The sequence below is a fragment of the Haliotis rufescens genome, unplaced genomic scaffold, assembly GCF_023055435.1.
Source record: "Haliotis rufescens isolate VD_foot unplaced genomic scaffold, xgHalRufe1.0.p SCAF_14, whole genome shotgun sequence".
NCBI lineage: Eukaryota > Metazoa > Mollusca > Gastropoda > Lepetellida > Haliotidae > Haliotis > Haliotis rufescens.
Genome location: NW_025963824.1, coordinates 7,029,757 through 7,101,845, shown reverse-complemented (window position 1 = coordinate 7,101,845; position 72,089 = coordinate 7,029,757). Strand labels below are relative to the sequence as shown.

Here is a 72,089-nt window from a genome sequence, read left to right as displayed (position 1 = left end):
TACAAAGGTGAAAATGACATGTGTGTAAGCTTTGAATTTAGAAAATATTCCTAACTGAGTGGTCAATTTGAGGTTTCAAATCACAATGACAACCTCTGATTGAAACCACGGATGCGGTGAAATAAGTATCACAAATGTGTTTGTAAGGCCCTACTCTGAATGTCACAAAGTTAAAATAAAACAGAAGCAGACCTCATAAATTTTGTATAACGGTAATGTACTGACGACAAATGGTGGCTGTCAATGTTACATCTCATAAGGACACAATCGTACATCCCTGTTTCAATCATAATAATAATAATGATAATAATAATAACAATAATAATAATAATCGTTCTTTTCTAATGTCTTTTTGGCAACATTCTTCATCAGAGATGAAGCAAGGGAAAAGACGGAGGGTCAGTCATTCCACAAATACTTATGCTGTACCCGTCCTTACATATTCTTTTGGTGTTGTTGATTGGACGAAACAAGAAATGCAGGGTATTGACACCCTCACACGAAAAGTCATGTCAGACAATAGATCCCATGTCAAAACTCGTGATGAAAACAAGGCATTCCACAGTTTCTTCAAACGAGGCAAGGATGTGGGACATTATCTCAATTTCGGTGTTGATTTTGTTGATGGTTCTGTACTGCTGGACGGTATCGGGTTTATGTGTAGTGAGTTTAGAGGATCAGTAACCTTGCAGAGTCCTTTGTTTGGGTGAGGTGAGCTGGCCTGAAAAGTGAAACGGAAGACTTTCTATTTGCTGCTCAGGAGCAGTCACTTCCTACTCGATACCGTCAATGATTGTGTAGCTCGATCCTCTTATTACCGTCTTCGCCATGCTTGTAGTTTGACACGACCCAGGATATGTAGAGAGTGTCGTGGAAAATGATGAATTTCAAAAGTCTTTGGAATAGGCACCCTTTCCATGTGCAATAAAAATCTGTATTGTACGATTCCGACTATATCTTTTATGATACCAGGTGTACACGAAAAGTTGAGCACATTGTTTCACAAATGAAGGTTTTGGTACATTAGAGAAAGATGTTGAATAAATGCTGCAGTAACATCTCTCTTCAGTAGTGTCAGACCAGTTAAAAGACTAAATGGTCGACAAAGTCATCCTGATTTATTTTATACAGGTAGTGAAAATGATACATACACATAAAAATAGTGTCTTTTGAAAGTCTGTAAAATAAATCATCAAAATAGAAATTAACAGACAGGTTATTTCTCTTCTTTTCGTAAAATATATGAGTGAGTGAGTGAGTGAGTGAGTATGGTTTTACGCCGCTTTAGCAATATTCCAGCAATATCACGGCGGGGGACACCAGAAATGGGCTTCACACATTGTACCCATGTCGGGAATCGAAGCCGGGTCTTCTGCGTGACGAGCGAACGCTTTAACCACTAGGCTACCCGACCGCCCCATAAAATATATGAAAAACTTTCACGTTTCAATACATAACAATAAATACTTCATGGCTGACATTAACGTTTGATCAAACAAAAATAAATATTCACATTCGAGTAAACTGGAAACGGAAAAAAATGAAATACACAAACACATTAATAAGTATTTTCTCAGCTGATATAGTATTTTCACGTTGCATTAAGCGAATGTGGTATGCCTCATATAACATTCACGTTTATGTTGTGTTTTTTTTATTTTGATTAATAGCTCGATAATCAAGATCTATATTGTGATAAAACGGGTTTTACCTGGCGAAGTGCGCCAAATCACATGAGCGTTGTCCTTTTGGCATACATTCTTTTTTCTTTGTTTGTTTGGTTGGTTGTTTTGTTGTTTAATGCCGCACTCAGCAATATTCCAGCTATTTGACGGCGGTATGTAAATAATCGAGTCTGGACCAGACAATCCAATTATTGACATTATGAACATCGATCCACACAATTGGGATATGATGGCATGCATCAACCAAGTCAGCGAGCCTGACCACCAGATCCTGGTAGTCGCCTTTTACGACAAGCATAGTCACCTTCAACGGCCAGCATAGGTTGCTTAAGAGCACTTCTACCCCGGCTCTTTACGGGTCGGATCAGGTATAAACGTTGGTTGTAATCATATGGTGGAAAAATCCAATTTCTTTGGTGGTGGTATAGTGTAGTAATCAGACATATCACAGTTCTATTATACATTGCAACTCTATTTTGACAAGGAATTTGGTCCAACAGGAGGCTTCATTTTCAGTGGTTCATTCATATGGTTTTCACATCCATTTTGCCCTTCACTCCAAATGGTAATCTGTTTCTGAAGGACCGCCTCCTTAGTCAAGGGGTAGTGCGTCCACCCAGAGAGCGGAAGGTTCGGGGTTCGATCCCCGGCCGCGTCATACCAAAACACTTTAAAAGATGGTACTTGTTGTTACCCTGTCTGGCGCTCGTCATTAAGGGGCGAAAACAAGGACTGGTCAGCTCGGAGTCAGTATACTGTGTCTGAGTGGGGTATTCACGTTAAACTGCGGCATGGTATCTCAGTGAGCTAGCACTATAAATCGACATCAGTCAGGACAAGTACTTGTGACCAGCCACACAAACACACACACACGACATGCACGTCGCTATATCAGTGCCATAATCTTGACGCGACGCGATGTTAAACCCCATTTCACCTCACATCACCTGTTTCTGCCGATAATCAAGACTAGTTATTTATTCACTTGCATTGACTATTGTTATCTTAGTAAGCTTCATGAGGTGCCACAGACCATAAGAGCCGAACATTTGTATATTATCCTTTCTTTCTCTTTCTCTTTCAAACCAAACGGAAACTGTTTACTGGATGTCATCATAAGAATTGTCTTGGTCGGCTCATCATCAGTGAGTGAGTGAGTATGGTTTTACGCCACTTTTAGCAATATTCCAGCAATATCACGGCGAGGGACACCAAAAATGGGTATCACACATTGTACCCATGTCGGGAATCGAACCCAGGTCTTCGGCGTGACGAGCGAACGCTTTAACCACTAGGCTCCTCGACCTCCCTGGCTCATCCTCAGAGATACGAAGAAACACTATCTCTGTCATTTACTTTTTCATTCAGATAAATGATCTCGTTCAGATTAATAAATATTGAATGCAAAGTAACAAAGAACAAACAAATATTGTTTAATAGCTTCATGTCTTATGTTCGATCAATATCCACATGATCAGATGTATACCTTATTTGGACTATACTGTCAAGCCAGCATCCGTCATTGCATCTGTGAGAGATGTTGCTGCTGCAGTTGTTCAACATTGTTCTCTTGCCGTGGCCTTCATTTGGCGCCCTCTGCATTGATGGGAACTGTGAGGAGTTCATGCAGTGTGAAGGACAGTCGGGTCCACTGGAAGCGGGGGGCTACACCTGTGTCCTAACAAGGGGTAACCTTGATTGGCAGTTTAAATACTCTGATACTAACTATTTCCTTTGTGCTTATACCACAATCAGCACCAGTTAATCTATGTAAGGTCATCGAGTCTATGCCATGTCAATATAATGGTTAGTAATGTACCATGTCATCTGAGTACGGTGATACACGATCAGCCAAGCCTGACACCTGACACCAGAACGTCGCCACGACCATTTGGTCATATATACCATTTAGTCATATATCACTGTGATATTTCAATTCTGTAACTTTACAGAGGTGTACGACTATAAGGGTATAACATAGCCGATCGAAAATAGTGATAATAAAACATTTGCTAGGCTTTCCCACCGCCCCAAACTATGCAGTATTCAGGTTTTTAATAAGGTCGAAAACACAGACTGGTAATGTACAAATAATGTCAGGATTTATTTTTGAAGTTGTAAATTAATCACGGAGTTGAACATTTTGAGATAACTGTAGCTATATTATTAAGAGAAATTTTGACATGTGATTCTGCTTTTCAGTCGTATATCAGCACAGGCTGTAAATAATATAAAATATATTGGTAAATGTGTAAGCAAATTCGATAAGCATTAAGTGTGTTAATCACGTCTCACTTTCACAAATAAATATATAATATTACTTCGTATCCCACCATGTTATATTTTCTACCTAAGCTTGTATATTATTTCCATATAAAGGACTTACCGAGGAGTTGGAGTGTCCCAACCACTTCTTTCTCCTTGCTGTATATTCACAAGTTACTGGTGCCTGGACAAGATCATGTCATACTGACAACAAGGACAATCAGATCAATACAGTAAGTATAGCAACATGTTGGTTGGTTGTTGGCTGGTTTGTTGTTTTACGCCACGCTCAGCAATATTCCAGCTATATGACGGCGATCTGTAAATAATCGAGTCTGGAGCAGACAATCCAGTGATTGATATCACAGGCATCGATCCCATGCTTCAATCAAGTCGGTGAACCTGACCAACCGATACCGTTTGTCGTCTCTTAGAACAATCATAGTCGCCTTTTACGGCATGCAAGACCTATTCTACCCCGGTCTTCACGGATCTATAACAACATGTTAATGTTATGGTGTGATGTTAAACAATTTATTACATCGGTGGATATGTGTACGTTTTAGTAATATAGCTAATGATGAGGTCATATAGGATTTGAACATCGACATCTAACTGTCATCGGGGTGTGAAACATGCATGTTAACGTTCAGCCCAAATAGTTGAGCATTTTTATGTTACGGTTAAGAGCAGTTAGAGGTTAAAGTATTGTCGTGGCGTATGTAGAATATATGTTGGAACCAACTCTATATGCTACATTCACTACAGCCATTTAGCATTTCAGTTATTTGACGGAAATGGGGAAAATAAATCATACGAATCCAGTACAGATCATCATCACTTTAACCGTTTGTTTATCATCGCAATTACCGGAGCTACCTGTAACTCCGCACCAATTTCCCCAGTCATCTGTTGATTTGAACCAAAGTTAGTGTGTACATTTTATGATTTTGGAAAGCATTTTCACTTTCATTTGAGAATTGTTTTAATTGTTTATAATGACATTGCAATAGTGCTATACTGTTGCAACTACTATGGCAATTACGTTAGTTAAGTGTCCAATATAGACACATGAAAAAATACTGTAATAGTGGCGTTAATCCCAACAACACTCGCCCACTCACTGGGTTCATTTATCACAATAGAAGTAGACATACATGCATTTTGTCCACAACCAAGAAACTGCTTCCAGGATCTAGTGGATGGAGATCTCTGCCTGGAGAGCGGAACGTCTGTGGTTCGGTCCTCTGGCCGATGATAAAAGTTTGTACTTGCCATGACCCTGACTGGCGTTCAACATTAAGGGACAAAACCAAGGAATGGCCACCTCAGAGTACAATGGGGCTGTGCAGGGTATCCATGTCAAACTGTGGCAAGGCAGTTCAGTGCGCTAGCAATATAAAACTGATGCCTCAGTTTTGGAAATGTATAAAATATTTTGAAAGCTTTACTGATGCCTTGAATGTTGTAACTTTGATCAAACCACTTCTGAGCAAGAGTCGTATGACGCTCTAAACATTCAAACCATGTTTAAGTTAGCTTTAAACTGAAGAAGTGGAAACTTGATACTCCAAGACAGTGAAAAAACCGATAGGTATCTAAATTAGTCAGTATTTATGTCACCAGATGCCACGATCATAGTCACCATTGGAACAAATCCTGAGTGAGCGAGTTTCATGGTGCTTTGAATAAATAATACTTCATGTTAATAATGCTGTGCTATCTGAATGAAGCAATTCGTAGACCTTTATACATCTTTGGATGGTCCAACGGATATGAACCTTGAAGACTTCATGTTAATAATGCTGTGTTATCTAATAGCACGTGGAACAATCTGAAAGAAGCAACACTTGGACCTTTATTCGATGGTCCCAAGCAATAACCATAATTAGGGCAAATCAAACACAGGATCGGCGGGTCCTGGTATGGTTTAGGGTCGAAACTCACACATCGAACTGTTGTAGGTTAAACGACTGCATATTTTCTGAAATATCTGAGTTGTTTCTTCAGAGGACCATATTTCTGAATGAGAGCCTAACGACTGGGGCCAATGTAACCTTCCACTGTGTTCCAAACATAAATGCACTTGAGTAAGTATATCTTATTTTTCAACAACTTCAGATTCGTTGTCTCATGGCGGCACATATGTTGATAGATACATAAGTTCTCCAAGGCCTAAGGCATCACAGACACATCCTCGTACACACACGATTCCAGAACATAAACGATAGCAGCCAGGGTGATTACATTCTTATGTCAGTGTACAACGAGAATCATATTTGGTGTTATGCTCGTTTTCTGTTAGAACTTAAAAACTTGAAATTCCTATTTTGTCTTTAAAACAGATTGTTTATGTGGTGATTGACTTCTCAGGTGAATTCCATGTACAGCAAATTTATATCTGTTAGATGTTTGTTGAGTACATTATCTTGTGAATTATTTGAACAGTTCACGTCAATGGCGTCCACACAAACAGGGAAAACCAACCATTGAATTGTGATACAAACACAATTCTTTTCCACCATGCTTGTAAGGAAATGTCGAATTTGGATGTGTCGAATTCACGGTTATCTTGAACTCATTTGGGAGTCCCAAGTTTCTAAATTAAGCATACAATTCCCCTGACGTATCGAACCCGGATATCTCGAACATTGTTCTCAGGTCTCCACCAGTTCGACACAACAAGATTCGACTGTATATTTTGTGAAGTGTATGTGCTTGTATTTTGAAGGTGTGAATTCTTCCTTGGTAACAGCGACGTTGCATCGATAGAGATTACTGTTAATCTGGAAGAAGTTCCTTCATACATAACGTATGGAAGCGACGAAAAAGGTGGCGCGTTTATCATACATGAGGCGGAAGCAGGCCCAAATCTTGCCAACAGAGAATTCAAGCTAGATGTTCTGTTTGGCGAGGGTGCCTTTAAGGTAATCATCAAAACTTCTTCCTAGAAATGAAGATGACATAAAAACTATATTGCACAGGATGCGTTATACATAAACTTTCACGTAATATTTTGTGGAGGCAGTTAATGGGTAATGAGCATACTGTATTTTCAAAATGGATATGGAATTTGGAAATTTCGTCCCAAAATCATTTCAGGGACCAGCCTGCATTTCGTCATCTACCTTCCCACGTCAGCATTTGAAGGATAAGAATTTCCTCATAAATATTCTCCGCTTTAATGATGCAGTTACTTGAAACAGTGGGATGCTGATGCTTTTTGAAACTCTGATTGATCATTGGGTTCGATAAATCTCTAAAAGTAAACAGAGAAATACTCTATAACTCACGGTGCAGTGAAAAACATATGGAATTCAAATATGTCATGAATACATTGTTTCTTTGCAAAAAGATCAGCAGCAAATTTTAAACTAGGTATCACCTTCCATGCCCTTCCTTGGTTGGTCTGCTCTGAAGCCACACACCCAGGACAGGTCAGGGCCGTCATTTTCATGTTTTATTAGCTTCGCCATCATTTTGTTATATATGTAATTAATCTCATTGGTTTTGTAATTACGTTGTTATCTTTGTACATTTATCCCACCCTGTGTTCTGTAAACATATCATCAGGTATATATACATATTAACTCTATGCACTTACTCAGTATTCAACTGATGAAGGTGCAAGAAGTAGCTCTGAAACGTCGTCGCAAATAATAAAATAACTGTCATGTGTGCATGATTATTGATAGTTGAAAGTGAATTGGACTTCCGTTGAAAAGCTGTTTATAGTGTGATGACAGCCGAATCACAGGATTTCTGGCTTTTTAATGTAACAGTGTCAGTATTCTTTGAATTATTAACAATGCTAACTACTGTTTGACGTTTCAGGTTTTTGTAGATGGCATCAAGCTGTTTACTTTGAATTATTAACAGTGCTAACTACTGTTTGACGTTTCAGGTTTTTGTAGATGGCATCAAGCTGTTTACTTTGAACTATTAACAATGCTAACTACTGTTTGACGTTTCAGGTGTTTGTAGATGGTATCAAGCTGTTTACTTGAATTATTAACAGTGCTAACTACTGTTTGACTTTTCAGGTGTTTGTAGATGGCATCAAGCTGTTTACTTTGAATTAATAATAATGCTAACTACTGCTTGACGTATCAGGTGTTTGTAGATGGCATCAAGCTGTTTACTTTGAATTATTAACAATGCTAACTACTGTTTGACGTTTCAGGTGTTTGTAGATGGCATCAAGCTGTTTACTTTGAATTATTAACAATGCTAACTACTGTTTGACGTTTCAGGTGTTTGTAGATGGCATCAAGCTGTTTACTTTGAATTATTAACAATGCTAACTTCTGTTTGACGTTTCATGTGTTTGTAGATGGCATCAAGCTGTTTACTTTGAATTATTAACAATGCTAACTTCTGTTTGACGTTTCATGTGTTTGTAGATGGCATCAAGCTGTTTACTTTGAATTATTAACAATGCTAACTACTGTTTGACGTTTCAGGTGTTTGTAGATGGTATCAAGCTGTTTACTTGAATTATTAACAGTGCTAACTACTGTTTGACTTTTCAGGTGTTTGTAGATGGCATCAAGCTGTTTACTTTGAATTAATAATAATGCTAACTACTGCTTGACGTATCAGGTGTTTGTAGATGGCATCAAGCTGTTTACTTTGAATTATTAACAATGCTAACTACTGTTTGACGTTTCAGGTGTTTGTAGATGGCATCAAGCTGTTTACTTTGAATTATTAACAATGCTAACTACTGTTTGACGTTTCAGGTGTTTGTAGATGGCATCAAGCTGTTTACTTTGAATTATTAACAATGCTAACTTCTGTTTGACGTTTCATGTGTTTGTAGATGGCATCAAGCTGTTTACTTTGAATTATTAACAATGCTAACTTCTGTTTGACGTTTCATGTGTTTGTAGATGGCATCAAGCTGTTTACTTTGAATTATTAACAATGCTAACTACTGTTTGACGTTTCAGGTATTTGTAGATGGCATCAAGCTGTTTACTTTGAATTATTAACAGTGCTAACTGCTGTTTGACGTTTCAGGTGTTTGTAGATGGCATCAAGCTGTTTACTTTGAATTATTAACAATGCTAACTACTGTTTGACGTTTCAGGTGTTTGTAGATGGCATCAAGCTGTTTACTTTGAATTATTAACAATGCTAACTACTGTTTGACGTTTCAGGTGTTTGTAGATGGCATCAAGCTGTTTATTTTGAATTATTAACAATGCTAACTATTGTTTGACGTTTCAGGTGTTTGTAGATGGCATCAAGCTGTTTACTTTGAATTATTAACAATGCTAACTACTGTTTGACGTTTCAGGTGTTTGTAGATGGCATCAAGCTGTTTACTTTGAATTATTAACAATGCTAACTTCTGTTTGACGTTTCATGTGTTTGTAGATGGCATCAAGCTGTTTACTTTGAATTATTAACAATGCTAACTTCTGTTTGACGTTTCATGTGTTTGTAGATGGCATCAAGCTGTTTACTTTGAATTATTAACAATGCTAACTACTGTTTGACGTTTCAGGTGTTTGTAGATGGTATCAAGCTGTTTACTTGAATTATTAACAATGCTAACTTCTGTTTGACGTTTCAGGTGTTTGTAGATGGCATCAAGCTGTTTACTTTGAATTATTAACAATGCTAACTACTGTTTGACGTTTCAGGTGTTTGTAGATGGCACCAAGCAGTTAACTTTGAATTATTAACAATGCTAACTACTGTTTGACGTTTCAGGTGTTTGTAGATGGCATCAAGCTGTTTACTTTGAATTATTAACAATGCTAACTACTGTTTGACGTTTCAGGTGTTTGTAGATGGCATCAAGCTGTTTACTTTGAATTATTAACAATGCTAACTACTGTTTGACGTTTCAGGTGTTTGTAGATGGCATCAAGCTGTTTACTTTGAATTATTAACAATGCTAACTTCTGTTTGACGTTTCATGTGTTTGTAGATGGCATCAAGCTGTTTACTTTGAATTATTAACAATGCTAACTTCTGTTTGACGTTTCAGGTATTTGTAGATGGTATCAAGCTGTTTACTTGAATTATTAACAGTGCTAACTACTGTTTGACGTTTCAGGTGTTTGTAGATGGCATCAAGCTGTTTACTTTGAATTATTAACAATGTTAACTGATGTTTGACGTTTCAGGTGTTTGTAGATGGCATCAAGCTGTTTACTTTGAATTATTAACAAAGCTAACAACCGTTTGACGTTTCAGGTGTTTGTAGATGGCATCAAGCTGTTTACTTTGAATTATTAACAATGCTAACTACTGTTTGACGTTTCAGGTGTTTGTAGATGGCATCAAGCTGTTTACTTTGAATTATTAACAATGCTAACTTCTGTTTGACTTTTCATGTGTTTGTAGATGGCATCAAGCTGTTTACTTTGAATTATTAACAATGCTAACTTCTGTTTGACGTTTCAGGTGTTTGTAGATGGCATCAAGCTGTTTACTTTGAATTATTAACAATGCTAACTTCTGTTTGACGTTTCAGGTGTTTGTAGATGGCATCAAGCTGTTAACTTTGAATTATTAACAATGCTAACTACTGTTTGACGTTTCAGGTGTTTGTAGATGGTATCAAGCTGTTTACTTTGAATTATTAACAATGCTAACTTCTGTTTGACGTTTCATGTGTTTGTAGATGGCATCAAGCTGTTTACTTTAAATTATTAACAATGCTAACTACTGTTTGACGTTTCAGGTGTTTGTAGATGGCATCAAGCTGTTTACTTTGAATTATTAACAATGCTAACTACTGTTTGACGTTTCAGGTGTTTGTAGATGGCATCAAGCTGTTTACTTTGAATTATTAACAATGCTAACTACTGTTTGACGTTTCAGGTGTTTGTAGATGGCATCAAGCTGTTTACTTTGAATTATTAACAATGCTAACTACTGTTTGACGTTTCAGGTGTTTGTAGATGGCATCAAGCTGTTTACTTTGAATTATTAACAATGCTAACTTCTGTTTGACGTTTCATGTGTTTGTAGATGGCATCAAGCTGTTTACTTTGAATTATTAACAATGCTAACTTCTGTTTGACGTTTCAGGTATTTGTAGATGGTATCAAGCTGTTTACTTGAATTATTAACAGTGCTAACTACTGTTTGACGTTATAGGTGTTTGTAGATGGCATCAAGCTGTTTACTTTGAATTATTAACAATGTTAACTGCTGTTTGACGTTTCAGGTGTTTGTAGATGGCATCAAGCTGTTTACTCACAAGGTCCCTTCACACTTCTTGCCTCTTGCAGTCACGGAACTCACAGTTGAGGGAGGCGTTCAACTGAAGACTATCCACATTCAGTAAAAGGCAAGGTACGAAGACATCATGCATCAACATCTAAACAAACATTAATTATTATTCCTTCCTTATTACACTACACTGAACTGCATAACACAGCACAACACAACACAACACAACACAACACAACATGGCACGGCACGGCACGGCACGGCACGGCACGGCACAACACAACACCGCACAATAAAACACAACACAACACAACACAACGCCACACAACACAACACAACACAACACAACGCCACACAACACCACACAACACAACACAACACAACACAACACAACACAACGCCACACAACACAACACAACACAACACAACACAACACAACACTACATTACATGCGCTTAGACCATGCTAGATCTTATTATCTTAATCACTGTGCACTCAATTTCCATCCTCAGCTCCCTGGGGAATATACAACCCAAGCATCCTATGCGGCACTAGAAGACTAACAGCGATCTCCATTTCCTCCTACTGGGTACCCATTCCCTACTGGGTGAACAGAGGCATATTTCGAACAAAGCTACTTGCCTACGTCGATATACGATATATCTATCCATCTGTCACATTGCTCATGGACCATTCAATATTTCTTCGTGACACTTTGTATATGTTAAAGGGAATATGTATAATCAGGGAACATGAATAATCACCCACATTTCCAGGGGCCTGAGGTTAGCAGCGGTTCGTTATTCATTTTTCGAATATCGAAAAACAAGCCCGCACCGGGTTCGTTTTTCAAAGGCTGTACATTAAACTACAGTTATGAACCGGGTGCTGGTTTGTTTTTCGTTATTCAAAAGTACTGAATAACTAAACAGCTTTTGGACGATGATGTAAGACGAACTTGCTGTCATATATTAAATGGGTTTCAGTGTTTTTGGCCACATTACTGTAGTTGTTGGGACAGAGGCAAGGCAATAAAGTTTCATAACTTTGAAATGTTTGATTGCAGAACATTGAACTTTGACTGTTATATATTATGTAATAATTTGCTCGTAGAAATTTGGAACGCAAATCCGTATTGAAAACCTGAGGGATAGTCAGGTCCTTAACATTCAATAGTCCTCAGGACCATTGGAATGTATTTTGAGATGTACGTAGTTCGATATAAGACAGGGCAGATATAATAGATGTGCTTTGGACATCACAAAGTCAGTTCTTCAAACAGGAAACTGAGTCTTTGCATGTGGCAGTTACGTCAAGCATAACAGTCGTAAAACCTTGTAGAAGTTGGTTGGTTTATTGTTTAACGCCGCACTCAGCAATATTCCAGCTATATGATAGCGGCCTGTAAATAATGGAGTCTGGACCAGACAATCCAGTGATTAATATCATGCGCATCGATCCAAGTCAGCGATCCCGTTAGTCACCTTTTACGACAAGCATAGTCACCTTTTACGGCAAGCATGGGTTGCTGAAGACCTATTCTACCCCGGAATCTTCACTGGTCAGCCTTGTACTAAGTGTGTCCACGACTGACCAGAATGACCACAAGTACATTTCCCCCGATGAGTGAGTGAGTATGGTTTTACGCCGCTTTTAGCAATATTCCAGCAATACCACGGCGGAGGACACCAGAATTGGGCTGCACACATTGTACCCATGTCGGGAATCGAACCCGGGTCTTCAACGTGACGAGCGAACGCTTTAACCACCAGGCTACCCGACCACCCCTTCCCCCGATTAACTTGACGTAATTGCTGCAGATTGTGTCGCCCTGGCTTACGTTGACGTGTACGTTAATTAAGCTCACCTCACAGAAGCTCAATTGGTTTGAACTTTGGTGACATTGACGGGCAGGCGTTACGTTTATGTTCCGAGCTCTCGGGAAATCAGCAGAGACTCGTGCTGTCTTGGAACGAGCTTTGTCATTCTACAAAATGGCGCTTCGTGCTTTAACAAGATATACTCACCGCTAAAAGAAACGCGAACTATAGAAATAGATAGAGAAGTGTGTACTTTAGGAAGAGATATTTCCAATGTGTACCACTAAATGGCAAAACTAACAGTCAGGCAGGTGTTGCCACGGAGTGCCTTCATGCTTATCACGATAATCACGTGATTTCCGAACTTTACACGCTGATCCTGCACAAACCATCTCGAGCCATGGATCTGTGACGTCATATGTGATGCGTTCATGATTGTCTGTTCACACAACATAACTGTATGTTCGTTTGAGCATCGACCCAATATAATAACTAATATGAGTATATTTTTCATATATTAACCAACATGTATGTAATTCGCGTTTCTTTTGTCGGAGAGTAAATGACGGTTCCACACATCAAGACGCTTTCTCCACCAATTCTGTCGACATTTTGATACGCATGGATCCGCTAATGTCTCCTTTAAAGACTTGTGATACAGGATTCGTTACTTAACAAATGTTGGGGAAGCCACTGATGAATAATGCAGTTAGTAAACACTTACGAGCTTTGGACAGTGCAGGGAGTGTCCAAGTTTGAGGTTTTGGATGTTGTGATATTTGGATGTGGTGGTGGTGCGAGGTTTTCCTCATCTTGCACAATATTTAGTTGTGCCATGCTGTTGATATGCCATCGTGCCCAAAGCCGGGAAATTGTGCTCGGGGAAACATGGAAATGCCTTGTCACTGAGGGGTGTGATTCATCATCTACCAATATCTCATGCTATTGTCTTGGCCTGACGATTTTCCAAATTGACTTAAACTGAAAGATTTGCGAATGATTGGTTTCTGAAAACGATAAGGGTAAAACATTTGACCAAGAAACCTGTGACAAATTTAATTGATTTCACTTTCCAAAATAAAATTTACATACTTCAAAGGTAATCGATAGTTCCCCTTATTAAAGACAATAAAATCCGTTTTGTGACACTTTATCAGTAAGAGAAGAACATGTAGACTTTCTTTATATATAACAGTGCAACATGGCATACTTCCCATGACCAAAATTCACTTCTGAATACCACCAATATGTGTTTTGTGAGTACGACCTAATTATGTTTCTGGGTTCGCCAGCACCATACCCTTGCTGGTAAACGTCTGAGACATGCATCCCGCCAGGCTTTCCTCCCACATAAACCTGACACGCCGTGATATAATTGGAATACTTAAGTGCAAATAAAGGGAGAAAATTCATCGAGACTCTCATATACACAGAATAATAATTGTTGGTAATAACAATAAACGTGGAAAACCTGTGTCAGGATGGACATTCGTCCCACCTCAAAGTGACCCTACATGATCTACAAGTACAAGTCATAAATAAAATGGGGCGGTCGGGTAGCCTAGTGGTTAAAGCGTTAGCTCGTCACGCCGAAGACCCGGGTTCGATTCCCGACGTGGGTACAATGTGTGAAGCCCATTTCTGGTGTCCCCCGCCGTGATATTGCTGGAATATTGCTAAAAGCGGCGTAAAACCATACTCACTCACTCACTCATAAATAAAATTGCATCGGACATCATTTCGGATACTGATGCTCAGAAATGTCCTCCACTTTTTTTATGCTTTACTGAGGCCTTGGATGTTGTAACATTGCCCAAACAACAGTTGAGCAAGAGTCGTGTGACGCTCTTTGAACTGGCTGAAGAAAGAGCATGCTCGATTGTATCTCAGAAGTTGTGAAATGTAGACAGCAAACGCTTGGGCTGCTTAAATATTGCTCGCATAAAGGGAAGGTTGCCTATTTGAAGGTGAAGTTATCCCTCGTGTCTTGTAAAGAGTGTTTTGTCACTCTGAATCTTTATGCATAGATCTAAATATGAAACAGGAGGCGCCTTCACAGGTCTCCTTCTTTCTTGTTGAGGTGGGTAAATCGGGTAAAGGGAACTTGCTATTTGACCGTTACTTTACGATATCAGACGATCCATATACCTGAAGCTTCAGTTAAACTCCTTGGCCAATTGCCTTGTTTTGACCTTGCCAATCCGAGAATAAATTCCAATTCATATTCATAGAGCATCAGATTGACAAGAAGAGGAGCTTCCTTGGTGACCAGTCGGAGGCCTTCGTTGTGCCTAAATCTCCCAATTTAACAAAGATGTTTTTTGTGAAGAAGTCCAGTTTGTCATGTATTGTTTTCTTGTAAACATCACATAACATTTGCTGTATATTTTTACAAATTAGGCGGCGTCAACCCCTACCGACTCACTTGCTCCCTTTAAAAACATTTGAACAGGTTTCAGTCGAAGTTTTTTTTACCACTGACTTCAATAGATGTTACTGACTGACATCAGACTTCCTTTTCGCAAATGAAGTGCGACTAACCATTGAAAGCATAACATGGAACATCATTCCATAAATAATTACTATAGGACCGTCTCATTTCCAGACAATGTTCTCTCCCCTTGTAATTATCAGGCTGATGTGGAGACCAGTTGCTGTAGACCATAGGACGCCGTCCCTCCCACAGCCATCTCCCCTCCAGGTTCAGATCTGTCGCACCAAGCCAGTAACTGTCAGCTGTGAATACCAAAATCTTACTGATGTGAAGTTATACCATTGTTCGACCATATGGGGGTTTGAAAATGGTACCACGTCATTGTAGTAGTAGGTACGCATGTATGTCAGAATGTGTTGCAATACACGATACAAAATATTTAAAATGATACAAAATTTCAAATCATAGCTTTACATGACTTCTCGTAATAATTTGACTTTACAAAAGCACCTTTCAATTTTGAAGCTTTTCGTACAATTTGTGACAAACATCCACATAAGATTTCAGCCACTTTAATGCACTTTGTTATAACTTTTGAGTGTAGCCCGAGTTAAAAAGTCAAATTCATATGAACATTTATTATATGGGAAAAACACGTGTGTTTAACCCACCCCGAACCCCCTACTGAATTCACCAGTACCAAATTTTATTTCGACATATGGACATTAATTCTCTTGATGTTTCAATATGGTTGTTGAATTCTAGATGTTTAAAAAAGATAACCTTTTCCCCTTCTGATAGCGCGGGCTCTTAGAAAGTCGTCCTCATCTTTGTTCGCGATGGTTGCCAGGTGGCTCTCCATGTAGCGACAGTAAGCCTGAAATATTATATAAATACACTGACGCTTCGAATGTATTTAATCCACTTGATGTGACTATATTCCAGGCAATTATTGCTAGTATATTACACAGATTAAGACAAGTAGGGCATTGTTTATCCTCAGTGGCTACGAATGACTTGATGATGAATTCCCACAGGCGTGATTGGTCGCATGTATTTGATACTTAACTGTCATACTTGCCACACACTGGGTAGAAACGCCATGTTCCGTGTGTATTACCTTGGCATGAAGTGCCTAGAGCATAGTTGTTGTTTTAAGTATTTACATATAATCTTTTACAAGCACTCTTATATTTACACTTTCTCAAACAGGATTTGTGTTTTTGTCCTTAAGTTTGCCTTTACCCTCTTTAGGCCCTGCTTTGGAAGTATTTCCAGCTCAATAATTTCATTCTTAAAACATTGCTTTATCATTTAAGATTTTAGACAGGTTATCTCTACAGCATGGAACTTGTATTAGGTAAGGGTGAATGAGTGAGTGGTTTTGTGGTTTTACGCCGCTTTTAGCAATATTCTAGCAATATCACGGCGGGGAACACCAGAAATGGGCTTCACACATTGTGCCCATGTAGGGAATCGAACCCGGGTCTTTGGCGTGACGAGTGAACACTTTAACCACATGACTACTCCACCGCCCCGTTTCAGGTAAGAACTACTATCGCTCGCTTCAGCAAATGATCCGTTTATGTTGGAGAACCAATATCCAAGGCACCGCTGTACCACGATTATTGTTCCGGTGGATTAGTGACACACCAGAGTAAACGAACATTCTCTGGTGTGACACAAAGTCAGACACATGAACGAATCAATGGCCATACGAAAGGAGATGGGGGTGCAGTTGGATTGACTGAAACAGCCGGACCCGTGAAGATCCGGAGTAGAATAGAGCTTCAGCAACCAATGCTTGCCGTAAAAGGCGACTATGCTTGTCCTAAGGGGCGACTAACGGGATCGGGTGGTCAGGCTCGCTGACTTGGTTGATGCATGTCATCTTATCCCAATTGCGTGGATCGATGCGCATGACGTCAATCACTGGCTTGTCTGGTCCAGACTCGATTATTTACAGACCGCCGTCATATAGCTGGAATATTGCTGAGTGCGGCGTAAAACATCAATTCAACCAAACCAAACATGCGTTACCATGTATTTGCTAAGAACCATACCCGTGAAGATCCGGGGTAGAATAGGTCTTAAAAACCAATGCTTGCCGTAAAAGGCAACTAAAGGTCAACTTTGCTTGTCGTAAAAGGCGACTAACGGGATCGGGTGGTCAGGCTCGCTGACTTGGTTGATGCATGCCATCATATCTCAATTATGTAGATCGATGCTCATGATGCCAATCACTGGATTGTCTGGTCCAGACTTGATTATTTACATAACGCCATCATATAGGTGGAATATTGGTGAGTGCGGCGTTAAACAAACAAACATACACATACACACACACACACACACACACACACACACACACACACACACACACACACACACACACACACACACACACACACACAATATCAAACTGCCTCATGCCACATACCACCCTCACGTGTAAACGTCAATGTATAAATGTAAGTAGCTACCTGGAGTAGCTGATGCCAGTGAGCCGCATCGTTCTGGGTGTCAGCCGTGTACAGCTGCAATCTGACAGGGACACGCTTTTAAATATTACAACAAAGATCCGGGAAAAGAGAGAACGTGTTCAATATTCACAGGTATATGATCGAGGACCTAACACATACAGGTATTGCATATCAACACCAGCTAATGTACATTCGTGAACAAACATCTGCTGACAATAGGATATGAGGGTTTCACACCTCCCTGGTTATTGTAACTGCAGCACTTGCCTTATCTCAGTCACGGGTATCAGGCGTTATACCATAATCAAGTGATGGCTTAGATGGTTTATAATATAGAACCATAGAAACATACAGAGACGGTATATGAGTTAAGAGGAGATGTTTTCAATGTGTACCACATAAGGACAACACTAACAACCAGAGAATCTAAAGACAGCGTGTATTTATTCTTATCACGATATGCTGCATGTGATTTCCAAACTTTACACGATAATCCTGCACGAGACGAATGGTGCATTTATTTATGGCGCAAATTGTCTGGTTGATTTAATTCGATATATGTCTGGTTGATTTAATTCGATATATGTCTGCTTGATTTTATTTGACATATGTTTGCTTGATTTTAATTTGATATATGTCCGGTTCGTTTAATTTGATATATGTCTGCTTGATTTAATGTGGCATATGTCTGCTTGGTTTTAATTTGACATCAACTTGACATATATGCAATTAAAAAAAACCTACACAATCATTATGGTCGTACAACTAATCAATACGTCCGGTTTAATTTGAACATGTGTGCTGCATATGTACATGTACAGATACATTTGTAGTTATCAAGTATGATATATGTCCATTAACAAAGGGATATTTACAGTAAATGAGCACATCCGCTTGATAATGTGACCCGTGGAGATTCCGGGGTAGAATAGATCTTCAGCAACCCATGCTTGCCGTAAAAGGTGACTATGCTTGTCGTAAAAGGCGACTAACGGGATCGGGTGGTCAGGCTCGCTGACTTTGTTGATGCATGTCATCGATCCCAATTGCGTGGATCGATGCTCATGATGTCAATCACTGGATTGTCAGGTCTAGACTCGATTGTTTACAGCCCGCCGTCATATAGCTGGAATATTTCTGAGTGCGGCGTTAAACAACAAACCAACCAACCAACCAACTTGATAATGTCAGAAATTAGGGGACAGGTGTTTGCAAGTTGAATGAGGTGTTGCAATTCACTGTGTAGAGTTGCGTCCGTTATTCATGACAGGATCCGCTCCCAAGATCTTAGGTTCTAGTCAGTAAGCACAAGGTGATAAATCTTCGTCAAGTTGGAATTTCTCCTCCTTCAAGGTCACATAACATTCTGTAAGTGAACTAATTTTCAAAACGGCGTTTAGCAAAACTCACTCAGTCCTCACATTGGAACACGCTTCAGTCAATTTCAGTACTCCAATGACTTCGTGTATATCCGACATTCGATTTCCGCATATCCGATCATCATTCCGACAGTCGTAAACATTTACATTTAAGTCAGTGAATGACTGAGTGGGCGAGCATGGTTTTACGCCGCTTTTGGCAACATTCCAGAAATATCACGGCGTGGAACACCAGAAATGGGCTTCACACATCGTACCCATGTCGGGAATCGAACCCGGGTCTTTGGCGTGACAAGCGAACGTTTTAACCACTAGCCTACCCGACCGACCCTAATGACTGAGTGGGTGAGTGTGGTTTTACGTCGCTTTTAGCAACATTCCAGCAATACCACGGTGTGGAACACCAAAAATGGGCTTCACACATCGTACCAAAGTCGGGAATCGAACCCGGGTCTTTGGCGTGACAAGCGAACGTTTTAACCACTAGCCTCCCCGACCGACCCTAATGACTGAGTGAGTGGCATGAATGGGTATGTCAGATGCAACATACTATACAATGTCAACGCCAGAGAATAACCACTCTTGCTTATACGAAGACACAGATTCCATTTGGCGTAAAAGGCAAAATAGCAGTGAAACGTATGTGAAAGGCTCACTGACAATCATTAAAACAGACTTTATGGTAAAAATTAAAACGCATCTAGACAACCACATTAAGTAAAACACAAGCATGATATTTCAACACATATCAACAATACAGAGTGAGTGAGTTGGGTTGAACGCCGCTTTTAACAGTATTCCAGTTACATCACTGCGTGTCAGCTTAATGTGGGAGGAAAGCCCGAAGTGATGCAGGTCTCAGACGTTTACCACTTCGGTGAAACCCACGAGCACGGGTATGGTGCTGACAAACCTAGAAACATAATCGGGGCGAAACGGGATTCGAACCCCCAAACCATAGTTTCTGGCGTAGCCAAGGGACGCAACTCTGCGCCCTACACGTCTCGGCCACCCGTGCCCCATCAACAATAGAGAAAAATTTCTTTTAAGTATTTAAAAATCAAATGCCCGAGAACATGGTAAACATATCTTTCCGCACACAAGACGCACGCCACATGGTTCATCCCATCAATGGCATCCCTGTTGAAAGCAAGAGTATACTATTAACACATGTCATGAGGCATGCTCATTCAATCAACAAACACAGATCCTGTTAGAATTCGTCGACTGACAGGAATGGGTAGCCAGGCTCGCTGACTTGGTTGATGCATGTAGTCGTATCGCAACTGCATAGATCGATGCTAATGATGCGGTCGGGTAGCCTAATGGTTAAAGCGTTCGCTCGTCACGCCGAAGACCCGGGTTCGATTCCCGACATGGGCACAATGTGAGAAGCCCATTTCTGGTGTCCAAACAGCATCATATAGCTGGAATACGTACTGCTTCATTCGCCCTGACCAGCCACCTTCCATCAATTCAAATTGCCTTAATATGATAATCAAGAAAATGTGCGTGTGATCGTGTTTCTAACCATGAGCCATTGGTAAATGTGTCTTGCAAAGTTTGAGTATGTTATTGTAAGCTTGAAATGTGTTGCGACGTTTGAGTTTGTTATTGTAAGCTTCAGACGTATCTTGCAACGTTTGAGTTGCTATTGCAAAACTGAAATGTGTCTTGCGACGTTCGGGTATGTTATTGCAAGCTTGAAATGTGTCTTGCGATGTTCTGGTATGTCATTGCAAGCTTGAAATGTGTCTTGCGACGTTCGGGTATGTTATTGCAAGCTTGAAATGTGTCTTGCGACGTTCGGGTATGTTATTGCAAGCTTGAAATGTGTCTTGACGAAGAAAATAGATAAAGGAGAAAAGGAATCTAGAACCTGGCCTGAACTCGCCGTCTATATTTCATATTCTCTCCCACATGTTGTTGAAGGGAAGTCTGGCTGTCCAGTGGGTTTTGTTCAACACGGTCGCTCCTGTTGCTGGTTCTCCAATGTGCGAGGATCATTTCCAGAAGCTGCTGTAAGTTTTGTAATATAAATTGAAAGTGATTTTAACAAAAAATAAGTTTCAAAGTTTTGTACATTGACCTCAGTGTCTGATTGTGCATATGTTGTGTTTTTCAGATCTACGATACAATTGTCCAAAGGTTATCTTACCAATTAGGAAAAAAACATTCTTCTTCATATCTACAGATAGCCAAAGCAGATTTGACACTAACCAGGTTAACTTTATGTTCTTTCAAAAAGGGTGTCCAGTTAATGTTGCTTAAAGTGTAGATGGATAACAAAATAGAGCCTAATGTTTTGTCCCTGATTAAAATTGCTCTGCTACTCAAAACAATTCGGTCAGTGCCACTTTTCCTATTATGATTTCTGCGACCGAATGGTCAACATTTTGTCATGTTATTTCGTCTTCGAAGAATCAGGACTGTGTTTTCAATACCAGTATATTGTTAGGCGGACTATTTTTGTCAAAATTTATTTTCAATACATAGAGGTTATCACGCGAGTGTGTTTGGGGATGGTAAATATCCTGCATTATGAATAAACATTGTATTTAGCGAGCCTGTGCTTGACAATCGCTTCCCCTCTCTCACAAACATTACCGAAACATTGCGAGTTTTCCTAGAATGCGCGCATTAATATTTATTACGTCACAGGGTAAATGATGTGTCAGTCGGACAGTGACAGTAGCCAATATAGTTCCAACTGAAATCTGTTTCTTATACAGTGGCGAATCAACATATACGCAAAGCAACAATTATTTTACTTGTCTTTCACGGCAATCCATCGGTCTGTCCGCTAGAGTAACTGCCCTTTGTCAAAGGGACACAGATGTCGCTTACCTTTTCTGATCCTTTTCTGGATGTCATGTGCCCACAGCTTCCAGCAGCAATTTTGACGACAGTAACCAACTACCATGATTGTAAGTAAATGCTGCTTCAGTCGTACATATCTAAAATACGTATCTGTCTGGTCCCCACTACTGGATTGGTGCCACGGATCTGATCCTAGAGGGAAGGTGGCTGTGGGAAGGACACCGTCCTGTGACCTACACACATTGGGATCCTGGGCAGCCTGACAATGCTTATGGTGGGACTGAACACTGCCTGGAGTTGAGCCAGTCATTTCACTATAGGTGGAATGATTATATCTGTGACAAGAAGTTGCAATTTATTTGTGAAATAGAAATTTAAATAATTTTCACATGACAGACATAAGGATCATGTTTGTTTGACAATAAACATGGTAATTAAGTGAAGTTGTGTTTTGTTTTGATTCTTCCATACAATGGTGTTTAGCAACAAGATTTGCTGAATGCAAATTTCATCCATATTGTATCAGATAATACACACTTTTGAAAATGTTGAGTCCCATTTACTATGTTCTTGTGTTATGTAACTCTTTTCCTGAAAGGGATCATGGGTGGCCCAGTCGTCTTAGGCGCCGCGATTCGCTGTGTAGAGATGCGTCACTTGGGCGCGCCAGAAACCTTTGATTGTGGGTTCGAATCCTGCTTCGCCCCGATTATGTTTCTAGCTTTGTAACCACCATTCCCGTGCTCGTGGGTTTCACCGTAGTGGTAAACGTCTAGGAGCTGCATCAGTTCGGGCTTTCCTCTCACATTCAGCTGACATGCCGCGATATAACTGGAACACTGTTAAAAGCAGCTTAAAACCAAACTCGTTCACTCACACTCGTATCTTGTAGTATGTAGATAACAAAACGACATGTTTTTATTGAAATACAGAACTCGACATTATCTGTTAGCTTGTATTGCGAACATCTGGTATCATCACTTTTTGATATTGATTCACAGATACATGCTCATGATATAGTCGGATTCGTGCAATCGACTTTGCTTTTAGCAAAGATTTTTAACGAATATGTGTTTTTCGCTTCTATTTGTTGTCACTATTCAGTGGCTTAAGTTGCTTCTTTATTTATACTCTACAGAGACATACAATGTACCTGGATGTTGGACACTTGTGTCAAAATTAGATCAATGTCGCATGGAAGGTTAAAAATATATGAAAGAAAGGAGCTTAACTAATTTTCAAGTGTATGAGAGGATCTAAGTGCGAACAATGTCTTTCTGAGGATGCTTCGAAAAAATATAAAAGGGGGGTTAAATTGGACTTAGTGAGTCACTGTGAGCCTATTTCTGAGGGGGATTGGTGAACATCAGTAGATGGTCCAGTTAGTCTTCACAGGATGGTTTGGTGAACAACAGGAGAAAAGATCAGTAGATGGCCCAGTTAGCCTTCACAGGGAGGTTTAGTGAACAACAGGAGAAAAGATCAGTAGATGACCCAGTTAGCCTTCACAGGATGGTTTGGTGAACATCAGGAGAAGAGATCATTAGATGATCCAGTTAGCCTTCACGGGAAGGTTTGGTGAACATCAAGAGAAAAGATCAGTAGATGATCCAGTTAGCCATCACGGGAAGGTTTGGTGTACATCAGGAGAAAAGATCAGTAGATGGCCCAGTAAGTCTTCACAGGATGGTTTGGTGAACATCAGGATAAAAGATCAGTAGATGGCCCAGTTAGCCTTCACAGGGAGGTTTAGTGAACAACAGGAGAAGAGATCAGTAGATGACCCAGTTAGCCTTCACAGGGAGGTTTAGTGAACAACAGGAGAAAAGATCAGTAGATGACCCAGTTAGCCTTCACAGGATGGTTTGGTGAACATCAGGAGAAGAGATCATTAGATGATCCAGTTAGCCTTCACAGGAAGGTTTGGTGAACATCAAGAGAAAAGATCAGTAGATGATCCAGTTAGCCTTCACAGGATGGTTTGGTGTACATCAGGAGAAAAGATCAGTAGATGATCCAGTTAGCCATCACGGGAAGGTTTGGTGTACATCAGGAGAAAAGATCAGTAGATGATCCAGTTAGCCGTCACAGGAAGCTTTGGTGAACACAAGGAGAAAAGATCAGTAGATGATCCAGTTAGCCTTCACAGGAAGGTTTGGTGTAAATCAGGAGAAAAGATCAGTAGATGATCCAGTTAGCCTTCACAGGAAGCTTTGGGTTGAGTTATCAGGATTTGGCAGACAGGGAGATGAGAGTCAACGTGACCTCACCCGCAATACGTGTCGACGTGGACGACTCAGGGTGCACGTCTAGCACTCACGGCGAGGGAGCAAAGAACACTGTGTTGATCTTCATGATTATGGATTGAGAACAGAAATCATTAAAGTAATAAATTATTTGGTACCTGTAGGGAAGGTCTGTGATTTGAGTCCCCCCTTCGGCTGGGAATCTGGATTCATTATCGCAACATGTAAAATGAATGAATAATTATTATTGATATAACAATTTCGATTTTTAGATATCAATAAATACCTTAGGAATTTCATGATATTAATAGCATGCATGTATTGACATAAAAAGTCGAATTAAGTTATCATGAACATTTTTCATCACAAAAGAAGGTTCATGGTTTTGATAGTAAAAATAAATCAAATCATTTTCGAATAAGACAAAAAAACATTGAAAAAATATTGACTGCACACGTCTAATGTGATTATGGTGTACGTAATTATGGGTTATGGCTTACGGCCCCTTGTCAAAACATTGCAAAGTGAAAACACCCTCCGAAGATTGTCGGAAACAGGTCCCTATAAACATATATAAATAAATACCACTGAGCATTAGTTAGCACCAGCCACTTTTTCAGATATGTGCTACATTAATGAATACCTGGTGTGATTCATTGATGGAAACAAGAAATAGAAAGTAGTAAACTGACAATCAGAATGCCAGGTATGACTATCACACCGATAATTAAGCTGACACTAGCAAGCGGTAACGTTTGATTGGCGTTATGCGAAGAAATCTAGAAACGTTCCTTTTAACAATGCTGAAAAATATCAGCTTTTGTTTAACGCCGCACTCAGCAATATTCCAGCTATATGAGGGCAGTTCGTAAATAATCAAGTCTGTACCAGACAATCCAGTGATAGACATCATGAACATCGATCCATGGAATTGGGATACGATGACATGCCAAGTCAGCAAGTCTGACAACCCGATCCCTTAGTCGCCTCTTACGACAAGCATGGGTTGCTGAGGGCCCATTGTAACCAGGATCTTCACAGGTTTTGCCCTCAGCTCCCACTTTGAATCGGACTGTCACGTTTCGCTGTGAAAAATTATCAGTGTCAACCTGGGAATCACCACTGACGCTGCAATCAGTATCTGGAGAATCAACTCCCCTCCCGGATGACATTCTCCTCATGCTGCTGATTAGTCGTCTGATTTCAACTTTGGGGTGGTGCAATGCATAGGTCAGTTCATTTAAACTGTTGAAAAATGTCCCTGTGACGGATTAGGAACACACTGTGGGACTCGTAATTACCAGTTTACCAATTTGTAAGATATTTAAGAACAATAATATGTAGAGACTAGTTAACTTAACAAAAGCAGTGCTCAGTTCAAGCAGTACAAGAAGCGTATCTGTATCCTGAGAGCTGAATTAGATCATTCTAGGATGACTACACAGCTTACCTCACTCTCACAAACTTATGTCATCTCAACCATCCCAAGCAAAACACTTCTGCCTCGTGGGATTTGCCTGACCTCAAAACCAACAATCAACATGCGGGAGTTAAAAGTTAACGTCGCATCAGCACTATTTGAACCATATAGAGACGAGAACAATATCAACAAGCATTCTATAAATTATTTACAATCCGCACGGGCTATAAGCCAACAACAACCAAAGCTAGGTCACCTCACTGGGGATGATGAGGACTTGTGGTGCAGCAGGATTTACATCACCAATCATCTTGAAGGTAAGTTTAGTTCATTGATGTTTATTTAGTGAATAAAGTGTTAATAACCCTTCAATATATAACATGAATTAACAATTTACACTGAATTATTAACCCTGTATTTACTATTTCTGAGGTTGGCATTGGAGTATTCATCATAAGGTCGGACGTAAGCCCCCTGACATCTGAGTGAGTGAGTGAGTGAGTGAGTGAGTATGGTTTCACACATTGTACCCATGTCGGGAATCGAACCCGGGTTTTCGGCGTGACGAGCGAACGCTTTAACCACTAGGCTACCCGACCGCCCCTCACTGACATCTGAAGATTCACCCCGGCCAGTTACTGCCCCTGTCACTATGCCTTGTCAAGGAGGGCCAGCTTTGAACGCATTTTCAAATGATGGCCGCCATCTTCCATCCATCTGACCGCCTCTGTGGTCTAGTGGTAGAGCGTCCGCCCGGAGAGCAGAAGGTCCGGGGTTCGATCCCCGGCCGCGTCACACCAAAAGACGTTTAAAGATGGTACTTGTTGTTACCCTGTCTGGCGCTCGGCATTAAGGGGGTAAAATAAGGACTGGTCGGCTCGGAGTCAGTATACTGTGTCTGAGTGGGGTATTCATGTTAAACTGCGGCATCGTATCGCAGTGGACTAGCACTTTAAATCGGCATCAGTCCGGACAAGTACAAGCAGACACACACGCACTTTCGTGCATCCACATCGCTATATAATCTTTGACGCGACGTTAAACCCCATTTCACCTCACCTTCCATGCATCTGTGTTCGAGGTCTGACAAACAACGTACGACAACGACGACTCAGTCGATGCTCAAATATCCACGGACTTCTGAGGACATGAATTCACAGGCAGCTGTAAACTCATCTTCGGAGAAAATGAATTGACTGAAATTCGATTGTAAAAGCACAAGGTATTGTTAATGATTCAGGAGCATATGGTGTATTTATGAATGTGATACTTATAATGAATAATATATAATGTATGCGTTTGTAGGAAGAACCAGGGAACCAAAATGAGAAGATCGATTCTGTAAATATTAATTTTACATGTTCATTGATGTGGGATATTTCATCTTACCTTATGTAGTATTTATGTTGATGTTGATGTACTTGTCAATCAAGGGGTTGTGATCTGACGATTTGGAAGGCCATGGGAGAAGTGTCGTCTTCTCATTTTGAAGATAGTAAACAGTGCCATGTGCAGCATGTGACTTGTCACTATCTGACTGAGAGATGTCCCTCAGATGGCCAACAATGGGAACAATGTGATGTCGTAAAATGTCATCCCTGTAGCAAATAGCTGTTAAATTCCAATTTACGTGCACAAGTTTTGATCTCTTCGTGTGTATAAGGCTCCCCACACCATGACTCTCCACCAAATCGGTCAAGTTTTTGTGACAAAAGTTTTTGTGACAAAAGGCAAAATGGTCATTTGCAAACCTGTAGAGGCGTGGTCGTGGAACCAAAAATCCACTACAAAGCCAAACGCATCGCCAGTATTGCAGATTCCAGAATCAAACGTTGTTGCAGTTTTGAACCCGTCGACATCGATTTAGCCATCTCAACACTTTGCTAAAATAGGGTCTTCAAGTCACCAGCAAATAATTTTGGGCTGTTTGTACCAACGCTATTCTCACCCTGGTACTACAAATTTACACTATCTCACACAGAAATGATTTTACAGTCATGTATGGTTCTTTTAGTGGGTACAAATGTTACAACACAATTTCGGAATCTGCAAGACAATCTGACTGATTTTACAGTTATGAACAGTTGTGCGAGTGAGTGAGTTGTGTTTAACGCCGCTTTTAACAATATTCAAGTTATATCGCGGCGTGTAAGCTAAATGTGCGAGGAAAGCCCCAAGTGATGCAGGTCTTAGACGTTTACCACTTCGGTGAAACCCACGAGCACGGGTATGGTGCTGACAAACCTAGAAACATAATCGGGGCGAACCGGGATTCCAACCCACATCCATAGGTTTCTTGCGTGCTCAAGGGACGCAAGTTATGAATTGTGTATTTTGACATAGTAAAACCCTTTTCATAAACTTAAAGGGGCATTTAGTTGATAGTGTTACAAGCCAACACCATTTCGGAATCCGCAAGACAATCTGCCTGATTTTACAGTTATGACTGGTGTATTTTGACACCCTTTTCATGAACATAAAGGGGCATTTAGTTGATACAAGTGTTACAAGCCAACACCATTTTGGTATCCTCATGACAATCTGACTCTGCCATGTGCAGCTGCGCACTGTTATCAAAATGTCCTCAGCCCCTGTTCATAAACATGTAATGTTTACTTGCATTATTTAATCTATTTTGCAAATCAAGACATGGTTCTCGTAGTTTCTCACACGTGTTCATTTCCAAAAGTATTTGCGGGGATAGCCCTCCTCGTTGAATATAAGCCTCTAAAATGCAACAAAGTGGCCTTCTTACTGCTTTACAATGGAGAGTGTGGTACATATTTTTTGTAACTATTGAGACTTTATTATCAATCAGGAGAACTCCAGTTACCGAAAGATAAACAAATTGATTTAATATTTGAAACTGTCAACCTTAATGCCAAGTAGTATGGCCAAATCATCAGCAGTTTTTCGACTAATGAAAACACAATAAAATATGTTTATAGCTTCACATGGGAGCGCTTCATCTTAAAGACGTTTCACATTTACATGTTAAATATTGCCTCTGTCAACACACTGACGAATGTTTTATGGATGAACTGATGCAATGTTTAAGATGTTAATATAAAACATCAAAACCAGACAACAATCAGTTTTGAGTTTGTAGGTTGTCGTCCATGCCAAACTTATACCATCTTCATACAAGGCTGTCAATATTCCCAAGTCCTAGATGCCAGGAACTACGTTTCGACAAGGGACTTTCTTACTTGTTTACTGTGGAGATTCTGGTACATATGCTTGAAGCAATCGGAACGTTATCCCCGTTATCTGGAAACATCCGAGTAGTGAGATGTCACAGCGTCCTATCTGCTTAACGCAGCCCAGACTTCAACTGGAGGAGTAATCAAGTTGTTCAAAAGACTTAATGAATCGATTTAATAATCGAAAATTTCAACGTTGATGCCAAGCAGTCTGTCGAATAATCAGCAATGCTTTTATTAATGTGAAAATCAATAAAACATGCACATGTCGAAAAATCCAAAGGGTCATTGTTAAGTGTTTACTGGTGAGACTTTGGAGACTGTTGTACGTGTTGTTGTGACCATCGAGGCGTTATAAGCTAATCGATTTCATATTTCAGTGAACGGTGTGTGTACAGAAGCTTCTAGTGGATACTTAACTCATACCATCGCTTACAAAAGTACGCTGTTAAAATGCTCCCATTTTCAAGCTGCCAGGAACTATTCACATGACCGAGAAGCAAGAGCATGGCTGTGTGGGAATATATTCAGTTTTTTCTTATCATAACCTTGTGTTTCAGTTCAGGTTTTCAGTTATGTGATATTCTGACATTTCTTCGTCATGTCAGTTTGGATGGACTGATGTTCAGTGACACCTTCATCACAGAACACAGTGGTACTGACAAGACTACATGCCTGTCGAGGTGTTTCCATGAGTTGCAGTGCAACATGGTGCTGTACAATCCAACGTCTCAAGGATGTCGGTTGTACTATTCATGTCCCATCACTGGGGGTGAAAAAGAGGCAGGCTGGCAGTATTATGCAGGTAAATATCTAGCAACTTATGCCATTCAGTGATATTCTCATAAGTAGTATTTGATGTTTATTTGTTTGGTGTTGAAGGCCGCACTCAGCAATATTCCAGCTATATGATGGCGGTCTGTAGATGATCGAATCTTGACCAGACAATCCAGTGATTGATATTAGGATCCATCTCCACAATTAGGATACGATGACATGATCAACGAAGTCTGCAAGTGATCCCGTGAGTTGCCTCTTACAACAAGCATTCGTTGTTGAAAATTCACAGGGGCAGACAAGCATAGGTCGCTGGAGACCAATTCTGACACGGATCTTCAAGGATGAGTAAAATATGAAAAGAAAACTAGTGTCGCCACTAATAGTCTGTCTTTTGCATGTTCATCATCTAAAAGGCCGATAAGTCTGATATTCTGTCCAAATTGAAAACAGTTTGATTGAGTGAATGAGTATGGTTTTAGAAAAATCCCACCAATATTACGGCGGAGAACATCATACATATGTTTTATGCATTGTATTGATGTGGGGATTTGAACTCGGATCTTCCGCGTGACGGGCAAACACTTTAATCACCAGGCTACCTCACCGCTCTAATAATAATGACCTGCATTGAGCCCGGCTCTTTGCAGAGGAAATTGAATACCTGAGAATAATCAGGTCAGATTATCTGCCAAAACAGATCCCATGGGGCATTAAAAACACAATTGTGATGAACATTATTGTAATAAATCACTGAAAACCGGTGATGACGCCCGGTTTTCGTGAGAAGGAGAAGCATACATGTTCACAACAATGGCACCCCAATTTGTGCAAGAAGTTAAAATGCAATTTTCAATATGGCCGCCATGGCTACTTAATTCTCTTGAAATGCAATTCCGGTGGGGCAGGATGCGCTCTCCTTTATCGTGAACACAAGTACACTCCAGCATACTCTTTCTATACAGATTTCAAAGAGCGTCATAAGACTCTTGCTCAGAAGCTGTTTGATCAAGGCTACGACATATATGGCCTCAGTAAAGTTTTGAAAAATCTTTTGGTAGACATTTGGGAATTGATTTGCCTTTGTGTGTGTGTCGGGTGCAACTGGTGGGGTAGGATACGCACACCTTTTCGCGTACAGCTGGCATCAAACAACGGGCACATCGCACGATTTATTATTATTTGTTACAATTGTAATAGATATTAAGTAAGCAGTTATTTAGTATCCTGTAATCACAATCTTTAATAAAGGTGGAAACAATTGATTATATTCTCCAGAACGGGAGGAGTAATTCCCAAATCGTTTGTCACAATGAGCTGGTGAATCGTTAGGCATCAATGTTCTGTCAATCAGGTGGATTAAAACAAGTCCAAGACAATTCCTACCACAAATGGGTGCATATATTTTTAACGGAAATATTATCTGTTTTGTTAGAATAATATATTCAGTTTTGGTCATGTGATAGAATGAAAAAGCTAATCATTACTAGTATATGAAATGAAAATATTAATATAATGGCTCGTTTGGAATGGTGTTTAGTATCATAATGCAAAGCCGGTTTTAGCCTTTGTATATCAAGACAAGGTTCATTAGCTAATACATACAAACTTTCAACTAGGTAGTTTCTACATGCATCAAGACAATCCCTAAGACCTTGATGGTGAATATGATGTTAAGCTTTTGAATGTAAGATTACGTGATATATGGTGTTAAACTCTTAAATGTAAGATTACAGGTGAGGTGAGGTAAAATTGGGTTTAACGTCGCGTCCAAGATTATTGCACTTATATAGCGACGTGCATGTACGTGTGTGTGTTTGTGTGGCTGCTTGTACTAGTCCGGATTGATGCCGATTTATAGTGCTAGCACACTGAGATACCATGCCGCAGTTTGACATGAATACCCCACTCAGACACAGTATACTGACTCCGAGCCGACCAGTCCTTGTTTTAGCCCCTTAATGCCGAGCGCAAGACAGGGTAACAACAAGTACCATCTTTTAACGTCTTTTGATATGACGCGGTCGGGGATCGAACCCCGGACCTTCCGCTCTCCGGGCGGACGCTCTACCACTAGACCACGGAGGCGGTCTCGTGAACAGTGAAGTGTCTGTTTGGAATAAATGTTGAATCTTATGCTTGTCGTGAAAAGTGAAGTGTCTGTTTGGAATAAATGTTGAATCTTATGCTTGTCGTGAATGGTGAAGTGTCCATGTGGAATACTTGTTGATTCCTATATTTGTTGTGAACAGTGAAGTGTCTGTGTGGAATCATTGTTGACAACATTATGCTTGTGGCTCTTTATAAGTGCAAAGATACATGAAGAAATATGAATAATGCAAGAAAATCTTCTTTTTTTGGGTTAAATTTCATGCATCCCTGTTTACGGTAAAATGGATTGATCCACATGCCAACTTTGTCTAACGAGAAAATACACACATCCCTGACTATATCTGGGTTGTCTAATATCTACTGTTTGGCTGTTTTAAAAGAAATAGAAGAAGCGGGTTGAAACCACCGTGATCCGAAGCCTGCCACTTCCGTGCGATCATGCCTTAAAAGACAAGTGCAGTCGCAGACTATCACGATTTCCTCAACCCCTGTTCCTAACCATGTGATAACTATTTGCATTTTGTTATCTATTAAGACATGTACAAGGATCTCGTAGAATCTCACATGTGTTAATTTTTCAAGTGAATTTTCTGGATATGAGTTTTACTTGTTTTGGTGACATGATTACCAATCAGAACAGTTACTGAAAGACAATCGAATCGATTTAAGATCAAAAGTTCGGTATGACAAACAACAATTATTCCATGAATGACAACTCATTAACACATGTTTATAGTTTCTCTAAAGCATGCTTCATTGTAAGGACTGTTCATCAATAATTTATTGGTCGGTGTGTTCCAGGGGCAATGTTTAAGATGTCCATATGAAGCATGAAAGACAGAGAAATCAAGAGTCGTGATTGTGTAGCTGAAAGTAAAATATACTTTATCAATATTCACACTCAGCGCTCAATACCACACTCCCCAATTTCTCTAGAGGCCAGGAACTACTCCCAGAATCGAGAAACATGAAAATGGCTGAGTGGGAATTTGTTCGTTTTGTTCTCACCATAGCCTGTTCTTACAGTTCAGCTTTTCAGTCATGTGGTAATCTGACATTTCTCCATCATGTTGGTTTGGATTGACACGTGTTTAATGACACCTTCATCACTGAACACAGTGTAACTGACAAGGCTACATGCCTGTCGATGTGTTTCCTTGAGCTGCAGTGCAACATGGCTCTGTACTACCCAACTTCTCAACGATGTCGGTTGTATTACTTATCCGAAATCTCTGCTGGGCATGAAGAGACAGGCTGGCAGTATTATGCAGGTAAACTTCTAACGCACTATGTCATTCACTATGTCATATGAATTACTATATTGCCACCGCCAAGAAGCCATTTTTCTTTTAAATAACGAAGGGAAAGGATCTTCTGATCTGAAACTGAAAGGCCCAGAGAAAACTGGAACGATTGTTTTAATGATGATTGAAATTTAATGAATAAGGACACCGATGTAGGTGACAGTATGCCACCTATATCTGCGCCTACATATGTAGTTCCAAATCTGGTCGTAAATTTGAAAATATGCTCGTTCACCCAATTTATACAAGAGGTTCGAATCCTATTTGGAATATGGCCTTCATGGCTACAAAATGCTCCCAAAATGCAATTCCTTGCCCTGACCATCTCGGAAATTACTGGACCAGGGATGATGAAATACACATGTTTGTTGTACCCCTTGATTTTCATCTGACTTTGTTCCAGAGGTTCAAATCCACATTTATGTATGCCACATTGAAATCTGGGCAATACAAACATTAAAAGAGACTGAGAGAAAAATATCATATTCTCATCTCACGTTTTAACTGTAGGATACAATGAGATCGGAAAAAAAGATAGGAAATGTATGATGTGCAGATATCTCGCTTGATTAAGTATTTATGTTATACCCTACCATATATTAAGCCATTTTATTCGAATAAGACATCTGCATTAAATTAAATTAGCTGAGGTGACTGTATCTCTGTGCTGCTCCGCATAAACGATTTTGAGTTTGACATGTCGCTTCACAGAGCTACGGGCTGTTCCACAGTGTTTCCCTCATAGATCCCAATTCGGGACTTACCACACTAACAACCGTGCCATAATGTAAATTAATCATAATCCCATGAACACTGCATCATGATTTCCTCCCTAAAACACTTGCCTTCAAACAGGTGTACTTATTTTCTTGATTATGCACTAATCGGTTTGGAATCATTGAGAGGGTACGCCTGATTAAAAATCTTTATCAGTATAGTATATCTATTATTGCACGATCTAAAATATAGCTACTCATACTTGAAGCAAGTGCCTCAGGACGTTAATCACATAAATGAAGCATATAGAGGTTGATGCAAATATGAAAACAGCTTCCAACACTATTCTGGATTCCCAATGAACAGCGACAATATTCTGCATATTTGTGACTGCACGGGCATACTTGAGGGCATGCTCCTTATAGAGTAAGTGCATCAGTGATTTTGGTTTTACGCTGCTTATAGGAAGATTCAAGCAATATCAAGTTCGGGGACGTGTTGAATGGGCTTCACGTAATGTACCCATATGGGGAATCGAACCTGGGCCTTCGTCGTGACGAGCAAACGCTTTAACCACTAGCCAGGACATTGTAAAGGTGTTCAATCGGTGACATGTCTGGATATTTGGCTGCCTTAGTCGACTGCAACAAGAGCTCTCTTTGGAGGTGAGTTGTCATCCTGGAACTCAGAGTTCTGACCCACGCGCTCGGCAAATGGGATGACCACTGAATGTAACATTTGGCCCACAGAAAGTTTACCGGTCATGTAACCTTGCCCGATGATCAGTATCATATGTGATGCCAGCTGAGACCATCATGCGACCACAGCTGCACCTACCATGTCTCTTGGATGACTGCCGGGTAGCACCTCTCTCCACGCCGTCTCCAGACATGTTGTCTGTCATCAAGCGTAAAAATACACCGATTGTAACACAAATTGTACTTTACTTCAGCTGTTTATTCAGCATGTACATTTGATTATTTCATCCATCTTGTTTGTATTATGGGCCTAAAGCACTGAATTAAGTCTGCCTTTGTGTCGTAAAAATACCTCGAAAACATGGTGTATCTCAAATGCCTCCTGTTGACGACCTCCCAACTGCAGTACGCACTATTATCTGTGTGCCACAGACAGCGCATTGCTCAGGAAGGGCGTCTTGATATCTGACCCGTTTTGGTGCGTCTATAACGATCCTGTCTGGGAGTCTTTCAAGGCCTTTTTCTACCCATCCTTTACCTGATATTCCATCAGTCAGGATATCACGCTTTTAGATTAGCCAAAGTGACTGTATTCTGTTACTGGTCAGACTCAATCATACCTATTTTTTTATTTGTATTAGTTTTAAAAATATTTTTTAAATTTCTGTCATGTACACTTTTGGAAGCATTTTCCATCTTGAAATGTGTATTGGCACTTGAAAGTAACCATGATGTGTCACCGTTTCACATAATCAATGTGCAACAGCCTGTCCAACAAAGATGGTCATGTCATTCTTATAGATGAAATTGGGTTCCCTTAAATATTGTGACTCGTATACGTTGAGTATCCATTAAAATTGTGTGATCTTAGCTTTGTGTTTAATTCCGTCTGTTCGGGGATTTTAAAACGAGCATCCCCACTATCACCATCATGCAGAGACTATCCAGGACCTTATCACTATGGAATCCCAACAATTACACACAACTGTCACGAAAAACATCCAACTTTATAAAACTTATATAAATGTATGTTTGCTGTTTAACGCTGCGCTCAGCAATATCCCAGCTATATGACGGCGGTCTGTAAATAATCGAGTCTGGACTAGACAATCCAGTGAGTAATACCATGAGCATCACTCCACACAATTAAGATCGGATGACATGCACCAACCAAGCGATCCCGTTAGTCGCCTCTTACGACAAGCATAGTCGCCTTTTACGGCAAGCATTAGCTACTGAAGACCAATTCTACCACGGATCTTCACGGGTCTATATAACTAAGTCAGTTCCATATCTTGCTCTGAACTTCAATGGTTATTCCATGAATAATTAGAATAAGGAGATATCTGTGTTATGTTTAGTTCCCTGCACCGAGTTTCGGGTCCTGAATGCAGTATCGATGCTGGTTAGGAACCAGTCCCACGTTGATGTCACCTGTCCCAGTGGATTCTCCTACCTACCAACCACGTCAGACACATGTTTCCATGACAACGTTCCAGTAAATGTAGGAAGGTGCATGCAGACCCTCTGGGTTGACCAGGTACATAGTAAACCAAACACATTTATGTGTACATCCATCCATACATCTCTTCATGTTTTTCATGTTATAGATTGTAAAACACGTGAGCGATTTGGAAAGACCTATATACTTTACACTCCGTACTTTACAACGGAAGCCCGTATTCACAACGCAACTTTCCCCTCCCCTTTTTGGTTGTAATGCAACATTCACTCTGTACTAATCATCTTGGCGGGGGGGCGTCTGGGATTTTATCGAAAATATTAATTTATCACAGAAAATGCATGAAAATATATAGTAATTCTTCAGTTAGTTGAATAGAAAAAGATTGTCTGCCACAAAAAAATACATTGCTGCAAGGTGTTTTAGAAAAAATTTTTATTTAGAACGCCACGTCTTGCATCCTCTCTTATTGTTATGCAACATTCACATGCTCACTCTCTACTTTTCAACAGGTGCGAGAGTTCAGAACGCCACTTCCTGCTCCCCTGTCCAACGGTTCGGAGATTATCGTGGAGGTAGCCGCGGATGGAGTCGAGACGTAGGCGTTTGTAAAGTTTACAGTAATCAGCATTTGGAAATAGATGCACTTATATTGACGAAGATCGTTCTGGAAGTTGCTATGCCATGGATGAGGAGTGAATATTATTTAACACTGACAAATATCATCCATACCAAGGCAGCTTGTAGGTAATCAGGGCTTATACAAGGCACATCAGAGTCAGGACCCGTGAAGATCCGGGGTAGAATAGGTTTTCAGCAACCCATGCTTGCCGATAAAGGCGACTATGCTTGTCGACTAACGTGATCGGGTGGTCAGGTTCGCTGACTTGGTTGATGCATGTCATCGATCCCTATTGCATGGATCGTTGCTCATGATGTCAATCACTGGATTGTCTGGTCCAGACTCGATTATATTACAAACCGCCGTCATATAGCTGGAATATTGCTTAGTGCGGCGTTAAACAACAAACCAACCAACCAACAAAAAAGCCAAAACATCAGAGTCTGAAAGTTCAGGCAAATTGCTATACTATGGATGAGGAAGCGGGATTGAGTGAATATAATTTAACCCTGCAAACTGTCACCCAAACCAAGACAGCCTGTAAGTAAACGGGACTAACACCAGGCAAATCAGAGACTGAAAGCGTGGAAAGGCCAATCAATCCTTAGAGGCACGATGACACCCAATCACTACAGTGAACAAGCCCGAACACAGCTTCTAACGACTGGAAACCCAGACCCATACAGGTCTACATGCCTAATTTAAGTCTATACAGACAATAGACAGTTTGAATAGAGATATGATTTTTATCGTTGAAGACTTTTCTCTTCAGGCGAAACGGGGTGACGCTGACAGCACATGGTGACAGTACACTGGTGATGGGTTTCTTTGTACGATGGGACGCAGGTGACATCGCCTACAACACTCGGACATCGGGCGCCTGGTCGACGGAGCTGAATCATTCACCCGTTCCGTTCACACCCAACGTGATTTCGAATCTCTCCATTAAAGTCACAGACAATCAGTTTCTGGTATGTTGTTTAGGCAGGTATCGGTTTTGGTAAATGAAGCCGTTGTCCCTTATACTCTGGATGCATCCGTCTGATACTTCAACCGCCTCCGTGGTCTAATGGTAGAGCGTCCGCCCGGAGAGCGGAAGGTCCGGGGTTCGAACCCCAGCCGCGTCATACCAAAAGACGTTAAAAGATGGTACTTGTTGTTACCCTGTCTGGCGCTCGGCATTTAAGGGGTAAAACAAGGACTGGTCGGCTCGGGGTCAGTATATTGTGTCTGAGTGGGGTATTCATGTTAAACTGCGGCATGGTTTCTCAGTGTGCTAGCACTTTAAATTGGCATCAGTCCGGACTGGTACAAGCAGCCACACACACACACATATACACGTGCATGCACGTCGCTATATAAGTGCAAAAATCTTGGACGCGACGTTAGACCCAATTTTACCTCACCTCACCTGATTATACTTCACCAATCCAGTAATTTGTCCAGATCCCTGATGGTCAAGTCCTGACCCGATGCAACGAAAGATTGTAAACACTGAATGTAGAATGTAGAAAGTACCATCAATTACACTAGAATTTAATGTAAAATGGAATTTGTTCTCGTCCATTTCAGATATCTCTTGATGACAACAGTCTGCTTGCTGCTCCAATAAGGATCCCTCCAGATGAGGCCGTCGCCCTTCTTGTTGATTTCAGCCTCATCAAACGAGTGCAGATCAAATATCCATAGTCGAAAATAATATTTTGCTACATTTTGGGACAAAATAATGTATTTCCAAAGCAAAGAAAACCTATTTTGGCGATTTTTCTAAAAGTGAAGTCAGGTTATGTCGTTGACTGATTGTGAGGCTCACTTCGCAATTGTTCAAGAGGTTCGAGGTATGTCACCACAGCCAATACTACGAGGCCTGTGAAGCTGAGGGACCCACATACCGTGTCTCTGACAGATGCTCAGAGACTTCTGATGGTTTTATGTTCTTGGCCTATTACGAACCTATTTACGCATGTATCATTATAGAAATGGATATGCAATAATCTGAATAATATATAGTACGTTTTGGCATATTTTGATAACTGATGAAGCTACGACTGTTGACTTTCATTCCCCCTCTTGCATTTTCGATATCTCATTTGAACTGGGAAACTTGAAACTATCTTCTTGGTACAATTTCCTAATTACGTCTGATTAACACGCTTTGCATGAATCCATTGTGGGTACAACTTACATGTTTGATCCAACTGTTTCGAAAGCATTTCAGCAGAGTTCACAACAGTTTTCTTTATTCATTGTTTCTATTGATTGGTGAATCCGTTATCGCCAGTAGCCGTGTAGGTGAATAAATGTTGCCAATAAGACGTTTCTTTTACGTTTAGTTGTTTAAACATGCGGCCCTCGTGGGGACTCCAGGGCAGAATGTGTCCCTAGCACACCCCTTCAATTGTAAGAAGCGACAAAATAGGGAACCCGTTGCGTGGATCGTTGCTCATAATAGCAATCACAGGATTGTCTGTTCCAGACTCGAATACTTGCAGACCGCCTTCATAGGTCAGTACAAGGTTAAGCAACAAACCAGGCACTGATCTCGATTACAAAAAATTGAGGGTTTTTTTCAATTTTAAAACGTTTATATAATGCTCGAACGGCATGAATAGTACATTCCTATCCACAAGCTCGTATGAGACCTTTGCCTTTTTCAAACCATTGTTTGATCACCTGACTGATATGTTCCCGTGTTGTTTTTTCTCGCGACATTCAAAATATTCTTTGTTCAAAATGTTATGAAATTTGGTTCAAGTTCAGTTTGAAGTGGGCTCAATAAATATGGTATTTTTTTTGTGACATCTATTTTCTTACCTTGATTTGCCCTTTTCATTTTGAGATTTGTTTGTTAAAAAATAATTCCCCCAAATTCTTGAAAAATATAATTATGCTTCACATTGTGGAAAACAGATCGGCCTGCCTAAAGAATTACATTGTTGCAATATGTCATAACCAAAACAATGTGTTTGGTCATAGGTTTAATATAAAACAAATTACACCATATTTGGTCCTGATCATTAGGATTTTAGAAATTATTTTATGGAATGTATTGGATGTATGTACAATGTATGGAGCTAGAAAAACATATTCTCCTTAAAAGTCATGTAAGGTTTTGTGTACATTATTATTTAACTGAGTGTTTCAGTGTTTCTGGTGTATTTATACACAGAATGTAAACAAAAAGAAATGGGTATTACAACCTAGCTCTTCAATGAAGACATTGGTTTCTTACCTGAGAAGATCTGTATAACCTTGCAACAAGTTTGTCAGTAGTTTAGTGCAGAAATCAGCTTGATTGGAGACCTTTGACAACACCCACTGCATATGAACACCCAATGCCATTGAGAAAGTGGTCAAATGTAACGAATGTTATATTTCTGATAACACTTTCTTAGTAAAGTACGGATTCTAGTACTTTTGTGGTTGAGTACCATTTCGGGATTCGAACCCACACTGCCAGAGTGAGGCACCTAGTCGCCATCAAACGAAGTAAGCGATCTTACGCACTCTGCCACCGAGGCTTAAACAAAAAATGAAAGTCTGACAACTGATAGTCACCATCACATACTTTGTGTACCCCTCTGACAATTGTTAATTGTCAAGGCTGCCATGGCTGGTAGCTGTGAACACACACAATGCCACTCTCCTCAAACCATGCATGAATGTTTGGTAATGTATAACCACTGCAAACCTCATTTGTTAAACTATGTTAGTTCATTATATTACACAACTAACGGTGTGAGGTGTGTGAAAAGGCTGGTGTTGGGTGTGATTGATTTGGTTGGGCTTTTCAATATAGGTTTTAAAAGCTTTGAGTGGCTTTTGTTTTATTGTTATTTTTTCTGTGGCCTTTTATGCTTGTTTCAAATATCCACTTTAGAAATAGTAACATGAAAGTCCAATCCGATATGTTAAGACATGGTGTTCAAACTTGCGTACATCCACTTTGTTTCTGCTTATTGATAAAGTTTTGTCACCAATGTAATCTCCGAGTATTGGATATTCTCGGAAACTGTATGACATTTATTGTTATTTATGGCCGGATTTATTACGTCACGTAAGACGGGTACACATGCTTGTGATATTAACAGTGATCATAAGTTTACTACATATGTATGGGATTTTATATCGAGATTAGACATTTTGTTTCCAGCAACGGCTTCAAAACTCCGTATCTTGTTATTTATTTAATACAATGCGCCTGATTTTGTTTCAACAGTCTGAAGCATAATTATTTTTTTCAGTGACTATTAATTTTTTTCGATAAGATCCAAGCTGCCTTAACTAATACTTATTTAGTTGGACACGTGGATGAAGCATGGCAGCAAATGCCAGAGATTGGTTGATAACCTCCAAATTAACCAATGTCTGCTTGAAATTGAATATGGCGCCATGCTGAGCTTCCAACAGTCGGTGTAGTTCTGTTTTCATTGTTTTGTTGTTTTGACGCATTTAGTGGCCAGAATTATGGTTAAAGTGTAAATCTTTAAATATAAAATCACAATCACAACTGGGATCCAGGACACTCCTCGTGATGTACACTGCAACACAAACTCGTGGTTTAGGACCCGTACCTGCACAGACTGTCTGTAAACGTTTACGAGCTGACAAACTCGTGGTTTAGGACCCGTACCTGCACAGACTGTCTGTAAACGTTTACGAGCTGACAAACTCGTGGTTTAGGACCCGTACCTACACAGACTGACTGTAAACGTTTACGAGCTGACAAACTCGTGGTTTAGGACCCGTACCTGCACAGACTGACTGTAAACGTTTACGAGCTGACAAACTCGTGGTTTAGGACCCGTACCTGCACAGACTGACTGTAAACGTTTACGAGCTGACAAACTCGTGGTTTAGGTCCCGTACCTGAGCAGACTGTCTTTAACGTTTACGAGCTGACAAACTCGTGGTTTAGGACCCGTACCTGCACAGACTGTCTGTAAACGTTTACGAGCTGACAAACTCGTGGTTTAGGTCCCGTACCTGCACAGACTGTCTGTAAACGTTTACGAGCTGACAAACTCGTGGTTTAGGACCCGTACCTGCACAGACTGACTGTAAACGTTTACGAGCTGACAAACTCGTGGTTTAGGACCCGTACCTGCACAGACTGACTGTAAACGTTTACGAGCTGACAAACTCGTGGTTTAGGACCCGTACCTGCACAGACTGACTGTAAACGTTTACGAGCTGACAAACTCGTGGTTTAGGTCCCGTACCTGAGCAGACTGTCTTTAACGTTTACGAGCTGACAAACTCGTGGTTTAGGACCCGTACCTGCACAGACTGTCTGTAAACGTTTACGAGCTGACAAACTCGTGGTTTAGGACCCGTACCCGCACAGACTGTCTGTAAACGTCTACGAGCTGACAAACTCGTGGTTTAGGTCCCGTACCTGCACAGACTGTCTGTAAACGTCTACGAGCTGACAAACTCGTGGTTTAGGACCCGTACCTGCACAGACTGTCTGTAAACGTTTACGAGCTGACAAACTCGTGGTTTAGGACCCGTACCTGCACAGACTGTCTGTAAACGTTTACAAGCTGACAAACTCGTGGTTTAGGACCCGTACCTGCACAGACTATCTGTAAACGTTTACGAGCGGACAAAATCGTGGTTTGGGTCCCGTACCTGCACAGAATGTATGTAAACGTTTACGAGCTGACAAACTCGTGGCACAGACTGACGAGCTTCTAAAATACGAGCAAGAAGGCCCTACGCGGCTGCAGTTGTGTCGATTACATCATCACTGGCTTAAGCAAAGTGAAGAATCCTGTACCTTTCTTTAAAGGGGAGACTGGCGGATTCATGTGTATCGGTGACAGAGTAAGTGTTGTAACGAATGTGGCATACTAGTTAAAAGATTCGGTGGAGATGGTGTCATGGTGTGGAAGCCATCACTTTACGTTGTCCCGGCACTGCAAGCACCAGGCGCCATTTCTCATTATGGCAATGCTCCTCCCCACACAGCGGTAGTCCTCACTGATTTCCTGAGAGCTCATAAACGTACTGCCATGGCCGTTAAGGTTAACCCCGTGGGATGAGCTAGACAGACATTTATGTTAACGTCAACCGTGTCCACAGAATCTGCAGCGATTACGCCATGCTCTGCTGGAAGAATGAGGAACGGGCTGCCATTTAGCAAGGTGTCATGCCCGGGCTTCTTAGTACCATGTGTAAGACATTCAGGTAATCTGCCAAGCAGACGTACCACTATTAAAGTCTATAAAATGACAGATTGAATCACTTGAAAACCACATGTGTTTTTTTCATAAAGTATATAGGAAAATGTGGGAACGAAAATCTTGCTCTTGACCCCTGTCCAATGACTATAACCTACATCCTGTGAATTCTAAACAACAAGAGCTGTAGCTCCTTGAATATTGCTGGACACAATGGAAAGTCTGATGGAGAGGGTCATCCATGACTCCTTATGCATATATCTAATAATGAAGCGGTTCTGCTGGTATCTTCCATTTCTAGTTCCTGTGGGTAAATCCGCGGAAGAGAATTGACCATCGTTGAATTATATTAGACCAGTGAAGATCCAGGGCAGAATAGGTCTTCGGTAACTTATGCTTGCTGTAAAAGGCGATTATGCTTGTTGTAAGAGCCGACTAACGGGATTGGGTGGTCAGGCTCGCTGACTTGGTTGGTGCATGTCATCGATCCCAATTGCGGTGATCGATGCTCATTTTTCACAAATTAATTCCTTACATTCACTCACACACACTCATTCACGCACTTTAAAAACAACACTAAACCATGTTTCAGTCGTATTTTATTAACGAGTGACTTTCACTCATGTTACTGACTGACATCAGATTTCCTTTTCGCAAATGAAGTTCGACGTACTGTACGCGTGACATGGAGCATCGTTCCATAAATAGTAACTATAGGACCGTCTCATTTCCAGACAATGTTCTTTCCCCTTGTAATTATCAGGTTGTCTTGGAGACCAGTTGCTGTAGACCATAGGACGCCGTCCCTCCCACAGCCATCTCCCCTCCAGGTTCAGATCAGTCGCACCAAGCCAATACTTCGCAGCTATAAATAACAAATTAGAACCAATAAAGTTGCACTTTTATTCGACCATATATATATTTGAAAAAGGCGCCATGTCATTACAGTCCAACTTTATAAGAAGGCAGCTGTAAACACTACGCCAAGTGTCGGTATTAAGGTAGTTAGGTACACATGCATTTATATTAATATGTATGTTGCTAAACAGAAAGCAAACGTTTATACAATGTTTCATTTCTGAACTTTAACTTACAACGCCTTCTTGAAATAAGAAATGCATTTCTTTGAAACACTTTCATTTTCGAAACTGTTCCTCAAACAAGACCTAATAAAAGTGTCAGACAACCGCATAACATGTCATAACATTTCAGAGTGATTTAAATGCATTCTGTGAGTAAAGCTCGACTTCAGAGTTTAATTCATGTCTACACTTATTGTGTCGCAAAACCCCACCACTAATATACCAAATTTTATTTTGACAATAGATGTCATCAAATGCCCTAAATGTTTAAATATGGCGGATAAATTAAAAACGATCTCACAATTTATGAGTGTCAGATGTTTACAGACTCCGACGTTGACCACAATGACGAAAAGTATATATCAGATATCAATGAGTTCCAAACATTTCACCTTTGCCTGTTCTTTTGGCATAACTTCTTAGGAAGTCGTCCTCATCTTTGTTATTTATCCTTACGAGATGGCTCTCCATGTAGCCACAGTAAGCCTGAAACATTAACAGACACACTGATGTCATTAATGTTATGATATTCCACCTGATACAAATATAATCCAGGTAACAATTAAAAAGGTAATTTACAGCAAAAGCAACCCACTGTACGACTAATAAGACATTGTTGGCAAAGAAAGCCTTGCTGATAAATTTCCGTAGGAGTGATTGCACATATATTTATTCCTTAATTTTCAAACTTGCCACACACTGCATGGCACTGTCATGCACCGTGTGCAGTACTTTGACACTACGTGCCTGGAGTATTGACATATCAAGTTGTTACATATGATCTGTAGACTTTATGCATCATTCAATTTAGTGTTCACACATGTCCACACATGTCCTTCCCTTGGTTGTGCCCTATATCGGTCAAGTTCAGTGTTTAGTTTTTCTTCAAACAAGGTTACATTATTGTCAGATTCCGAGATAGGCTTATTACTTCATTCATGACACTTGCTTCACAACTTACGCTTGCTTCAGCAAATGATCCATGTATGTTGGAAAACCAGTAGCAGGACTTCTTGTTCTGAATAAACCCAAGAGGACAAGACTTTTTCCCTGAATCCACAAAAAATAGCTGGTGTCGTTCAAACAACAAGCATAAGCTCACAAGATTGTGGACCAAAAGCAAACGTGCATCTTGTATAATTGAACTTAACATTTCACTATCACTGCATTTAAGTGACTTCAACCAAGATGATTAACTTGATTTGTCTAGATAAACAGATATCCCAGTTATACGAAGAACAAAGGTAGCCGGGTTAAAAATCATAATAAGAAAACAAAACAATTCACCTGAAATATTAAGAAACATTATCATTTGTAGAGAAAAGGTTTGAAGTGTGTTGAAGGAAAATTGATGCATTAGAATCGAGAGAAAAACCCCAGACTGTTTTATTAAACCCAGTCGAAGATATCGAAGTTGACAGCTACTTGTGATGTCTTGGACAACACAGTTTGATGTTCCTATAGCTATTACCATTCACACAATGTTTAAGCTTTCTGCATCTTGTGATTCTTGAGATTATAATTTCTAAACTTTGCCTAAAATTTGATTTTCAAAACATTTTAAAGAAATATACCCATAAAATTAAATCACAATAATTTGAATAAAAAAACATGACTTTACATATGGATGGTCCTGTAGCTTTTTCTTGAAGTTCTTGGGATTCTTTCTTAATTTTTTAAAACACAATAATTTGAACGCAATACCATAAGAATATCAATGCATTCCAGATTTTAGCTTCATCAGTCAAGCAATATCAGATTTGAAGTGCGTGAGTGAGTATAGATGGCTTTAAGAATATTTGCGCAAAAGGGACTTCAGCGTCACGAGCGAAAGCTTTTCTGACAATGATTCCCCACCGGCAAATAAGCGAAGATGGTAAAGAGATATAATTTCCACTTCAAAGGAAAATATAGGGGTTACTACATGAACTACATGTTAAGTGTAAGTAATTTTAGAGCAGGTACATATTATTGTAAATATATTTGTTGGAACAGACCGATCCAGCTTGCCAATCAAAACTGGCGAATGTGTCGGTTTGAGCCAATTAGAAGGCCGAGCACTTTTTCTGTTTTGTCAGACTTACTTCCGGGTCGAATTAGGTCTTTGACGCGATGTGCCTACGGTTTGTACAATTTTGACTCGCGATATCGATTAGGTATCACTGAGAGCGAGATGTATTCCTTTCCCCAAGACCATTTGCACGAATTCCCACACTTTTGCACAAATGCATATTGAATATGAGTAAATGACATCGAGTGGTTATTTACGATTTTGCACATCGTATAAACAAGGATAGTGTTCGTAACTAAAAAATAATTATTGATTTACGATTTTCGCCAATTATGGGGCATAGTCATCAGCTTAGATTGCTAAACAGCCGTCACAAAGTGTAAATAAATACAACAGTGATCTGATTTCCGTCTGTGCAGATAGAAATCAAACCAATATTTAAACCAAAGCACAATCTGATATAAATGTTTTCTCGCTCTCTTAGATATTTTAATATTTTACAGATTTTTAGATATGGTTTAGTTTCAAAATCACACAAATTCCGAATTGCAAATTCCTCATGCCGCAATAAACATGGAAATTTAGCCATTTTCTATGGTTTTCGGTCACGCAAAATCTTTCAGTTTGACTCACATTTCTTCATCATATTCCTCCAGTGTCTAGTAAGAAGAGGAATATATTTGGTGAGAAGAAAATTGAATTGTCGTAATGTTTTGACAGATTGGAATAACAGTTTAAAAGTCACATGTTGAGTCATTTCATTCACGTTCAAGATATTCACTGGTATTGAAGGCATATTAATATACATTCTAGTGAAATAACTCAATGATTTAAAGCAATTTCGAAGAGATTTTCATGAGTTTACTGGAATGATATCTAAAGATGGTAATGTAATGATATGAATTATAGTCTAATCAAGTAATTGACCCGTTATTGATCCGGGGTAGAACAGGTCTTCAGCAACTCATGTTTGCCGTAAAAGGCGACTATGCTTGTCGTAAGATCCGACTAACGGGGTAGGAAGGTCAGGCTCACGGACTTGGTTGATGCTTGTCATCGTATCCCATTTGATTGGATCGATACTCATGATGTCAAACACTGGATTGTATGGCCTAGACTAGATTATTTACAGACTGCCGTCATATAGCTGGAAAATTGCTGAGTGCGGCGTAAAACAACAACCCAAACCATATTCGGAGTGTATACTTACTCCTTCATCGGGTGAATTAATGCTATGAAGCAGGGAACATATATATGTACCTGTAGGAACAACAAAAGTAATAAGATAACAAAGATGGAAACTTAACATGGGAAGCCAACAAATAAATGATGCTGATAGGTGATTAGCACTGGGCAAATGGAAGCCAACACTTAGCAGTTAGTTAGCGCTGATAGGTGATTAGCAAAGGGCAAATGGAAGCCAACACTTCGCAGTCAGTTAGCGCTGATAGGTGATTAGCACTGGGCAAATGGAAGCCAACACTTAGCAGTTAGTTAGTGCTGATAGGTGATTAGCACTGGGCAAATGGAAGCCAACACTTAGCAGTCAGTTAGCGCTGATTGGTGATTAGCAATGGGCCAATGGAAGCCATCACTTCGCAGTTATTTAGCGCTGATTGGTGATTAGCAATGGGCAAATGGAAGCCATCACTTCGCAGTTAGTTAGCGCTGATAAGTGATTAGCAATGGGCAAATGGAAGCCAACACTTAGCAGTTAGTTAGCGCTGATAAGTGATAAGAACTCGGCAAATGGAAGCCATCACTTAGCACACAGTAAGCGCTGATAGGTGATTAGCACTGGGCAAATGGAAGCCATCACTTAGCAGTCAGTTAGCGCTGATAGGTGATTAGAACTCGGCAAATGGAAGCCATCACTTAGCAGTCAGTTAGCGCTGATAGGTGATTAGCAATGGGAAAATGGAAGGCAACACTTAGCAGTCAGTTAGCGCTGATAGGTGATTAGCAATGGGCAAATGGAAGTCATCACTTCGCAGTTAGTTAGCGCTGATAAGTGATTCGCAATGGGCAAATGGAAGCCAACACTTAGCAGTTAGTAAGCGCTGATAGGTGATTGGCACTGGGCAAATGGAAGCCATCACTTAGCAGTTACTTAGTGCTGATAAGTGATTAGCAATGGGCAAATGGAAGCCAACACTTAGCAGTCATTTAGTGCTGATAAGTGATTAGCAATGGGCAAATGGAAGCCAACACTTAGCAGTCCGTTAGCGCTGATAGGTGATTAGCAATGGGCAAATGGAAGCCATCACTTCGCAGTTAGTTAGCGCTGATAAGTGATTAGCACTGGGCAAATGGAAGCCAACACTTCGCAGTTAGTTAGCGCTGATAGGTGATTAGCAATGGGCAAATGGAAGCCATCACTTAGCAGTCAGTTAGCGCTGATAGATGACAGCAGGACTTAAATTATCAATGATGGGTAAGAAAAACACTGCATGAAGAACGTTCAACGTTTTGGGACAACGGGGGACAAATGCGACCCTCCTTCTGTATCTGTCATATCACTTGCATGACAATGAGCGGAGTGATGCCTTACCAGTGTGTAAAACTAAACTTACTTGTTTATATTTGCGGGAGACCCCTTATTTTCCCTCACTTCCACGCACTGTTATATGCGAGTTAAACATTCAGATGTTGGGAAAACACGTTTGACCAAATGCAACCCTTTACTTTGTTCAAAGGCAATTGTTTCCTTAATTCAGATCGACGACCCGCTCAAAATATTGACATCTACCAATGCCGTCTCACTCAATATCTTCACTAGTACAAACATGTAAATTTGCAGGGTAAACTGACGATAAACATGCAGTATATGAAAGATGCGCACTCAGATCTGCATTGAAAAGAGAGCAATATTTAGCCCCTAAAGAATACATACACATGTAAGTTTTAATCAAAGATACATCATTCATAATAAATAAAAATAAATTAAAAGATGGTACTTTTTGCTACCTTGCATGGCGAGTGCGTATCAATGCAAAATTGTGACATGATAGGTTTGCCCTATATAACCGACAAACGTCCATAGTTAACTGCAACACACATGCAATATATCACCCTCACGCGAATGGGCGGTCGGGTAGCCTAGTGGTTAAAGCATTCGCTCCTCTCGCCGAAGACCCGGGTTCGATTCCCGACACGGGTACAATGTCCGTGATATTGCTTGAATATTGCTTAAAGCGGCGTAAACCCAAACTCACTCACTCACGTGTTAACGTCAATGTATAAATGTAAGTAGTTACCTGCAGTAGCTGATGCCAGTGAGCACAGAAGTACAGCCAGGAGCTGGAGCCGCATGGTTCTGACTGTGAGCCGTGTACAGCTGCAATCTGACAGGGACACGCCAGCTCAGCTTTTAAATATTACAACAAAGATCCGGGAAAAGAGAGTGTTCAATATTAACCTGTTGGGAGTGTGACAGGTATATGATCAAGGACCTAACACATATAGGTATTGCATTTCGAAATCAGACTCATGTCCGCCCCAGACACCAGCTGCTGCACATAATTTCAGCACGTTTCACACCTGACTTCAGTTTTTATTACTGCAGCACATGGCGTTATCACTGTCCAGTATATCAGGTGTTATGACATAATAAATAATCCAGTAGTTTTTTTTAAAAATACAGCTTGTGGGAAATTGAAAACAACAAATATTTTTCCAAAGGTTCAGATGAACAAGAAAACAGTATCATTCCCATCCCCCGCCATAGGGCACATTAGGGTTGTGTTGGTTCAAATAATGGTGAGTATAAACTATTATCTTATAAAGCCTTAGGGAGAGATGGGCCGCTTTATGTCATCAGAAAAAAATGATCAAATGTGAAATTAATACACACAAAAGGCCCCTTCTCTGGCAAAAATAACTCAGTCTTGAGAGGTATCTCTAAGATGAGGACGCAAACCTTCATTCATGTAACTTCAGTAGTTTCTGTATTGTACAAACTTTTTTTATCCATACATTGTGTCTACTTTGACATGCAAATATTAGTACATATATATGACCCGTGAAGATCCGGGGTAGGTCTTCCCATGCTTGCCGTAAAAGGCGACTATGTTTGTCGTCGTAAAAGGCAACTAACGGGATCGGGTGGTCAGGCTCGCTGACTTGGTTGATGCATGTCATCGATCCCAATTGTGTGGATCGATACTCATGATATTAATCACTGGATTGTCTGGTCCAGACTAGATTATTTACAGATCGCCGTCATATAGCTGGAATATTGCTGAGTGCGGCGTTAAACAACAAACCAACCAACCAAAATCATTCTTTCAACTTCAGTAGTTTCCGAGAAAACGTGCCCCCATCTCACGCTGTATGCACTAAATTTAAAAGCACGGAGCAAGGGTTATAACTCTGTACAAATTAAATTTACAACATAAATTTGACAACTCGTATGAGATCATGACCGGTAACATCAGTGTGTAAAATTTCATTTCTCTCACTCAAACAGTTTTAAAAAAAAAAATTGTCCACGTCTTTGAAAGGCATTTAGAAGTGATTCACATAGGGAAGAGAACATATGGATGTCAACTTCTTTATCCATAATAAAGAAGTTGACATCCAAATTGGCCCACTTTGAGAATCGGACGGAATGACGGACGGACGAACTCCCTCCTGTATCTCCCCGTGTTTAGTTTCTCATACAAACATCCCATCCAGTATATATAATATGTGAACGACTTATTGTGTCCTTTTTCGTGGTTTTGACATACGGTTCTGATACTGTACACTTTAACATACAAGGAACGATGTGATTGGAAAACTAAACGTGTATTCATATACACAATGTGCTGAAAAATTCTACTTATCCAGCTCCATTCATATGTTGGAAGACATGTGGGAATTCCGGATAAGAACATTGATCCACAGCAACCAATAAACCAAGATCATGATCCAATTTGGTTGTCTCCGACAAGAATGAAAGTGGAGAAGACCTACTCTACCCAGTCTCTAAGACAGGTGATATAAAAATGTGTAGTTATGACCAGTAGGTTTATGAAGTTCACATTTTTTATGTCATCATGCTAAGTATGCACATATGAACCACACGTTTATCAACTGAATGAACAATATCAAATTTTATTAAAAAACCCAAAACATTAGTGCCGATTACTACAAAACAGTAAATCAGCACATCCATTTCATCATGTCATAACTTTCGGGGGACAGGTGTTGGCAACTTGAATACGGTGCCGCAATTCACTGTGCAGAGTTGTGTCCGTTATTCGCGGCAGGATCCGCTGCTAAGATCTTATTTTCGAGTAAGTGCCAGATAATAATTGTATAACCGTCGTGAAGTTGGGCATTTTTCCCACTTGAAGGTTAGATGACATTTTTAACTGAAATACTTTTCCAAACGGCGTTAGGGGCGGTCGGGTAGCCTAGTGGTTAAAGCGTTCGCTGGTCACGCCGAAGACCCGGGTTCGATTCCCGACATGGGTACAATGTGTGAAGCCTATTTCTGGTGTCCCCTGCCGTGATATTGCTGGAATATTGCTGAAAGCGGCGTAAAACCATACTCACTGACACTGCTTATTCAATTAACAAAACGGGTTACAATAGGTCTTCAGCAACCCATGCTGGTTGTAAAGAGGCGAAGTATCTTAACTGCATAGACTGATGCTCATGTTGCCTATCACAGGATTGTCTGGTCAATTGCACAACCCGCCGTCGTTAAGCTGGAATATTGCTGAGTCTGGCGTTAAAAAACAACAAGCATATCTTTCTATAGCGCAACACGACTTATGTATGATGTGTGAAGATCCAAAAGAGATGCAGGTCTCTGATGGCCACTACTTGCCGAAACCAAAGAGCATGTGCATGGTGTTGATAGACGTAGAAATATAATCGAAATAACGATCATCGGTTTCTGGCACGCCTTCGGGACGCTACCCTGCACAGCCAGTTGCTGCCCACTCGACGACTGAGCTATCCAAGCCACACACACACACACACACACACACACACACACACACACCACACACACACACACACACACACACACACACACACACAGAGACACACACAGACAGACACACACACACACACACACACACACACACACACACACACACACACACACACACCACCACCACCAGGATTTTCAGTGAAATGCCGCTGTGAAGTATTTAATTTACCACCACCTTCCATCTGCAATGTGCAATGGTGATCGCTCCTATATCTTTCCTATGTTGGGTCACATAAACAAGTGTCAACACAATCTGCTGCACTAGAGTAAACCCAACTCATGGTTCAGTGTAAAAGACACAGATAGATCATAGATGGCCTATTGTGTTGGAGTCCGGGAAACACTTGACAATTCATTTTTATACCCCAAGTTTTATAAGAATAAATCAGCAGTGTCGACAGGAATTATACACAACTGCCTGGATGTTCATTCCCCTTTCACGCTTTGAGAACGCGTGTAACACAGGTTGCACATGGCTTGAGCACACGTGTGCATGAGTGACCTACACATGTGCAACCCTTTGAGCCCGCTTCAAATGCGTGTAACACGGGAGCGGGTTCCAGTTGAATTTGACAAACAGATGAAATGAATAGTGAGATAAAACAAAACAGTGTGATGTGAATCTTGAGAAGTGCTATTGACCTGTGTTCACAAAACCATAAACACAAGGTCGGCCCGTTTAAATTAGTGTTCGGTTGCTGGACGTATATGCATGAATCTTTCTACTTGGGTCCAGTCTGGTCAAGTTATCAAAGCGTAAATCTGAAAGATCTCTTTTCCCGTGTCAGCGGGCATCTTATCATCAGCTATCTGAAAGAAATTGTTCCGTATAATAAATATTAAATATGTATGTGAATAAATAAATACTTGTTTTTAAATTTGGTGTGATGCTATTAGCAACTGACATTATTGAAGGCTCTGTCCAGGCGGTTAACGTAGCCTAAAAATATGTCCCTCTTTGTGACACATAATCCTGTCATAATCGATGTAACTATCATCAACCAGTGTTTTTAAACAAACTCATTGCTGAATATTTTGTAATATTGGCTATTATTATGCACAACCACAGTAGCTAAAGTGATGACGTAAATCTTGCTGGGGTATTATGCAGGATGCCGAGGTACTGTAAGTCCCCATGATCCCCAGCGAGGTGGCCTAGCTTTGGTTACTGGTGTTTTAAAACTGTATTATATTATGCTCAAATATGTTTCATAAATTGGTTTTAAATATAGTATGCATGAATTGATTTTAAATATTACTTTTCATAGATGACTCAATTGTTAACATGTTAAACTGGGTCTCGTCGCTATATGGCTAAAATATTGCCGTTGCGACGTTAAATATTAACTCACCCAAACTCACCAAACTCATTACAATTGTGACTAGCTGACAGTAGAACAGTAGCGAATTTAGATACGCGTCCATTACTGCGCGAATCCCCGAGTTGACACGATTGGCTTTGATTGGTAAATATTCGATATTAATCAAGTGATTGTGTTTGTTGATCGCTTTTCGGTTGAATTGTTTGCCTACATGAGTCAGTCCAGATGACAAATATAACCATGCTGGTTCGCAAAATGTATGCCTTTGATTGTCGGAACATCCCAGTTTTCGTCTTGTTTTTGTAAGAATTGAGGAGAAAGTTTTGCTCGGGACTCAACATTTTCTGTTAGTTCTAAGAGTATAATAGAAATGAATATGAACTACCATGTAGTCTGAGTCTAGATAGAATCTGTCATCTCAACAATCACCGTGCGTAACCATGCAGAATAAATCCCATGAGGGTTTGTGATTTTGAGCATTGCCCGATATTTCTGTTTGGAGATACGAAAGGTAACAGTTTGTTATTAGAGGAAATTGGTTGTGAATGCTTATACCATGTAGATAGGATATCTTTAGGATTTCTTATCCTTTATTTCTCTGTGAGTATTCCTTTAACATTGATGGAAGGAAGTCACTTAACAAGTTCGTGCATTCTACGGCGGGATCTCCTGCTGCTGATTTTGAGAAAGACAGCAGTGGTCCTTTCACGTTGATGGAAGGAAGTCACTCAACCAATTCATGCACACTATGTCGGCATACATCACATCCAGTGTGTGTCTTCATTTCACTCGGTACTAAGGACCGCGACATACTACGACCACCTCGATTGTTGGCAATGAACGACACAATCACAGGGGCATTTGCAATTTTACAATGAAGTTGTTTGCCGTACCCAGTATTTAATTAGTATCTCATTGATTACTCTCATCTGTTTCTTTGAGTGGCATTTAAAAGTTGGAGTACAAAGAAAGGATAGGATATATGGACGAACAACTTTTTTATAACAACAAGAGTTTGCCACTAACGTGGCTATATCCCTCGCCCCTGTTGCAGAATTTATGACATAATTAAATCTAAACAAACCCTAAATAATTGTAACCAAGGTCATGTCATGAACTTGTCATGGAAATTGTAAAAAAAAGATGAGTTTGGAACCTAAGTCCATCTTGTTGCCATGGAAACGTAAAAAAACATTTCTAAAATTTCTCAAAAGCAAAAGGCACAAGTTCAGCATGCACCTGACACTGTGACAGACCTGCAAAGTTTCATGAAAGAATATTGAACGGTTTATGAGTTATGCTCCAGTGAGTGAGTGAGTGAGTGAGTATGGTTTTACGCCGCTTTTAGCAATATTCCAGCAATATCACGGCGGGGGACACCAGAAATGGGCTTCACACATTGTACCCATGTCGGGAATCGAACCCGGGTCTTCGGCGTGACGAGCCAACGCTTTAACCACTAGGCAACCCGACCGCCCCAGTTATGCTCCAGAAACGTGACGGACGGACGGACGGACGTACTCCGTTGGGCGGGGGATAATTAGGACGTTTTGTAGTATGTTCTCACACCCTTATCAAGTCATGATGGTGTTGGAGCCTACTCCGAAACGTCACTCCTAATTGTAATATAAAACTTGTTCGTCCATAAATCTTATCTTTACTTACCTCAGATATATATCTTTAATATTTAAATTTCAGTGAACTGTGTTAGCTTTCATAGGTTTTGATGGATACTCGTACAATTGTTAGTTGAGTTTGTTCACTAACAACTGTGAGCGTTGTGACTCCTGTGCACACTAAATGTTAATCCCCTGCAGTGTGGTGGCAAAGTGGGGACTCTGTGTCTTGCTTAGAATCCTTGTTTATCAATGGCAACTTCCAGCTGGTGACATTTGGGTGACCTTGACAAGTGATTATGAATTTTAATATTAATATATTCGATATGGGGAAATGTCCTACACTCTCGCGAAATATAAATTGTCTATGAGTTTAAACGGTACGACGCACCAGCCATTTTACACCTATATTGCAACGAAACTATTACCAGCTTGTTGGACTAACATGTCTGCCTTCCTTGACATTTTCCAATAATACAGGTGCTTGACTGCCTCAGAAGTTCGTGATCAATTAGAGTTGGTTTTTTGTCAACAAATCAGTCAAGCTTGCAACGATAGATGAATAGCTGACAAATTTGGATCACAGATCAATGATATCGATTAACAACTAAATACATAGAGACAGGGATTCGATATATTACCAAAGTTATGTTTGTTGTTGAGACGATTGACAGTTAGAAAGTAGGAGTAAATAACAGTAAATGATATCAACATTCCCGAATAATATTATCAAATACATCATCACCCATAACACACAAGAGATAGCTCTCAGCTGTATCTTGTTGGGTCAATCGCTTTCAACATGTTTAAGAATAAACTCACTTTGAGGCACTTAAGAAGTCTAAAACTGGACGTCCTGATATATGTGTTTAGGTTTTCAAGCGCCATAGCTGTGCTTGTGGATTTCAACGATAGATATTATTTGTAATCACAATATGACAAATGTCTTAAAATTCCATAGTTTGTTTAATAGTACTAAATTAAGTGTGTTTTATTGAATACAATATATGCACTGTTTTGGTGTACATTGTTGTAAATTGTAAATAATCTACCCTGCTGTCATACAACCTGAATACAGTTAAGTTGTATCACACAATATACGTATGATTTTCATATGCCACTGTCTGTGGCCAGAAAAGCAAATAAAGTTATTGTCTTATGACCTCTATAATTCCAGCTGACGCTTTCATAATGTTCAAATTCAATCTGCCATCGATCGTGGATAAGCGCTATGTATAAAAACTCATGACTGATAAATTAGTGCAAATATATGTAACAAGAAAGAATCTTGTTTATTTCCAGGCCATCCTGATCATCGATCTTCGTTTGCAATGTCGTCAGTTTCACTTTGAACCCCCATCCAACCGTCGGTGGGAGTTTCTTTCTTAGTTGTTTTATAGCACACCCAGCAATGCTCCAGCTATATATGCTATATCCTACCAGGCAGGGGCACAAAGGTCATGTGTCTTCTCTGGGGAAGATCTTGCTGACTGGTAGTCGACCAGACACTTCTTGATCTTCGGTGTCATGTTGAAAGGAGACTCCTGGAACCTCAGGTTTGTTACCCTGGTGACCTCCTCCGTGACTGCATTTAGCATCCAGTTGAAGATTTGTGGAGTGGTTGGCCATGGACCTCTTCAGCAGCCCCGGAAAAAATGTGACGTATTTGCTGAGGCTGATAATTTCATTGCTGAAGTAAGAGCTGTGCCTACATCCACACCTGCACTGATTGAAGTTATTCTAGCACCTTTAAGATATGACCCAAAGGGTTGGGAATGAATCCCATTATGCAAATTAGACATATTTCCAAAACTAGGATTGCTTGGAACTTTTATCTTGTTGTTTTGGGGATCTTGTAGAAATGCATTATGGTGAAATAAATTCTGTTGCAATTTGTTTCAAGTGAAGCCTTATTTTGCCTGGACCTCTGGTGAGACTGCGGTTCATGTTTTTAATCAACCAGGAAAGCTCCATTTTTTTAAAGATAAGCAAATTGAAATAATAATTGAAACTTCCAAACTTTAAGTCAAGCAGTATGGCCAAACAATCAATAGAACGTGCATTGTTCCCCATGTAAAGACTGCATCAATAGTGTAGTGATAGGTGTGCTGACAGAGGCATTGTTTAAGATTTAAACAATTTATAGATAAAAAACAGACAATAATCAGATTTTTAAATTGAAGTCCGAACCTAACGTCCCACTTTCACTCTAGGCTGTGGATATCCCCCCTCTCTAGATGCCATGTTTCCCAAGGGACTTTGTTAGCTATTCACTGTGGAGAATTCGAGACAATGGTGCATGTTTTTGTGACTATGGAGACATTATCAACGATCAGAAAACATCCGATTCTTGCGACGCCACGGCAGCATGTCCGCTTAACGCAGCCCAGACGAAACGAGTGCTCTAGTTGTTTAACGAAACATCGATGTTAAGTACTATGCCTAACATATCATCAATTCTTACATTAATGTAAAATCAATGAAACATAAAACATATCTTACAGATCCAATTATAGGACCGCCTCTCATAAATAATTCAGTGATCGGTGAGTGAACAGCGCCAAATAGCATGTTAAATACGTAACGGAACTTGCAGTCAATACTTAAGTCAATATGTCAATTTCCACAGTACGTTGTTAATATCTCCCATTCTCTAGCTGCCAGGAACTATTCCCAGAACCGAGAAGCATCAGCATGGCTGTGTGGGAATGTGTTCAGCTTGTACCTACCATTTCCTTTGGTTACAGTTCAGCTTTCCATAGCAACTCTCATCAATTACGAAAAGGTTACATGCATCAACCGAGCTAGCGAGCGACCCCGTTCGTTACCTCTTTCGACGCGCAAGGGCTGCGGAAAATTCGCAGGGGTGGACAGGTATAAATTACTGAAGACCAACTCTAACCCAGATCTTCACGGATGAGTACTATATTGTCGTAGCTGCGTTTTGGGGTTAACTGAACCCTACTACAGTTACCTATGTTATTGTCGTTCCGTGTCGTCGTAAGCAAGGTAAGCCATGGCATAGCCATGGTCTGAATGCTGTCATCTTTGCCAATGAGTGATTGGTCTATCGACTGTTACTGCGAACGGTCTCTATCAGCATTCATGTACTGGCCCGTGCATACACCAGGAGTAAACACAAAACATAGGTTATACTCACATACGTTTAATAACGCCCCAATCCATCTTCAAAGACAACTTCTACAGAAGACAGTCTAGACCCGTCATAGACTGGACAAACAGAGCGATATCGATCTGCCTCAGTTACTGCCAGAAACGCGCCCCAATACTAGTGCAGAACATACCTTTTTAAAGGGGTCGAGTCTAACATTTCTTTGTCACATGCAACAATGTCTCAATTTGATTCGTTAAAAAGTAAATCCGACCATGAGCTCATGTGTGTCGTAAAAAAATACCTAAGCCTTCGTGATCAATTGACCATCTTTCTATTTATTTTGTGACTCACTCCGGATTCCACAAATGAAAAGTATCTTACCTCTCTGCTGATTCATTAACTAATCGAATGATAATGGAACCAATCCAAAGATAACTATGAAATGTCCAGAATACTCTTGTGATAAATGTGAAATGTCCTTTCTCTATTACTTCGTTCCTAGCTAACAGCTCTGTCACGAACTTAGTATACATATTTCAACCACGTCATCGTAGTTATGAACCTTTTAATTAGTTACAATTTTGTTACCATTTTCTAATGTTTTTGAGTTGGTTGGTTGGTTTGTTGTTTAACGCCGCACTCAGCTATAATCCAGCTATATGACGGCGGTCTGTCAATAATCGAGTATGGATCAGACAATCCAGTCATTAATATCATGAGCATCGATCCATGCAAATAGGATATGATGACATGCATCAACCAAGTCAACGAGCCTGACCACCCGATCCCGTAAGTCGCCTCCTGCGACAAGCATAGTCGCCTGTTACGGCAAGCATGGGTTGCTGAAGACCTATTATTCTACCCCGGATCTTCACGGGTCTAATGTTTTTGAGACGCATTTTAACCTTATAACAATAGAAATGAAAAAGAACTAATGTTGTCATAGACTGTTAGATGGTATCAGCAACTATTTATCTAGCCTGTCTATAAGTATGTTGTCGAATGCTATCCATCATCTGTCCGTCCGTCTAGCTGTCATTTAATTCGTCCTAATTTTGTGCATGTTCCATATCTCCTTACAACATCTCCTCTGAATTCTGTCTTGACTAAATGTTTCTTGAGTGAGCGAATGAGTATGGTTTCCCGCCAGAGTTTCACACAGTGTACCAATGTGGGGACTACAACCCGGGTCCTTGCAGAGCAAATTCAAATCTGGAGCATAATCGGTCTCGCTTATCTGCCAAAACAGTTTCCATGGGTCGTAAAAGACAAAATAGTTTAGTTATATCAAGATATAACTACTAAAGAGGTTTCAGAAGCCATGGAGTCCCTCAAATGTGGTAAAGCAGCTGGTCCTTGTGGTATTTTACCAGAGATGATAAAGTATGGCAGTGATGTTTTAATTCCACATCTTCTGGTTCTTTTTAACAACATTCTTTACAGAGGTAGCTTTCCAGATCAATGGTCTAGTATTATCTTCCCTCTTCATTAGAAAGGTAATGTTCATGTTGTTAACAATTGTAGAGGCATTTCCTTGATGGATATTTGTGGTAAGGTTTTTACCCAGGTTTTAAATAATAGATTAAAGAATTTTGTTAAATTATATAATAAGCTCACTAAAAGGATATTCCACAGTGGATAACATGTTTATTCTTCAATCCTTTGTGCAAAAATATTTGTTTAAGTCAAAAGGAAGATTTTACTGTATGTTCATAGACTTAGATTAAACCTATTATTTTATACGTTTCAGAGATCTGGGGTATTCATAAATGGTTGTTTCTCGAACGTTTCCAAGCGAAGTTTTGTAAATTTGTTTTGGGTATTAGTTCCAAATCTACAAATGTTGCAGTGCTCGGTGAATGTGGTCGATATGGTATTTATATTGATTCTTACACAAGATGTTTAAGATACTGGTTTAAGCTTCTTAATATGTCTCAAGAGAGATTTCCAAAACGGTGTTACGATATGTTAGTTAGGTTTGATGCCGTTGGTAGGAATACATGGGTTTCTGCTATTAAGAATATGTTATATACACATGGCATGGCCATGTGTTGGAATTTCAAGGTGCTGGTGATCCTGAATATTTTATAAGTGAGTTTATACTGAGGGTTAAGGACTGTCATGCACAAACATGGTATTCTGAAGTGGCTGGATGCTCGAAATTAGAACTGTATTCATTATTTAAGACATCATTATCAAAAGAAAAGCGACGTATGCTTACGTATTGGAGAACTGGGAATTATGCATAACACAGGAAGGAGGGATGGCATCGATAAGACACTCCAGTTTTGTCAATTGTGCAAGTTAAGGGCAGTTGAAAATCGTAAAGACACACGGGTTAGAATGTTAAACTCTTCTGATGTAAACTGTCTTGAGAACTTAGCCAATTATATTTAAGATGCTATCTGTCTTCGTTCTTCTTACCTGTAAATATTATTTCATGCAGCACTTGATGTGAAACTAAATTGTATATATCTGTACGTGGGCCCGAGGCCTTATTACCGAATAAACTGATTGATTGAAATAGTGATTAACATTATATGAATGGATTACTGAAACTCAGTGATGACACCAGGTGCTCGTGAGCAGGGTAGGCATGCCCTCCTCTACAAGAAGCAACCACAACCCACACACTTTTCATTGAAAAAGTAAGTGCCAGTAACATGCAGGGGTCATTGCATTTGATAACAACGCGCATTATGTCAAATTTACCTCACCTGGCTTGAGGGAGTGAGTTTGGTTTTACGCCGCTTTTAGCAATATTCCAGCAATATCACGGCGGGGGACACCAGAAATGGGCTTCACACATTGTACCCATGTTGGGATTCGAACCCGGGTCTTTGGCGTGGGGAGCGAACACCTGGCTTGAAAGGCTTGTCGTCTGGCTTGTGATTCAGCTGATATTGTGTGTGGTTGATAGTTGAAGGCATTGCAATTGGAATTTCATATCGCCGCCACCAAGTAGCCATCTTTGATATAAAAAAGAAAGTTATGAGACCTTCTGCTCTGAATTGAGCGAAAGGCGTGACACTTGGAGGGTGAGATAGTAGAATCAAGGAATTCAACAATCAGCGACGAATTACGGATCCATAATTTCTCTTTGATCTAGGGTTAATTTATTTATTACTCGTTGTGGGGGCACGGGTGGCCCAGTCGTCCAAGGCGCCGCGATTCGCTGTGCAGAGTTGCGGCCCTTGGGCACACCAGAAACCTATGATTGTGGGTTCGAATCCCGGTTCGCCCCAATTATGTTTCTAGGTTTGTCAACATCATACCCGTGCTCGTGGGTTTCACCGAAGTTGAAAACGTCTGAGACCTGCATCACTTCGGGCTTTCCTCCCACATTAAGCTGACACGCCGCGATATAACTGGAATACTGTTAAACTGCAACTGCAACGTATTGGAACCATTGAGGTGCTCTTTTTTATTGTAAACCTAAAACTATGGGTTTCAATATATGTTCAGTATCCATTAATCTTGTGTGGCCATTTACTAAATTTACTATTTAGTTTTGTATTTAATTCAGTTATGTTCTGCCCATGAAACGCAAATGTTATTCCATACATACTGTTACGTGCCGATTCCCAAACTGAAACAATATCGAAATCTGTACGTAAAGGAACATACCTCAATAAAGAAATGCATTTAAAAATTCACTAAGTTAATACACATTACTGCACAGCATCTACAATGACAGTAAACAATATGTTAACCTAGAAATCTGTGCTTAAAAGAACTAAGTGTTAAACCAACAAACCACAAACAAATGGTATACAATAAGAAATGTATTATAACATTCATTAAGTTTACAGATCAATACACATTACTCAACAGCAACTACAATGGCAGTCATAGAGTGTTAGCACAATCTCACTGGCAATAAATATTATGATTGCAGTGGTCAGTGACATATACAAAAATACAGTGGTGATAGCAAAAGTCAGTGATAATAATATATATTCACCCAGCGGCGACAGTGGTCAAGCTTCCGTGCTTGGCAAGGAATCTTGGGTGATGAGCGATCTTCACAAGAAAGCTGGTCTTGACGTGATGTAAATGTGTGAGGGATCCGAGAGGCATAATCTTGTCCTCTTATATACCGTCCAACTAGCTTCAATAACCTACTGGACAGTGAGGCAAGGCACTTTACAATGCTGGACGAGTCTCGCAGTTTCCGGAAGTTACCACACCACTCTAGAAATAGTAACTTACTTACAACAGATTACATTAACTAGTACTACATTCCTGACGCCAAATCACTGCCCAAATACGATGCAGTGAACGTCTATCGAATCTCCACAGAAACAATGTAGCACAGCTACAGTCATTGTTAATTAATAAAATACACTGCCATTTAACAATACCTAGAATAAGGAGAAATTTTTATTTTTATTTTATGTTGTGATTAGTTGCCTGTTCCGAGTTTCGGGTCCTGAACGCAGTATCGATGCTGGTGAGGAACCAGTCCGACGTAGACGTTTTTCTGTTCCAGTGGATTCTCCTACCTACCGACCACGTCAGACACATGTTTCCATGACAACGTACCAGTAAATGTAGGCAGGTGCATTCGGACCCTCCGGGTCGACCAGTTTGAGGGACACATGTTAGTTTTTTTGTTTTTTGTTGTTGTTTAACGCCGCACTCAGCTACATGACGTCGGTCTTTAAATAATCGAATCTGGACCAGACAATCCAGTGATTGACATCATGAGCATCGATCCGCGCAATTGGGATCGATGACATGTATCAACCAAGTCAGCGAGCCTGACCACCCGATCCATTCAGTGTGTCTACTTTGCCATCCGTCAACTTCTAAGACATGCTCACCAATGCTTATCAAACAATAATATATGCATGTGTCACAATTACACCAGAAATCAATGTAAGATGGAATTGGTCCTTGTCTATTCCAGATATCTCTTGATGACAACAATCTGTTTGCTGCTTCCATAAGGGTCCCTTCAAACGAGGCCGTCGCCCTTCTTGTTGATTTCAGCCTCATCAAACGAGCGGAGATCAAATATCCATAGTCGAAAACAAAATTTTGCTACATATTTGGGAAAATAATAATGTAGTTCAAAAGAACAAAAATCATATTTTGGCGATTTTTCTAAAAGTAAAGGCAGGTTACGTCGTGGCATGATTGTTCAACACACTTTGCAATTGTTCAAGAGGTTCAAATCTGACTATCAGTATGTCATCAAAGCGAAAACCACGAAGGCCTGTGAAGCTGAGGGTCCCACCTATCGTGTCTCTGGCAGATGCTCAGAGGGTGCTGATGGTTTTGTTTTTGGCCTTTTCCGCATGTGACGTTATGAAAATTGATATACATTATTCTGAATAGTATATCGTACGTTTTTGGCCTATAGTGATGTTTGATGTAGCTACTACTTTTGACGTTCATTCACCCTCTTGCATTCTCTTGCATTCTTCTTGTCTGAACTTTTAAAACGTTGAAATCTATTTAGGTGGCATGATTTCATAATTACGTCTGATGAACACTTTTTTCACAGATCAATTGTAGATATAACTATAATGTTTGATGAAACAGTTTCGGAAGGATTTCAGTAGAGGCCTCTACACTTTCTAGTTTATCCATTGTTTCTATTAGTAAATCCGTTTAAGTCAGTAGTAGGTGTATAAATGATGACAATTTGTAAATACGATGTTGCATTTATGTTTAGATGCTTCAACAAGGACCCAGAGTAGAATGTGTTTTTGTTGTTGTGATATTCAAGGTATTGTTCATTCAAAATATATGTAATAACATTTGGTTCAGGAGCAGTTTTTCATGACATCTATTTTTTTACCTTCATTTGACATTTGACATTTGACATTTGACAGTTTCGTCATGTGATTTTATTGAAAAAAAATAGTCCCGAATATCATTGAAAAAAATATTTTTAACTTAATATTGTTGAAAATAATTGCCGGCACAAAAATTACATTGTTGCAATATGTCATTTAGAAAACACTATTTCTGCTCATAGTTTAAATAAATAAGAACTTTGACACCGTATTTGGTCCAAATCATTTGGATTTTAAAAATTATTTAATTTGGAGAATGTATATAAAAATGTATGGAGCTAGAAAAATGATGGTTTCATCGATAAAAGATCACTGACATTTTTGTGTTCGTATTAATTATGTTTTGGGGGCACATTTTATCCCTCATCTGATGTTGGTTGGTTGTTTGGTTGGTTGGTAAACGCTGCACTCAGCACTATTCCAACTATATGACGGCGGTCTGTAAATAATCGAGTCAAGACCAGACAATCCAGTGATTGATATCATGAGCATCGATCCATGTATTTGGTATCGATGACATGCATCAATCAAGTCAGCGAGCCTGACCACCCGATCCCGTGCGTCGTCCTTTACGACAAGCATAGTCACCTTTTACGGCAGGTATGGGTTGCTGAAGACCTATTCTACCCCGGATCTTCACGGGTCTCTACTGATGTAATGTCACAAAGGAATTAATCATCTTTACTTTGTCAGGTTTGTTTCCCCATTTTAATGAGATTCACCTCGTTTTGCCTTATATAATTGGTGGAGGTGGCACAGAAATGGCTACATTTGGGCATAATAGGTCATTTTAGTACAGTATTTCACTTCAAGGGAAAAGTCCAGTGAAAGTTCCGGGTTAAATTGGTCTCCAGTGATCCACTCTTGTCATCAGAGGCGACTAACGAGATCGGGTGGTCAGGATCGGTGGTTGATGCATGTCATCGTATCACAGTTACGTAGATCGATGCTCGTGATGTCATGTCAGTCACTGGATTGTCTGGCCCAGATTCTATTATTTACGGAATATCGTCATATAGCTGGAATATTGCTGCAAAATTTCAGCAAAACATTGAACACAATTAAATGAAACAACTTAATAATATCATATTCTCCTAGAGGGGTGATCTTGTGTTATATTAATCTAACATTGTTTCAGTTTGCGCAAGTCTTTTCTCTGTCATAAACTGCTTTTGGGACAGGAATGCAACCTGTGCCTCTGTAAGTGTGCAACATGGCAAGGCCACTCAGTCGTCCATCAGTCGTTGATGATCTTGTCCACAGTTTGAGGGGCCGAAGGGTTGAGAATTACCTCTTACAGGCTGCACAACCAACAGGTGAAGTGAGAAACAGAGTTAAGATGATTTGAATATCCGGAAACATCTCTTTTGGACAAGCAGACAAGCAAGCCGTAGCAGTGGTTGGTCTCTCTTCTCCAGGTCTGAAGGAGACGATTCACTGAAGATCATTCATTTTTTATTCAAGTTAACTTTCACAAGGAAAAGTGTTTTCTATAAAATGTAGGGCTACAGCACTGGTTTCTCGGGAGGATAAAGCTAAAGGATTTAAACGATATCCGTGGTGGTCACATGCAGATAGAGATGCAAATATCAAAGGTCAAGAAGGGACTACTTTCAGTGTTTATAAACAAACATGGCGTCGCCCTTGTCATTGGCGATCGAGTCAGAAATAACCATTGGGAATCTGGAGAAACTAATGGGATAATTACTATAGTATAAACAAGAACAGTCTAATAGACTGAAAACCAGTGTCTAACTGTGACGTAGCTAAGGCATTTTACAAGTTTGGGCAACTTTGGAGCTATAAATTGCGAAACAATTTTGCGAGGAAACTCGGCCGAGCCAAGCAGGATTAGTTGCCATATATGCTTGTAGACCTCTGCGGCTTGGAACCTTTTCAACAATTAAAAATTGCTGGATTTGCTCGAAAGGCTCGCTAAATACAATGTTTAATCATAATACAGGATATTTACCATCCCAAAACACACTCGCGTGATAGCCTCTATTTATCATACATACTTTTACCTAACTGTCCGGCAAAAGTAGGTAGACGTCCATGTTTGATGGTAAAATGAAACAAATAAGGTTGTGATGGTGTAATCTTTGGGGTTCTTGGTTCGCAGATTGTGAAATGCCTGTCTCTGGAAACTGGTCAAATCGTTAGTAAAAGACCCGTGAGGATCCGGGGTAGAATAGGTCTTCAGCAACCCATGCATGCCGTAAATGGCGACTATGCTTGTCGTAAGAGGCGACTAACGAGTTCGGGTGATCAGGCTCGTTAGAACCCGTGAAGATCCGGGGTAGAATAGGTCATGTCATCGATCCCAATTGCCTGCTCATGATATAAATCACTTGATTGTCTGATCCAAGCAAACAAACAGAAGGACAGCTTCACATTTGCACGTTGCCTGTTTCACTGCATTCCCTTGAGATAATCACTGGTAGAGAGCATCTATACACAGAGCAAGGAAGTCGCAAGTCGTAGAAACAAATGAGGCCCTCATACCAGGCTAAAAGCCGGCATTTCAATTGAATTTCCACAATATTTTCACCACAGCCATTCGTCATATTAAATGGTTTCATCAACACAGATGAGTTGGTGATAATAAAAATATGACTCCATGAATCAAGATCAATCATCACATGGTCAGTGCCTTGAGGAAGGTTGAGTTGAACTGAGGATTTCTTGGCGACAGCAAGTGCCCCGTTAATCCTAAGTTTGTAGAGCCAGTTGTACGTCAGGCAATACACCACAGCATCCTTGGAGGAAAAACAGGAGATGGGCAGACCAAGGAATCTGAAAGGTTTAGAATGACCATCAGCATATGGCAAAAACAAAACAAAAGTCGGTAAAATCTGTAAACCTGCTCAATAGTGCTTTCTTATGAACCCTTTCAGTAGCGATCTGTATCACCATGTAACATACCTGTCTTCTTAAATCATTCTAAATCTTAACAAATCCTTTCAGTATTATGATGGGGGTTGCATTGAGGTCACAATTTCACAACTGTACCAGAATCCATGATAGTTGGTTCAAATCCCAAGTGGGGCGGTCGGGTAGCCTAGTGGTTAAAGCGTTCGCTCGTCACGCCGAAGACCCGGGTTCGATTCCTGACATGGGTACAATGTGTGAAGCCCATTTCTGGTGTCCCCCGCCGTGATATTGCTGGAATATTGCTAAAATCGGCGTAAAACCAAACTCACTCACTCACTCAAATCCCAAGTTGGCTGTCATTGGTTTGTCGAGCTCCTGAGTTGTACCCAATGACAGAACTTCTTTCTTCAATTCAGGCATTCTTCCCACAGTGTCATAACTGAAAATCTTTGGCGTAAGGCCAAACTCACTCACTCACTCACTCACGATACCTTTATTTAATATCCCGCATATATTTGAAGGCTTTTCATTCTTGAATCTGTACACACCTGGCAAGTGTTTTGTCCAGAGCATGGTTGATTGGTTACTTGGTTGTTTTATGCCGCACTCATTAATATTCCAGCTATATGACGAAGGTCGGTAAATAATCGAGCCTGGGTCAGACAATCCAGTGATTGACATCGTGAGATTTGATCCACGCAAATGTTTCTTTTTCTTTGTTAGCTTGTTGTTTGACACCGCACTCAGCAATATTCCAGCTATATGACGGTGGTCAGTAAATAATCGAGTCGTGGCCAGACAATCCAGTAATTGACATCATGAGCATCGATCCATGCGATTAGGATCGATGACATGCTTCAACCAAGTCAGCGAGCCTTACCACCCAATCCCGTTAGTAGCCTCGTACGACAAGCATTGTCAACTTTTACGGCAAGCATGGGTTGCTGAAGACCTATTCTACCCCGGATCTTCACGGGTCCATGGACCAAGCACTAGTCATATGACCGGAGTAGTTCGGATTATGCAGGACGAGCATGTTAATAGTGTATCATCGTACCAAATGGCGTGAGGTATTGCTCATAACTTCCACCACTGGTTGATTTGATCCACACTCAATTATGCAGACTGTCCTGGTTTATTTGGAATACTGCTGGCTCTTGCAGAACACAACAAACAAAATAAACTACTACAACAAAGGATGATCACCCAAACTCCAGAATGGTATGATGTCCATGATTCACATATTCTCCTGAGGAATACCCATACTTACATAAGTTTCATAATTACACTTTTAACATGGGATGACACGTACCTGAAAACTTCCGAGTTCTCAAAGTTATATACAAGATGTCATGATTATCAGGAATACTGATGATTGTTGCATAACATTGAACAAAGGATTATTCGACTTTTACCCGAACTCTAGACCGGTACGAGGTCTATGAACCACATATGCTTCTAAGGAATACCCATACTTACATTAGTTTCGTGGAAACTTCAATGGAGTTGCAAAATATTTTATGAATTTCATGATTTATCAGGAATACTGCTGATTGTTGCATAACATTGAACAAAGGATTGTTAGACTTTTACCCGAACTCTAGACCGGTACGAAGTCCAAGAACCACTTATTCGAATTCCTCCAAAGGATGTCCATACATACCTAAAAACTTGCAGTGAGATTTCAAACCGAAGTACAGGTAGACGCCGGTCCTCCATCAAAGTCGAAATATAGACATGTGATCCAACATATAACACATGCACACAGCTTCTCCTCTTGTCTCGCACGCAGGTGCCAGTGTACAGACGGGATGGTGTGACCCTTTTCTGGTCAGGCAATGTGCCTCGATGTTCCAGGAGTTTACAGCTCGTGAGATTCAACACCTGAGTGAAATAATAGTTTGTCCCTTTCTTCCTCATCAGTAGGTGCATCATGTTATGATGTGTTATACTTGATGTCATGGAGATGACTTTGTAGAGTCCTTCTTTGTCCTTCCCTGTTCCTGTATCTTTTGTCTCAGGGTCTGCTTGAACATGAACACATTTAACTGAATTGTCAATACAAGATTACTGCAAATACAAAATATATTTATTATCTGCCAAAACGGATTCCAGTGGGCCTAAAAGGCAAAATAGCTATGATACTTATAGGTATGGTTCACTAAAACTCAGTGATGACACCAGGTGTTCGCAAAAAGGAAAGGGATTTGTCGCTTATGATAATGACTGTGGGAAAGGTTTTGTCACCGTTATCTATTCTAGGTTAAACAGATGGACGATTTGACGACTCCATACTCACAATAACACAAACTGATATGAATGTCTCAGCGGGGTCAGTGTGATAGTATTTGGTTTGAGATTGTTCATTAATTTGTGAAAGCTGAGTTTTCTTTGTTTATTTGTTCTTTTCGCGAACACATGGTCATCGCTGATTTCCTTTCCACCACTATTTTTGTTGTAATGTTTTATTCATCGCAGAAAGTATCTGCAGCATACATCAGTGATATTCAATGTGATTCACATTCCATGAGCGTCAGAAGATGCGTCGTGTTATAATGTGTCGCACTGTGCCACTGAGATGACCTTGTAGGGTCCTACTTTGTCCTTCAACGTTCCCGTACTCTTTTGCTCAGGTCTGCTTTAACAGACCAGTGGAAATACTGTTCATGGCGACATTTAACTGAAGAACTGTTTGTACAAGATTACTACAAATATAAAACGTCAATGACAAAGAATAATCAATCTCTAGAACCTGCCGAAAAAGATTCCTTTGGGCGTAAAAGGCAATATAGCCGTGAACATTATATGAATGGATCCCTGAAAATGAGCATGACACAAGATATTATCGATACAGCTGAGCATGTCCGAGGTTTCTTTGTTCTTTTGTCAACACCTGATTTCATTGTTTTCATGTTTTAAATTCACGATCCGAGTTATTCCAATAGAGATAGTTGACATAATTTGAATAATTGAATAAATATAGTATGTAGTAAATAAATATTGGCAACAAAAACGCTTTCCCCATTCATAAGAAATCTCTGCTAAAGTGTCGAGTATATGATTCCAGCTGTATCATGAGCATGCTTTTATGAATTACTATCAAACTGGTGTTCGCAAAAAAGGGAGCGTATCCTGCTCCACTGGTAAAACCGATCACAAACACATGCACATACAAGTCAATTGTCATCTGGAAAACACGGGAACATTTGATACAAGTCAAAATAGGCACTTGAATGGGACATAACTTTTGCCACTGATTTCAGAAAAGGCTTCTATATGGCTACCTTAAAACTTTCTGAAAATGGTACTGAGGCCTTAAATGTTGTAACCTTAATCAAATAAAAGAGCCGATTGTGCCTCAAAATTGTAAAATGGAAAGTTGACTATTGGAAAGTTTTGTGTTTGTTTATTTGTTGTTTAATGGCGCACTCAGCAATATCCCAGCTATATGACGGCGGTGTGTAAATAATCGAGTCTGGACCAGACAAGAAAGTTGAAGTAAACCATGATTTGGGATATCAAAAATTGTAGGAACTGTATATCCTTACCAGGTGGCTGTGGCTGCTTCTTCACTTTAAGGGTCACCAGCACTGGTATGTGTCTCCTCGAGATGATCACACGCTGACTCGAGTTCAATGTAGACCCTTTGTTACCAGACCACTGCATCTAAATGACAAAATACAACTTGGTTGGGACGGTAATTATTTGTGAAGAATTAATGTTGAAAGGAGATGTCGCAAATGCGTTTACATATCAAAATGTGTATGCTAAGGTCACGGTGAGGTCCATCTTACATTACAAAAACAAACAACATTAAAGGTCTTATTAATACCTTCCAATGTTTTATGGTTGACATGTGATGGACATTGCGTGGAGCGATCCTCATAATATCAATCACTGGATTGTCTGGTCCAGATTCGATTATTTACAGACCGCCGTCATACAGCTGGATTATTGCTGAGTGTTAGTACATATATAGTACCAGTGAACATCCGGGGTAGAATAGGTCTTCAGCAACCCATGCTTGCCGTAAAAGGCGACTATGCTTGTCGTAAGAGGCGATTAACGGGATCGGGTGGTCAGGCGCGCTGACTTGGTTGATGCATGTCGTCGATCCTAATTGTGTGGAGCGATGCTCATGATTTCAATATATGGAATGTCTGGTCCAGATTCGATTATTTACAGACCGCCGTCACACAGCTGGATTATTGCTGAGTGCAGCGTTAAACGACAAACCAACCGACCAACCTCGGTGAAGACCTGAAAGAAGACAAGATACATACCTTTTGTGGATGAAGAAGATGAACTCTGTTGTTATTAAGTGGCAAGTGTTTACTTGTCCCATATGTCGGGTCACACAGCAAATATCTCTCAACATAAGCTACTCGCACGCATGACGTCAGACTGGCGCAGAACTCTTCACACATCTTCACACCGTAAGGCTGCCTAGAGTCAGTGTTGAGAGATCCCATGTTTGCCATGACCACTACAGCCAAGGCAACTAAACATTCATTCGCCATTTCAAATATTTTGAGGTTTGTCATGAGGGCAATGCTTGTGGACGTACTTCTCCCTGCCAGAGCTCCTGAGTAACTCGTAAAATACGTTCTCATTCTAAATCAGCTCAGGTAGATTTGTACGATTGTTATGAATGAACCATTATTGCAGTTCAGAACTATTAATCCTTTTTCCGCATACATTTCTAATAGCGAGAAGTCATTTAGGACGGTTAGATTTTCCTTATGGCACAACGTACGGTCAGTAACCTGCTGCGTGACCAATGATAATTATTAAATGAATGGTCGTGGAATTATTCCACGAGCATTTACATGGGAAACCTTTACAACCCAACGTTATTACTTGAAGGTTCAACATCACATTTCGATTTATTACAGTCGTCATTTTCAATAAGTAGAGCGATAAGTATAGTTGTATCTCATCCAGTTTCATTTGAATTTCACAATGGGAGATATTTAATAATAGCTTCCAAGGGCAAGGTCCTCACAAGTATGTATGTAAAGATATATTTCGTTTAAGGGACATACTTTTGTGACAGTGTTGTACTTCAGGAGCACATTCATCTTGCAATACAATGAGTGAGTGTGGGTTTACCCCGCTTTTAGCAAGATTCCAGCAATATCAATCGGGGGACACCAGAAATGGGCTTCACACATTGTACCCATGTCGGGAATCGAACCCGTGTCTTCGGGGTGATGAGTGAACGCTTTAACCACTAGCCGACCGCTCCCAATACAACGTGTAAACTGAACATGTTTACTCCTTACGCGAACGTCTAGTGTCATAATCAGGTATTGTACTTTAGACTACAATGTAGGCCACATGCACCCCCAATGTTTATTGTGCTTGATATATACCACTGGTTTGTCAATCCCTGACTTGACTTTATTACAAGCCTTTGCAAAACACCTGGAATATTGCTTATTGTTTTG

The 72,089-nt window shown here is 40.2% G+C and overlaps 2 protein-coding genes across 2 annotated transcripts; one reads left to right on the top strand and one right to left on the bottom strand.

Moving 5' to 3' along the window:
• The first annotated feature begins 29,390 nt into the window (after window positions 1–29,390).
• On the top strand, window positions 29,391–39,373 carry LOC124112871. The gene is made up of 5 exons (XM_046473040.2): window positions 29,391–29,754; window positions 35,919–36,097; window positions 36,532–36,617; window positions 37,414–37,612; window positions 38,214–39,373. The coding sequence occupies exons 1-5, from the start codon at window positions 29,457–29,459 to the stop codon at window positions 38,328–38,330; spliced, it is 879 nt and encodes a 292-aa protein (XP_046328996.2). The 5' UTR covers window positions 29,391–29,456; the 3' UTR covers window positions 38,331–39,373.
• Window positions 39,374–43,408: 4,035 nt separating this feature from the next.
• On the bottom strand, window positions 43,409–49,281 carry LOC125379339 (perlucin-like). Its single transcript, XM_048395712.1, has 4 exons — window positions 49,177–49,281; window positions 44,870–44,958; window positions 44,301–44,394; window positions 43,409–43,691 (listed from the first exon to the last, which is right to left on the bottom strand). The coding sequence occupies exons 1-4, from the start codon at window positions 49,229–49,231 to the stop codon at window positions 43,465–43,467; spliced, it is 465 nt and encodes a 154-aa protein (XP_048251669.1). The 5' UTR covers window positions 49,232–49,281; the 3' UTR covers window positions 43,409–43,464.
• Window positions 49,282–72,089: the final 22,808 nt, after the last annotated feature.

Bases quoted from the DNA above. Each gene is read 5' to 3' on its own strand.
- LOC124112871 (XM_046473040.2), top strand. From the start codon at position 29,457: ATGGCTGTGTGGGAATATATTCAGTTTTTTCTTATCATAACCTTGTGT. The intron at 36,618-37,413 runs GTAGGCGTTTGT...TTTTCTCTTCAG, and splicing joins GCCGCGGATGGAGTCGAGAC to GCGAAACGGGGTGACGCTGA. The intron at 37,613-38,213 runs GTATGTTGTTTA...CGTCCATTTCAG, and splicing joins TCACAGACAATCAGTTTCTG to ATATCTCTTGATGACAACAG.
- LOC125379339 (XM_048395712.1), bottom strand. From the start codon at position 49,231: ATGCGGCTCCAGCTCCTGGCTGTACTTCTGTGCTCACTGGCATCAGCT. The intron at 44,959-49,176 runs GTAACTACTTAC...TTGTGGATTCAG, and splicing joins ACTGGCATCAGCTACTGCAG to GGAAAAAGTCTTGTCCTCTT. The intron at 43,692-44,300 runs GTGAAATGTTTG...TGTTATTTATAG, and splicing joins TGCCAAAAGAACAGGCAAAG to CTGCGAAGTATTGGCTTGGT.